The 65,487-nt window shown below is 43.2% G+C and overlaps 1 protein-coding gene across 3 annotated transcripts; it reads left to right on the top strand.

The window, feature by feature from the left end:
• The first annotated feature begins 15,388 nt into the window (after nt 1-15,388).
• Nucleotides 15,389-62,090, top strand: LOC117670455 (fatty acyl-CoA hydrolase precursor, medium chain-like). Of its 3 annotated transcripts, none has more exons than XM_034425609.3 (15): nt 15,389-15,461; nt 16,910-16,993; nt 27,287-27,491; nt 29,597-29,741; nt 30,193-30,326; nt 48,734-48,887; nt 50,305-50,409; nt 51,188-51,292; nt 51,893-51,928; nt 54,461-54,601; nt 54,702-54,782; nt 55,177-55,324; nt 57,731-57,862; nt 60,811-60,883; nt 61,461-62,090. In XM_034425609.3, the coding sequence occupies exons 2-15, from the start codon at nt 16,930-16,932 to the stop codon at nt 61,633-61,635; spliced, it is 1,698 nt and encodes a 565-aa protein (XP_034281500.2). In that variant the 5' UTR covers nt 15,389-15,461; nt 16,910-16,929; the 3' UTR covers nt 61,636-62,090. The 3 variants fall into 3 exon arrangements, with proteins under 3 accessions (XP_034281500.2, XP_034281501.2, XP_087733284.1); XM_034425610.3 differs by lacking the exon at nt 15,389-15,461 and adding an exon at nt 15,706-15,724; XM_087877158.1 differs by lacking the exon at nt 15,389-15,461 and having other exon boundaries at nt 16,944-17,188.
• Nucleotides 62,091-65,487: the final 3,397 nt, after the last annotated feature.

Genomic DNA, 65,487 nt, shown 5'->3' with positions numbered 1-65,487 from the left:
TAGATCAGTTATATAACTATATTTTTTTTCTTTGTATATTAATTCCTTGTCAGCTTGAGCATGCTCTTCAATTTTTGGGTCCTCAAGTTTAGATTCTCTATGTAACATTGTAATTATTTCTCTTATTTCCGTTTTCCATGACGAGTACATCATTTCCATCATTTCTCTAATTTCCTGCACCATGTTCTTTCTGGGTTGATATTATTCCAATTTTAATAGTTTTATTGTGTTCTTTTTTTTTCCAAAGTCAAGCCGCTTGCAGACAAAACAATCCTCCCCAAAAGTTCTCACAGCTGTCTCTCTACAATCCACAATTCCTCTTAATTTTCTGACAAAGTATCTATTTTGTTTCAATCCATGTTAACAATCTTTACTCACTTCTTTTTTCTTCTTTTTAACTTCGAAAATGCCAGATCAATTTTATAATCCAGTCCAAATTGAACAATACTTTCTCCCTCTTTTTTTTTTTTTTTATTTATCTTTTAGTTATACAGCACTTCTGTTGCAGGGCTTATTATCCAATTCTCTTTTGTTTTTTTTAACATCCAAAAAAAGGATCTATTTATTTTCTTTCCAATTGTTTAGCCAATTTTGGGGTTACTATTTCTAGTTTTTAAAGTTTTCCAAATAATTTTATTCAAAAGTCAATTTTCTTTTTGGGGTTTTGTCCCTTTAAATTCAGCTTCATACATCCTCTTTTCTTCCCCCCATGCCCATTAGCCACTGGTTTTACGCTGGTTTTTTTTCAGATTTAAAAGGGTTTTTTTTTTTATGTTATTTTGTCTGTGGGTTGGCTGTCACTCACCCGGCTTCAAAAACTCCATTCCAGTCACCACTCCTGCTCAATATTTAGTCACCTGCCTGTTCCTCTTGATCTTCCGAAGTGCCTCTCCGTCTTCCCCGTCCCTAAAGGACGGTTTCGGTCCGAAGATCCCTCGGCAGCAGTTCGTCAGTCCAGGTTTTCGCGGAGCTTATCGGAGCCCGCTAATTCCCCAACTGTGTCGCCGCAATGCTTCCATTCGACAGGCTTTAAAGGGAAGTAGTTTCCACATTATATTAGATTGTCAGAATCAGTGGTTACTGTCCACTGCCCATTAGTGATCCCCTATGGGGCACTACCATTGCAATAGATGAAGGGGCTGTCAGAACCACGTTCTTTCAATGCTTTCACTTTTGCTGTAACTGCGTGGGATTTAGGGAGGGGGCTATCTCAGAGACAAGATGGATTTCCTCTCACCTGATTCTAGCCTGACACCAAGGTCCCTGGGTCCTGAGGATGAACTGGTATTAAGCTAACACCTCAGAGTTCTCAAAACAACTTTGTGGCACTACATTGGCTACCAGTGGACTGGTGAAGGGGGGTTGGGTTTTGAACTGGGAAGAATAGTTTAATGCTTTGCGTGGGAACTTCAGATTCTGCCTGACTTCTCTGCAATCACTGTCTCTCAATAAAAGTTCTTTTTGATAGCTACCTGTTTCAAGAGTCATGCTTTCCCAAGGGGGCTAGCTGAGGCAGGTCCTTATAACTAGTTGTAAACAGAACAGATTAGTAAGATTGGCAGTGGAAAGTTCTGTTGCTGCATGTCTGATCCACTTATCTTTGTCTTTGGGGTTTCTCTGTAATCAGCTATATTCACATACATCTATGGTTTCTTGTTGCTTAATTATAAATTTAGCATTTTGTCTTTTGTTTCAAAGTCCTACCCATGGAGTATAACTAAACATGTCCACATGTGTTTGATCAAACTCATAATAAAACTTGGAGAACAAAGTACTATCGTGTTCTGCTTGAGCAAACAAAACAAAGTTCAACTTGAGAAAACACAAATTGGATGAACATTCACAATTTCCATTTTATGGATTTTTCTCTTATGGTATAAGATCAACCCTTTGGCTTTGGCTGGAATTCTGCCAAACTGGCAACTGCAGCTCAAACCTTTTCAAACCCTTCATTAAATACAGTTGGTTTCACTTAGCCTTTCCTGGGCCACAAAATTCCAGTTGTTCAACAAATTCCAGAATTCAAAAATCAAAATTTTAAAAACTTAAAATGTCAGAATTCCAGATTTTCAACAAATCTGTGAACACCTAAAGGCAAACAAAAGTCATAACCAGAAGCCAACATGGGTTTGTCAAAAACAGATCATGCAAGATCATTGCGTTTTTTGACAATGTGACAAAATTAGTGGATGAGAGAAATATAATATGATATAATTTATTTGGACTTTAGTAAGGCATTTGATAAATAAAGCACAACCTACTACTTGATAAGTTAGAAATGTGCGTTAGACAGCATCACCATCAGATGGATTTGTAACTGGCTGACCAACTGCACTCAATGTGTAATCCTCAATAGAACTACATCTATATGAAGGGAAGTATGCAGTGGGGTACCCCAAGGCTCTGTCTTAGACCCAGTACCCTTCAGTATCTTCATCAATTATTTAGAGAAGGGGATAGAAGGGAAACTCATCAAATTTGCAGACAACACCAAGCTGACACTCCAAAAGATGGGTTCAAGATCCTGATGGACCAAATTAACCAATTTTGTTGTATACATGATGTACAATGACAATAAAGTCTTTGACTTGATAGACTGGAACACTGGGCCCTATCTAAGAAAATGAAATTCAATGCTGGGAAAAGGTTCTACATTTAGGCAAGAAAAATCAAATGCACAGGTGTAGGTAATAGGTTAAGGGTCACGATGCCAGGCTGTAGCAGCACACTGCCAGCTTGTGCTCTGGGGGTCTTTCCAGCTTACCTCATTATTGGCTCGGATGTGGATGATCTAATCTCACCTAGAGAAGATGGCAACTTGAGAGGGGGGTGAATAACTTCTATCCAATCAGAATACTGTTACTGTGCTACCTTTTATCTTCTTGTGTAATGCTGTATAAAAATAAAGCTCTCTACGAGGTCGAGAGAGACATCTTGGAGACATCTTGAAACAGAGCAAAAGCCTGGACCTCTGATTTACAACACACAGGTATAAGATAGGTGGTACCTGACTGAATAGTAGTAACTGTGAGAGGGATAATTTTTTTTATTTTTTATAAAAAGTTTTTTATTTTAAACACATTAAAAACAAAACATAGACATACTACATTTATAGAAGAAAAAAATAAAAACATCAAAAAAAGAGAGAAAATATCATTTTTATTTTCAGCTGTAAGCAGTGATCCTTTCTATATATCAATATTTACAGATATTTTAGTATTAACTTATTTAACATTCATTTTCTACTTTCTTTCATTCCCTCTATCCTATAAATTGATCGTCTACATTTTCCCCCTCCTTGCTTCATTCATTTAACTTATTTCCTTATTTTTCAACCATTCATACCATCTACTCCATATCTTATAATACTTTGATTCTTCTTTCTCCTTAATTTCTTTAGTTAGTTTATCTAATTCTGTGCATTCCAGAATTTTCTTAATTGAGTCCTCTTCGGATGGTGAATTTTCTCTTTTCCAATATTGCGCATATACAATACGTCCTGCAGTCAATATATGCAATATGAGGTACTGTATTTCTTTAGTGTAATTTTCTATCGAGATTCCTAACAAAAACTGTTCTGGTTTTCCCTCTATTGAATTCTGAGTTATTTCTTCTATCCAAGTTTTAATTTTCATCCAGAATTCCTTTGCAATCGGGCATGTCAACCATTGATGATAGTATGTTCCATAACTAGTCTTACACTTCCAACACTTTGGGGAGTTTCTAGGGAACATTTTCGCAATCCTGGCTGGATGGAGGTGCCATCTATGAAACATTTTCATCTGGTTTTCCTTGTATGCCGTCGCAATTGTCAATCTCATATTTGTTCTCCACATCTTCTCCCATTTCTCTAATTCTATATTAAAATAGAGGGATATTTTAATCCTAGTGGGCAACCACTTAAATATGAGCCAGCAGTGTGCTACAGTTGCCAAGAAAGTAAACACAATCCTAGGCTGCATTAACAGAGGGATAGGCTCAAGATCACATGAAGTGTTATAATATCATTTTGGTAAGACAACGCTTGGAATACTGTATCCAGTTTTGGTTGCTATGATACACGAAAGATTGAGATTCTAGAAAGAGTGCAGAAAAGAGCAACAATGGTTATTAGGTGACTGGAGGCTAAAACATATGAAGAACAGTTGCAGGAATTGGGTATGTCTAGTTTAATGAAAAGAAGGACTTGGGGGAGACATGATAGCAGTGTTCCAATATCTAAGGGATTACCACAAAGAAGAGGGGATCAACCTATTGTCAACTTTGGAAGCCATATTAGGCCGGAAGCTTCCATGCTGCCACCTTCTCATGTGTGGGAAAGTAGGAGGGGGGATTAAGGAGGGGGGGTTGTCTGTAGACATAATAGCATTCTTCCTGTCGGTCAAGGTCAGGGCGATCCTGCATCTGGAGAAGGAGTGGTCAGAGTGAGGTCTTGAGATGGGAAGGATGGTGATTGGAGCATGTGATCGACTGAGGAGTGTGGGGATGGTTTTGGGTTTTTTTGATTTACTGAGGAAAAAAACGGACCTTTCAGATTTGGGTTTTCCCAGATGTGCCAGTTTATCTATTCTATAAATAGAACTTTGAAAAATGCTTGTTTCAGAGTCTTTACTTGGGCTTTTTTCTGGAACGCTGACATTAACCCAAATCTCTCTTAAAGTATAACGGCACCCCGAAAGGGGGTTGTCGGGGGTGCTGAGCCCCAGAATCTACCTAAACCTTGGGTGGTGCAAAGACTCAGTGAAAATGGAGGAGAAAGGAGAGATCGTAGAGGGGGCCGTGGGAATGGATACTCAAGGATTTTGTTGTGACTCCAGCTCCCGAGCCTGTCCTCACGGAGGAAGATGACTCTGAAAGTGATGGGGAGGAACTGACAAGGCCTCCCTCTCCAGGACCCTCCTTTCTGGCAACGCCTCAGGTTCCAGCTGAAGGCCAGGAGGAAAGCATGTCAGGGCACCCACCAATAGGGAGTGATGAAAATCAATCTTGGATTGATCCCAGGCAGCGTCGGAGGGAGAGGTGTGCGCAGCAAAGGAAGAGGTGGGGAAGGGCCAGAGATTGCTGAGTCACTGAGCCATGGCCCACGGGGGATAAAAGTGGGTGGGGTTGCTCTGCAGGCTCTGTGATGGACAAAAACTGCATATCAGGAGCTTCAGATGGGATATTTTTCGGACTTAAGGCTTGGACTTTGTGAATGACTTCTGACTACTCTTTGAACTCTTAGTTGCCCCAGCAACAGACTACAGATACACTGACTTCTGTTTCTAGAGGTGATAAGAAACTTGGCAGGCATTCAGAAAGTAGCTGCCAGAATTTTTATCTGCCAAAGGGATTTTGGCTTGTGAGGTGGGGGAACAGAACAGATTTACTGACACTCTGCTTTCTCCTTCCGAAGAAATGGTGCGAGCCATTGAGGCTGCAGAAGAAGCCCGAAGGCTGGGCACTCGGCCCAAGAAGCTGGATTCCTGGAAAAGTTGTTAGTCTGACCCAACTCCAGAAAGGGGACCAGAGGAGAGACCGCCTGGATATAGTGCTGCTCCCAGCCCAATGAAGTCGCCCGATGATCCAGAGTGGAGAAGAGGGACAGTTATGGGATCCGGAGACTCCTGGGACTGGGACCCGTTGCCCCCAATGTGAAGCCAATCCTTAACTGGGCTCCTGGAGCATTTCGAACGGATGGAAGGGGGAAGTTACGCACCCACTCCCAACCTCCTCAAGTGAAATGGAGATTAGCGCCACCTACATTCACCTTCCCCAATCCAGGACCTGGTGGAGGAATTAGCGGGGCACCGACACTTCTCTACCCAGCCAGGATTGAAATGAGTGGATCAGTGTAGCATGGCCATACTGCAGCTGGGAGACATCAGATGCAAAAGACCCCCTTTGGGGCCTGTCACCAGCCTGCCTCTGTGCTACCTCCTGCTGAATATATACCCCCAGGCTGGGGATTTTATCCCGGCCGGGGTTGGTCCAGTGCCAGTGGTATCCAGCGTCGTCTGCTCCAAGTTTCCAGGGATCCCCATGGTCCCAATATGGCCCAACAATCCCAGCACCATGGGGGGGGGCTAATCCAGCAGCCAGCTGGAGTCCCCCCCCCCTCTGCAGCCCAGCAAGCAGCTCAGCAGCCAGCTCCCCTCCCCCAGAAGCTGGCTGGAGTCCAGCAACCACCAGCAGCTCCGCCACAGGCTCCAGCTCAGCCACCATTGCCAGGCCCCATCAACCTGCGAGGCCAACGCCACCCTGCCTCAGAGCAACCTTTGATGGTATGCCTGCCAAACTGGCTTACTTCCTCAGCCGGGTCTGGGCTCATGTAGATCAGTATGGAAACCAATACGGGTCAGACTGGGACTTGGTATCGGCAATTTCTGATGGGATGAATTGGGGGGGGCTTCTGAATGGATAGCCCAGCTGCACTGTCAGATGTAAATGCCTTATTCCCTAATGTGTAAATAATGTATATATGGGATATCAGGGGTTAACTTATTCTTTGACTCTTAATGTATTCATAATTCACCACTCCCACTCTTGGCTCCACCCTTTGTATATATAAGGAGCCACCTTCACCATTTTCTTTGCTTCTATCTGTGAATATTCAGTGAATATAGAATGCCTATTATAATTAAAGAGAAATATATTTAAACCTCTAACTCTTATTATTATTATTGAGTCTGATCCTGAAAATATTGCAACAAGCTGGTAGCAGAGGATGGTTAATTGACTCAATAAATACCTAAAAATGTCTAAGAAAGATAGGCCCAACACCAGGGCCTACAGCAAAGAAATAGAAACTGAACAAGAAATAATCAACGAATCCACAAACGCGATTTCGAGAGAATCCGGAGAATACACCACTGAAGAAGAAGAATTAATAAATGAAAATGATGGCCAGGAGGAAATCGAAATAGAAAATAACGAACTCAGGTCAGAGATATTGAAGTTATTAAAAAGCCAGAAGAATGATGAAAGCCTCATCGCGAACCTCCAAGAAATGCTGAAGAACAGCGGAGCAGCGAGAGAGAAAAACATCGCTAAAGAGAAACCCAAAGACCAAAAAACTGTGAGTGATATGACTACAGAGAAAGTCGTTATGAAAAAGAAAAAATGTGATCCCGCGCGAAATTTTGAATGGCAGCCATCTTGGTTTCAACAAGCCTCCAAAGTGAGCGAAGCAGAGCCAATCAAAATGCTCAGTTCAAAATTTCTAGCGCGAAAAACGTTATCAGACAACGAAAGTGAAAAGGAGGATTCAAACTCTTCGGAAGAGCCAGAATCAGAAAGTGAAGACGACTTAACGAAATCCCAAGTAAAGTCAGCAATGAAGACACTTTTTGCTGCATTTGGGCCAAAATTAAAAATTTCCAAAGCGCCAACGAAGAAGCAAGCGAACAAGCCGATACTTCAAGACCTGCACGCTCCCATCCTGACTTCGAGAGCGACGACGCCCGAGCCCAGAGAGCCATGTCGATTCCGCCCTACACCGCAGACCGAAGCAAGTGCCAACGCACCCAAAAGAAAGAGAAGAACAGTCGCCGCCATCAGAACTCCTAAGACCGAGCCAGAGACCGACTCGTCTGAAGAGGAGCGGAGCGAGCGAGCTACAATGGAGAGAACCTTCCACGACGACGCCAAAGAAGAAATGAACAACGCGCATGTGCGAAACTACGTAGACGGTCCGGAAAGACTTGAACTGGCCAGAGAACCGCGCAGACTCGTTGCGAGCATCCCCATGCCGTTTTGCAATTTCCTACACTTGCGAGACCACGGACTACCTCAGGTTGTAAGTAATGGACAAAATAATGTGGGAAACTTACCCAGTGACTTCCCAAAACTTAGGGTTGATGGCATTAATTTGCAAGAATGGTACCAACAGCTCCAGGTTGTCTTTATGAAAGAAAATTTACTATTTTTTATCACTAGTCCCCCAAGAAGACCTTGGACTTTAAAAATAGATTGTTTACACCATAAGGCATTTTTCTTAATAATATCTAGCGTGTCTCCTGCAATGTATCATAGCATCAAACCAAATCTAACTGTTTCAGAAATAATTCAATGCATGTTTAATTTGTTTCACAGCGATAGTGTAGCTACCACCACAAGAATGTCTAAGGACTTCTTTTCTTCCAGAGTAAAACCAGGGGTTTCCATAAGTGAGCATTTAATATCTTTAAACAAAATAAGAGCTGAACTGCATTTGAGGGGGGAAGTGATTTCAGATCAAACAATGAAAAGTGTTATTATCAACTCACTTGATTCATCATGGGATAGTTTTATGTCACACTTAGACACCATCAATCTAGGATATTTATCAATAGAAAGTCTGTCTAACAAATTGATAGCAGAAGACAATTCAAGAAAAAATCGTTATAGCAATCACACAGAACACAAATCTTTTAGGAAGGTAGCTTTCCAAGAAAAATATAATGAAACTTTTAAATGCCACAATTGTGGGTCCAGGGAACACAATAGAAGAGATTGTCCCAAAATTTCAAAGGAAAGACATAGGTCAGAATATAGGAATAAATACAATTATAGACAGTCTTCCACAGATAGACATAAATATAGAAGCCCACCAAATTACAGAGAAAGTAGAGGGGGCAGAGAAAATTCAAAAGAGAGAAAATCTGGTTCACTGAATGGACTAAATAAACAAGACAGCACTAAAACGCAACAAAATGAGAACAATAATTGGCTTATTGATTCTGGGGCAACTAATCACACCACTAATAACAAAAATATATTGTCTTCATTTACAGAAGATAAGTTTGTAATAAAGGTAGCTAATCAAGAAAAAGTTCAAGTATTAGGCAGAGGGAATGTGACCTTGCCTGGTCTAGGAAAAATAGAGGGGGTATTGTTAATACCAGAAATACCTCATAACATACTAAGTGCCATAAAACTAAGCAGAAATTCTGACATCAATATAGTTTTCTCAAAGGGAAAGGCAACTTTAGAGAAGAATAAAACAAATGTAGGCACTGTGATGATTAAAGGAGGCCTACCCTATCTGATAACAAAAGAAAGATGGTTACATAACATTGATTCAAATATGGAAGATTGTATTGAGGCAGATGATGAAAATATTAGTAACAGTGACAATGATGAATGTAAAATATCTCATGATCACACAGATACACACAATGAGAAGAAACCAAAAATAGGTAAACCAATTCATGACGAGTGTGCTCACATCTTACATAGGAAGTTAGGACATGCAAGTTTTCCTGTAGTACAAAAAATGACTGAACACGCAGAAGGTGTCAAAATAAAAAATTGTGAAAATTATTTGGAATGCTCAGTATGTAAATCTACTAAACTAAAAACTAGTCCCAGGCCAAAAAAATCCACCAGATCAACTAACAAAATTTTTGACTTAGTACACATGGACTTAGTTGGCCCATTAACTCCATCAATCACTTATAGAAAACGTTACTTCCTAACAATAGTAGACGATTACAGTCGCTATGGTTTTGTTTACACATTAAAACACAAGGATGAAACCTTTCAAAAATTTAAGGAATTTTACAAACGCATAGAAACACAACATAATATCAGAATAAAACAAATTATGACAGATAGGGGATGTGAATTCATGTCTAAAGAATTCTCCCAATGGTTAAAGGATAGAGGAATGCTACATTACACGTCTAGTCCATTTTCTGCGTTCCAGAACGGGATTGCAGAGAGAAAGAATTCCACATTACAAACCATGATTAGGTGCACATTAGAGGATGCTGGTTTAGGCAAACAATTTTGGTCAGAAGCCTTACATTATTCAAATTACACTCAAAATAGAACCTGGTCCAGTATTGTGAATAAGACACCATATGAGGTGATGTATAATAGGAAACCAAAATTAGCACACATGCACATATTTGGGGTCACTGCAGACGTACACATACCTAAACAGTTGAGAAGAAAGGGAGAAAACGTATCCAGAAGACTAAGATTTATGGGATATGAAACTGGCACCAAAGGGTACAGATTCATTGATAATAATAACAAATTTATAGTTTCCAGAACAGCTGTGTTCCATGAACAGGCCAACTGGTCTAAATTACATCTTAATGAAATATTTCCAAATAAATGCATAGATACAAAATCTCGTGAGGAAGGGACAATAGAAAATCAAAATATCAACAAAAATAAAAACAAAACCAAAACATGGACAAATAGTCAACACAAAATAAAGACAGACACATTAACAAAAAAGGAAGCAAGATATTTGCATGACTACCATAGCAAACCTGAAAGAGCTATTAGGAACAACAGAAATCAAATACCAAATAAATACAGAGATTACATAATGCATATGGATGGTGAACAAATAACACCTAATACATATGAGGAAGTATTAAAACTCCCTCGTGAAGAAAAGGAAAAATGGGAACTAGCTATGAAAAAAGAGATGGAAAGTTTGCAAGGATTAAATGTATTCACACCTGCGATTGCACCTAAAGATAAAACAATTATTGGTACCAGGTGGATTTATAAAATTAAGAACCTAGAAGGAGGCAATACCCTATACAAAGCTAGATTGGTTGCACAAGGTTATGCACAAAAATATCCGGAGGACTATACTGACACGTACTCCCCCACAGTAAGAACAGAGAGTGTTAAAACAGCTCTAGTAGTAGCATCCGCACTCAATCTTGATGTATTTCAATATGACATACAGACTGCGTATCTACACGCAAAACTAGATAAGGAAATATATGTAAGAGCACCTCACAGTCAATACACTAATAAAAATGAAATTTGGCTATTGAACAAGAGTTTATACGGATTAAAGCAATCTGGCAAAAGATGGTACGATTGCTTGGTAAAAGTACTTAAGACCATGGATTTCAACGCTACCACTGCTGATAACTGTTTCTTTGTCAAAAAGAGTGATGATTACATTGAATTTGTATTGATTTATGTAGATGATATTTTATATATAGGAAAACACAAAGAGAGAAGAGAAATCTTTGTAAACAAGCTAAATGAACATTTCTCGTTGAAATCTCTAGGTAAAGTAAACAAATACCTTGGTGTACAAATTTACAAAACTAGAAGGGGATTCAAACTTACTCAGAAAAATAAGATTATTGAACTTCTAAACAAATGCAATTTAAATAATGCCAAACCCTGTGATACTCCTATGCAAACTGATTTCCTTAGAAATACTGATGAGTCTTCCCCTGAATTCAAGGATAATACATTTTATAGATCAGTCATAGGTTCACTTCTTTATATATCTAATTGGACTAGGCCAGATATTGCATTACCACTCAATTTATTATCAAGGCACGTTAGCAAACCAACAATGTATCACTGGGAAGCTGTCAAAAGAATTTTAAGATATCTGAAAAGTACATTAGACTTTTGCCTAGTATTAGAACCTAGTGATAATAAAGAACCAAAACTTACATGTTACGCAGATGCGGATTGGGCTGGAGATATATCATGCAGAAAAAGTACTTCTGGTTATATTTTTCTGTTAAATGACTGTCCAGTTTACTGGTACACTGGTAAACAAGAACTGGTAGCCACTTCAACCACAGAAGCGGAATATGTTTGTTTATCCAAAGCTGCAAATAACCTTGTATGGTTTAATGATTTAATTTCAGATGTTTGGAAAAAACCTGCTTTGCCTTTTGTTATGCATGAAGACAATAAAGCAGCCATTGAAATATCTAGATCCGATGCCATTGGACAAAGATCCAGGCATATAGATATAAAATTTAAGCATGTGAGACAATTGTCTCAAGATGGATTTATCAAAGCAGTGCATTGTGATACCTCTGAACAATTAGCTGACATATTGACGAAGCCTTTACCTTCTAAACAGCACAAATACTTAACTTCCAAATTGTATGTCTTATATTGTCCTGAATCTGAATGTAATTGGTGTTGTATAGCGAACCGGCATTTAGAGGGGGATTTGTCAGATGTAAATGCCTTATTCCCTAATGTGTAAATAATGTATATATGGGATATCAGGGGTTAACTTATTCTTTGACTCTTAATGTATTCATAATTCACCACTCCCACTCTTGGCTCCACCCTTTGTATATATAAGGAGCCACCTTCACCATTTTCTTTGCTTCTATCTGTGAATATTCAGTGAATATAGAATGCCTATTATAATTAAAGAGAAATATATTTAAACCTCTAACTCTTATTATTATTATTGAGTCTGATCCTGAAAATATTGCAACATGCACAATGAGAGTGCTGCGGAACTAAATGATGCCAATGGATTTGTTGTGCTGCTCCTGGCCAGATTTGAAGACCCAGATCAAATAAATGAAAATGAAGTTGCACTAAAGGTGATGAAGCAAGGTAATCGACCCATAAAAGACTTTGTATGGGACTTTAGACGGGTCGCAGGGAACCTGGGGCATTGGCCAGACCGCATACTCCTACACTATTTTAAAGAGGCCATTGACCAAGAAGTCAGAGCAGTCTGGGGGGTCTGGGGGTGCTTATTGTGGCCCGTCAGTGGCCTGTGCAGCTAGTAGCTGATTCCGACAGCGAGGAGGCTGGTGTGGTGCTGCACCAGCAGCCTGTGCAGCTGGCACTCGAGTCAGACAATGAGGAGGCTGGAGAAGATATGGTGCCAGAGGCGGGGATTCAGCCAGGGCCTTCAGAACTTCCAGAAGCTCCCATAAGTGAAGAGGAAGAAGAGAAGGAACTTCTTCTTGATGCACAAACGCACAGAGCTGCCAAAAGGCTCCTTAGGAGGAGGTCTCCTCAAGAGTAAGGCTTGGGGCTAATTGGCCACTCCCCTAGCCTATTTAAAGAGGGACGACGACTGAGGCAATTTGCAGGAATCAACTTTGTTCACATTCCTTCGCGTCTTGACCTTGTTTCTCTTATCAGTTTCCTGCAAATTACTTCTGGGCATTCTGCCAACCACAGTAAGACTACGGTTATTATTCTTTGGATTCTTGTTGGCTGTTAATGAAGTTAATTTAACAGCCTTTGTTTGGAAAAAACTGATTTAAATTAGTAAACTAAGGTTTGTACGGACTTTGTGTGTGCTGCGTTCTTTGGGGTCCATAGCTGGGGCAGAACAGTGCCTGAGTGACTGCACAACTGGTATCCATAGCGCTAGACAGGGAAATCTACCCCCACCACAAAACCCCAGCAGAGAAGCCTCCTCAGAGAGCTTTAGCTAGACGGCTCCTTTCAAAGCCAGCTGAAGTCACCCCGATTAAATGCTATCGGTGTGGACAACTGGGACATCGAGCTTCTGAGTGCTTGGCCCCAGTTCCATAGCAATGTTCCACAGCTGCACGAGGCAGAAGGGCTTCAAGAAAGGCCCCAGACACCAGTCAGACAAGCCATAGAGGTTCCCCTCCCCACTGAAGAGAGCGAGGAACTTCCGGCCAAAGAAGCCCCTCCCAGTGAGGCTAGTAGAGATGAAGACCAGATGGTGAGTTCACCCATCCCCCCCCCATTTCAATTAAAGTGAAACTGGTGGTGTCAGACAGGGAAGCAAGGAGAACTGCCAGCAATAATAGATACTGGCTGCACCAGATGTTTAATTGGACTTCCAATTGTTGAACAATTGGGAATCAGAATAACAGCCTTAAAGTGCCCAATTAAATTTCACCAGGTGAAATTTATGGGGTGTTAGTTGGAGGGGTCCCTGCCACCCATATTACAGAACTGGTTAGATTAGAAATCGAAAGACATCATGAATTTATACGATTTATAGTAACCCCAAAGATATCAGAATCTGTCATACTGGGCCTGGCTTGGCTGGACAAATGGGCCCCCACCATCAAATGGGAAGATGGACACCAGAAAATAATAATGGGGGTCAGCCCACTACCCCCTGCCCCTCCTCCCCAGGAACAGCCTACCCAAAAGGGCCAGCTGCCAGAAACAGCAGTGGCTTGTTCAGACATGCCTCCAGGTGAACCCCAGATTCCTAAGGTATATACAGACTTAGCCGAGGCATTCAGTGAGGAGGAATGTAACCTCCTCCCACCTCATCAGTCCATGGATTGTGCCATCAAGTTAGAATCGGGAACCAAGTTGCCAAAACCCAGGATGTACTCCATGACACCTGCTGAAATGACCGAGTTGAGGAAGTACATTGACACCAACCTAGCCAGAGGGTTCATCGAGCCTGTGAAATCCAGGGTGGCTGCCCCTGTATTGTTTAAAGAAAAGGAAGATGGGGGCTGAGATTATGTATCGACTTTAGGGGAGTAAACTGCATTTGCATACAAAATACCTACCCCCTACCACTAATGAAAGACTTGTTGAACCACTTGTCAAAAGACAAGATTTTCACCAAGTTAGATCTAAGGGAAGCCTACTACCGGGTTCACATAAAGGAGGGAGACGAATGGAAGACTGCTTTTAACTGCCTCCTGGGCAGCTTCCAATTCAGGGTCATGCCTTATGTGTCCAGCAGCATGAGACTCCTGGTGCTAAGGAGGGGTCATTATTCTCGACTAGGGGGCCACTTTGGATTTTTAAAAACCCTCCATTTGACTAGGAGACAATTCTGGTGGCCAAGAATGAAAACTGATGTAGAAAATGTGAAAACCTGCCACACCTGTACCACCATGAAGTCCAGACCAGGGAAGCCCCCTGGGCTTCTCCAGACCGTGGCTGAACCCACCAAACCCTGGGAGGAGATTGCAATGGACTTCATAGTCGAACTCCCTGACAGTAGCGGGAACAAGGTGATTTGGAATGTCATTGATTTATTCTCCAAACAAGAATACTTCACTGCCTGCAACGGACTACCCTCGGCCAAGAAGCTGGCAAAGCTTTTTGTGAAGTACAGACTACATGGGGTTCCAAGGAGAATAATATCAGATTGTGGGGTCCAGTTTACTGCTAAGTTCTGGAAGGAGTTCCTGCAGTCCATTGGGTTATCCCAGGGGTTTAGCTCAGCTTTCCACCCATCTACTAACGGATTGGCTGAAAAATTGAACTCAATAGTGGAACAATACATTAGATGTTATGTAAATTATCAACAAGAAAACTGGGAGGACTTATTACTGTTTGCAGAAATGGCTTATAATAATGCAGTACACAGCAGTACTGGGTTGACTCCTTTTCAGATAACTATGGGCATGGATTTTGGGTTGATGCCTGAGTTGCCTAGAGAGCCACCCACTTCCATGTCCCAAAAAGGGTTGGGAGAATTCTAAGAAAGCTTTAGCTGAATCAGCAGAAAAATATAAGGCCCAGGCAAGAAATTTGGACCCAAATTCATAGGTCCCTTCCCTATAGTGAAAATGATTAACTCAGTGACTGTCCAACTTAGCTTCACTTGCATATTAGGGAAAGTACACTCCGTTTTCCTCAGTAGCTTATTGAAACCAGCAAGAGAATCTAACTTGGTAGTACAGTGGTTTAAAGCACCCTGTTATTAACACAGCTGCCTGCAATTACTGCAGGTTCAAATCTTACCAGGCTCAAGGTTGACTCAGCCTTCCATCCTTTCTAAGGTAGGTGAAATGAGGACCCAGTTTGTGGGGGCAATAAGCTGACTTTGTATAAATATACAAAAGTATGAAGGCTATTGCTTAACGCATTGTAAGCCACCCTGAGTCTCCGGAGAAGGGCGGCATACAAATCAAATTAAAAACAAAACAAAACGTAAGGCCCTTGCCAGCTGCTCCCCCTTCCTTTGGTAGTGCAAGGAGAGACTCATTATGAAGTGAAGAAGATCCTTGACTCTGGATTCTACAGGGGCTACTTACAATATTTGGTACACTGGAAAGGGTACCCATTATCTGAAGCTACTTGGGTGAAAAGTTGGGATGTGAATGCTGATACTCTAGTGAGGCAATTTCATGATAAATTTCCCGAGAAACCAAAAGGTCCCCCTGGGGGTGGGCAGAGGGGGTTAAGAGGTCCTGTACAAGGTGTTAACCCCTTCTTTTGTGTTTTTCTGTTTTATTTTTCAGGGTGTCTTTTTTTCTGCAGGGGGGCATGTCTGTCAGCTTTGGAAGCCATATTAGGCTGGAAACTTCCATGCTGCCACCTTCTCATGTGTGGGAAAGTAGGAGGGGGGGATTAAGGAGGGGGGGTTGTTAGTAGACATAATAGCATTCTTCCTGTCGGTCAAGGTCAGGGCGATCCTGCATCTGGAGAAGGAGTGGTCGGAGTGAGGTCTCGAGATGGGAAGGATGGTGATTGGAGCATGTGATCGACTGAGGAGTGAGGGGATGGTTTGGGGGTTTTGATTTACTGAGGGAAAAACCTGGACCTCTCAGATTCGGGTTTTCCCAGATGTGCCAGTTTACCTATTCTAGTAAATAGAACTTTGAAAAATGCTTGCTTCAGAGTCTTTACTTGGAGCTGGGGGGTTTTCTGGAATGCTGACACCTATTTTCCAAAGCATCAGGATAGAGGACAATGGATGGCAACTCCATTGAGAACATTCTATTATTCTGTTAGTTGTATCTCCTGACACCTCTAAGGTGATGAGAGTTTTAGGCTGATCCATCTCCAGGACATGAGTTTGAGGAAAGTTATCATCTGAGAAGAGATGATAAAGAAAATATAACCCTTGAGGTATTTCAAAACACTTGATATGCCACAACCCTGCCACTTTGTAGGTAGAATTAGATAATACCTCTGAGACAGCTGATGCCAGCAACTGCCTGAGCCAACTGCCCATTGGTTGAAGGAGCAGCTGTTCCTCCACCAGGAGCAAGCACAGGAGATTAAATCAAACTGACTTGTTTCAGCCAATGCCACCCTTCTGAGCTTTTCCTTGCTTCTTGGTTTCCCAATAAAGTGGGAGGGAAAAAAGGACCATCTTAGAAACAAGATAAAGAGACACAACAAGATACACCCTGTCTTCCTTGAAATTTAACACTCAGAGATTAAAGGTTATGTAAGCATTTCTGTTTATAAATTCCCACTCACCCTTCTGCTCGTATTTCAGGTTCTGAGCACTAAGCAGAAATGAAGCTGGTCTTGTGGTCGTCCCTCCTCCTGGTCTTTTGGGACTCGTTTCTGGCAGATGGAGGTAAGGTTACAAAATTTGAAAAGAATTGATCCTCTCACAGGAGCCAAAAACAGAGAAGAACCACTTATGACAGTAAACTGGAGCTCTGGTGGCTCAGCAGACTAATTAACATCCACTTACATCAGCTGCCTGCAATTACTGCAAATTCAAATCTCACCAGGCTCAAGGTTGACTCAGTCTTCCATCCTTTCAAAGGTAGGTAAAATGAGGATCCAGTTTGTGGGGGCAATAAGCTGACTTTGTATAAATATGCAAAAGTATGAAGGCTATTGCTTAACGCATTGTAAGCCGTCCTGAGTCTCCAGAGAAGGGCGGCATATAAATCAAATTTTTTAAAAAAATCTGTCTTTGAGGTACTGATTTGAAAAACTAAATCCTGTTTTTGTCAATCTGGAGTCCCTTGATGAAAAATATAGACTTGTGTAGAAGAGCATCTGCCTGATTAAAGTTTTCAAGATTAGAAACTTTGGTTCCCTTACTCAGTACTTACAGTGTATTGCAGAGCTATGAAAATTCACTTTCAGCTTTGGCGCAGAAGTCTTTCCCAAATCCAAAGCATTTTTAGACAGAGACCCATCCTGGGTTGTATTTTTTAAAGCTAGTTGATAAATTCACTGCTATATGTATTCCTCATTGCTTGTCCTCGTTCAGTAACATCTAGCTACCATTTGCACTTTTGACCTTATGGCAAATCTGTCAAGTATTTGCAAGCCATTGGCACATGTGTCATATAGACACCAATGGAGACAGAGAGTGTCTCCACCCCTATGTGGAAAGGAGGGGCTTACCCTGAGTATAAAACCCCCTCCAACCTGCTCTCTCCATCTCTTTCTCCATCTCTCTCTTTTCATGTTTGTTCCTCATGAGACTTGATCTCTGTTGTACATAGTTAATATGATTTATCATATGAATAAATACGTTTAAGACATTTATTTATGCATCTGCCTCTGAACTCTTCTATGCTCCTGGGTGTTTCTACGATCCCAATTCCACAAAATCCTTCTATGAATGACCTTTCATAAAATGAAATGACCCAGAATGATCTGTAAAGCAAAGGAAAGCTGAAGTAACATCATAAACTCACTTGAAGTTCCATCTAGTGACTGCTTCACTTAATGGTTGAGTTGCTCATCCCAATTGTGGTTCCTAAATGAGGACTAACTGTATGTGTAAATGTCATCCCAATGCTAAAGCAAAAATGTATTTAATCTTGTTTTATAGGAATTTCAATAACAATTTTAAAATTTTGATCAGTTGATATATTTTTAGACATCTCAAATCCTCAAGTCTGATCACGTGTTACCTATTTTGCTGTTGTATTGTTTTTCTGGGATCTTTTTTTTTTTTTTATTGCAAAAGTTTTACAATTACATTTTCACCCCTTTTTTCACCCCCCCACCTCCCTCCCCAAACTTCCCATCCTCCCTAACCCTCCCTAACCCTCCCCCCCCAGACTTCCCTATTATGTACTCATAACTAATAACACTGATATATAAGCTTGAACCCATCCCTCCCCCTGTATAATTTTTCCTCTTTGTCTCTTTACATTAAAATATTTCTAATACATTATTTTCAAATAAAAGCTATTTGATACTTTCTAGTTTGGTATTTGTTCTGAACATATTCTATCCAGCTTTTCCATTCCCATTCATAAATCTCTTGTGGACAGTCTTTTAAATATGCTGAAATCTTCACCATCTCTGCAAAACTAGCCATCTTCAAAGTCCATTCTTCGATAGTGGGCAAAGCTTCATTCTTCCAATATTTACCTATCAACAATCTTGCTGCTGTTATCATATACAATATCAGTTTTATTTCAGCCCGTGTAAAACCCTTAACTATACCCAATAAAAACAACTGTGGAGAAAATTGAATTTTTTTCTTCAAAACATTCTGCATGACCCACCAAATTTTTATCCAAAAAGCCCTAACTTTCCTGCAGGTCCACCAAACATGATAATACGTAGCATCTAAACATTCACATCTCCAACATTTTGGCTGAACATTAGGGTACATACATGACAACTTTTTAGGATCTAAATGCCATCTATAAAACATTTTATAAAAATTTTCTCTCAGGTTTTGCGACTGTGTAAATTTAACATTCTGAACCCAAATTTTTTCCCAAGTTTCCAGCATCACTGGTTCTTCAAAATTCTGTGCCCACTTAATCATACAATCTTTAACTAATTCCGTTTCTGAATCTCTTTCTAACAAAACATTATAAAGCCTTTTAATATGCATTGGACCTTTCTCTCTTATATGTCTAACCAATTCTTCCTCATGCAACATAATACCAGTTTTTTGGTCCTCTTTCCATCTCAGTTGTAATTGATTATATTGTAACCAAGTTAAGTTAAACCCTTCATCCAACAGTGTCTGTAATGTCTTCAGCTGCCATCTGCCCGCATCTGTGAAAAGAACCTCTTTGTATAAAACCCCCCCGAGTGACATTATATTTGTATTCCACAAAGTATGACCAAGATCCAGCCATAGCGGTATTTTATAATCCCATTTGAGTCGGTGCTTCTTCCAAACTCTCATCAAAGAATCTCTAAGTATATGACTTTTAAATACTTTATCTACTTTGTCGTCGTAAAATAAGTAAGCATGCCATCCAAATTCAAGATCAAAACTTTCTGCATTCAATATTCCAGCCTTTTTACTTCCAAACCAATCACTTGTTAAAGTTAAAGCTGCTGCATCATAATATAACTGTAGGTTTGGGAGTTTAAGGCCTCCTCTTTCTGGAACATCTTGCATAATTTTCAATTTCACTCTCGGCTTCTTCTCGTTCCAGACAAACTTATTCACACCAGACTGCCAAACTTTCAGTTGTTTATCACTTTTAAGCACCGGAATCATTTGAAACAAAAACAGAAATCTTGGCAAAATGTTCATCTTAACTGCTGCTATTCTTCCAAGTAAAGACAGTTGCAGCTTTTTCCAAGTCTCCATGTCTTTCTGAACCTCTCGCCACAACACCTCATAGTTATTTTGAAACAATTTCATGTTTGATTCTGCAACCTGAACTCCAAGATATTTTACCTTAGGTACAATTTCAAAACCTGCCCTCCTTTCAAGCTCATGTTTGCGATCTTGTGTCATATTTTTAACTATCATTTTAGTCTTTTTTGAATTCAGTCTAAAACCTGAAACTCTACCATAGTCTTGTATAATGTCCTTCATCAGGATTGTTGATTCCATTGGTTGTGATAGGGTAACAACCAGATCATCTGCAAATGCCTTTATTCTATAATCCTCTTGCCTTATCATTATGCCTTTCAAAATTTTAGAGTCCCGTATTGTATTTAGCAAGACTTCCAATGTTAAAATAAATAAAAGTGGGGACAACGGACATCCCTGTCTTGTTCCTTTTTCAATTTTAAACTCTGTCGTCAGACTTCCATTAATAATAATCTGTGCCTTTTGCTCTTGATAAATTGCTGAAATCGCCTGTATAAATTGGTCCCCAAAGTCCATCTTTTTTAAAGTCTTTAGTAGAAAATTCCAATCCACTCTATCAAAGGCCTTCTCTGCATCCAAAAAAACCAGCACTGCAGGAATCTGTTTATTCTTATCAAGATATTCCAATAAATCTATTACTTGCCTTACATTGTCCTTCATATATCTGCCCTCAATAAATCCCGCTTGATCCTCATGAATCACCTTTTGAATTACTGGCATCAACCTGTTGGCTAATACTTTTGCATAGATTTTATAGTCTGTATTCAAAAGAGATATTGGTCTATAATTCTCTGGTTTTTTAGGACCAACTTGTTCTTTTGGTATCAAAGATATATAAGCAGTTGTCCATGATGGGGGTATTTTACCCCCTTGTTGAATATTGCAAAATAAATCTCTAAGTTGTCCCACCATTTCAGCTTGTAAAGTTTTGTAATACACTGCGGTCAAACCATCCGTGCCAGGAGCTTTGGCTGTTTTTAACTGTTTAATTGCTGCTATTATCTCCTCCTCTGTTATAGGATGATTCATTCTTTCCTTTTGTTGATCAGTAATTTTTGTAACTCTCTTATCATTTAAATATTTTTCTATAAGTCCATTCTGCACCTCCTCTTTGGCATATAGTTTGGTATAATAGTCCACAAAAGCTTCTTTAATTAATTTTTGTTGAAAAATTTCTTTCCCTCCAATATCAATACTATCAATAGTCCGTATACTTTTTTTCCTCAATGTGTAAGCTAACCATCTGCCCGGTTTGTTAGCATTGCAAAATGTATTATGCTTCGCATATTGTAAATTTGTTGCAACTTGTTCCACCATAAGCATTTGAAATTGGTCTTTCAAAAGTTTTATAGCACTTCGTATTCTTTCATCTGTTGGGTTTTTAATAAGTAACTGTTCTTTATTCTTTATTTCCGTTTCCAATTCAGATCTTTTCTTTTGTCGGAACAGTCTATGTTTAGAGTTCATGTAGATAAGTACCCCTCTCATATAAGCTTTACTTGCGTCCCAAACAATTTCAATTGGGGTACCTTTATTCAAATTTGTTTCAAAAAATTCTTTCAAATGCTTTTTAAGTTCTATTGTATTTTTTTCATATCTAAACAAGTTCTCATTTAATCTCCAAGAACGTCTCTCAACCTTATCCATCTCAATTTCTATCCATACAGGGCTATGGTCAGTCAAAGTTCTTGGAAAAATCTTTGTTCTTTTTGTCTTAACAAGTAGGTCATTTGACAACAGGATAAAATCAATCCTAGAAAAGGATCTATGTCTATCAGAAAAGAAAGTGTAATCCAATTCTTTTGGGTTTTGTATTCTCCAAACATCTTTTAATTCCATATCTTCTTTCATATCAAAAAAAGTCTGTGGTAGTCTAATTCTAGACTTTGCCAAACTCTTTTTATCTAGTTTAGAATCAATTACTCCATTCCAGTCTCCCATAATTAAAATAGATCTATAGTCCCATTGCAATATTTTAGTATGTAACATCTTATAAAAATAGTCCTGTTGTTGATTGGGAGCATAAATTCCAATCAAAAGAATTTGGCCATTTGCTGTAAACAATTCAATTGCTACAAACCTACCATCTTGATCTGCTTCTATAACTTTAGCTGTTAACTTTTTATTTACATAAATAACCACACCATTCTTTTTCTGCGAAGTTGAAGATATAAAATGTGTTCCTAGTTTTGAGTTTATCAAATATTTTTGATCTTGAGTTGTAATATGCGTTTCTTGTAAACATATTATATCATTATTAAATTGTTTCAAATATGTAAATAGTTTCTTCCTTTTCTGTGCTGAGTTCAACCCATTGACGTTCCAAGATAAACACTTAAAGGTCATCAGCCTCTTTCTGGAGCACAGAGCAAAATGCTTGAAGATCATCCGAAAGCTTCGATCTCGCTCCTCCCATCGCTCCACTCTCTTGTACAGTACTCTTAACTGCCTTCTTGTCTTGTCTTTCCTGTTGTTGTTGTTGCTTTTGTTTAAGTAGTTTAGATTGAGCTCTAGTTATACGTTGATCTTTAACTTCAGTCAACTGAATCAAATCCAAAATTGGAGAAGAATCAAACAAGGGCTCACTCAGAAAACCTCCTTCTGCACCTTGCACTACTTCTAATTCCTGCTTAGACTGTTCTTGCAATTGCCTCTCTTCACTCTCTTTAATCTCCAAAACTGTGGATGTACGTGGAGATGGTGTTCTTTCCTTAAGAATAGTAGTGTAAAAGTGTTGTGCCTTCTCCACGGTATTCAACCGATATCCTTCTCCCTTATATCTAAAAATTATCCCAGCAGGAGCGTCCCACCGGAAGGGTATCTGTAAATTTCTCAATTCCTTAACAAGAAAACCAAATTCTTTTCTGGCTTTCAACATTTTAGGAGGTAGTTCTTTAAAGATTTCAAGTCGTGAACCCCCCACTTGTACAGAAGTATGAAAAGATTTTTGCAGGATATCATTTCTAATTCCTCTATCTGTAAAATATATGACCACATCTCTAGGCAGTTGTCTTTGTCTGGCCACCCAAGAGTTCACTCTATAGCTTTTATCTATTTTGTGAAATACCACATCAGGATTAACTTGTAAAATCTTGGCCAAGGCTTCAGAACAAACTTGTCTCAAATCCTGTCTCTCCCCCTCTCGAATTCCCCGAAGCCGTATGGCGAATTCCATCGCCCGGAATTGTATCATAACAATCTCATCTTCAATTCTCTGCATTTTATTGTCAACTTCATCAATTTTATAATCATTGTCTTTCATCTTGACATTAACTTCTGATTTAAATTCTTCAACTTTAAAATCAACTTTCCCAATAAATTCTGCCAGGCCAGACACCACTTCTGAAATTTTTTTGGTCACCTTATTTTGATTCTGTTTCACCATATCTTTGACTTCATTAATTTCCTGCATAAATTGCTGATGTGATTTTTGAAGTTTATCATCTATCTCCTGTTGACATTTTAAAAATTTATCATCCAGAGTTTTAGAAATAAATTGTTTTAAATCTCCCACATCAAATTCTTTTTTCTGGGTCTGTAACTGCTGTGCAGAGGGAGGCTGCGTTTCTTGTTTATGTGTGGGGGATCCCCCCCCTGCTGCCTTCCCTTCCTGCTTCTTTGAAGCCATCTTGCCACGTAGTCTGGATTTTCTAAAAGGGGAAGTTCCTTTTCCTTTCCCTCCTGCACAAAGACTTCTAAAAAAGTCCCCCAGATTTAATCAGTTAAAAGCTAAAGTAAAACAAAGTCCAGTATTAAAAAGGGAGAAATTTTCCACTTGCTTCTCTTCTCTTATAGCAAACAAGGTAACTTTGCAACAACTTGGAAACTTGTAACACAAAATAACTTCACCAATCCACATTCATTGGCTCGTTAACTTTAAGGCTAAGCGCCATGTTTTTTTTCAAAGCACTTTCACTCACTCAAATTTGTCTCGGTTTGAAAAGTCAACAAAGCGCTGATACTTGCGTTTCCAAGTTTCAGGGTTCAGATAGGTTCGCTGTTTGTTAAAGCTGATTCTTTTCAAATTACGTTTCCTGCGGCCGGCTTGTTTTGCGAAGGCAAAATCGTCCCACGTCGCCCGGAGTTTCCGCAGTTTTTCTGGGATCTTTATATCCCAGAATCGCATCATCCACTATCAGCAATGCTCCAGCTGGAACAGGCAGAGGTTGTGGCTTAAAGGCCATGCCCTGCAAGTGGTGCTTTCCACATGCCCACCTCAAGACAAGCGAGCAGTGTGGGCAGGAGGGCGCGAATCATCAGGGCAGCCTGAAGCAATCGGACCAGCAATCGGACCAGCAATCGGACTGCAACATTCTTGTCAGACCACCTCTTCAGCTGATCCCCAAGGCCCCCGCCTATTTTGACTGCAAGCAAGACCAGAACACCAAACTTCCACACAACTATTTCTGAGTGGGTGGACCTTGAAACTGATTATTCTAGGCCTGTCTGAAAAAGTGAAATTTAAAATATACTGAAAAGACTTGGGTGAACTTCGTAGTGAACCCCTTTCTCAGAAGCATGTAGCTCCACAACCTACATTACTCTTGAGGACACTCAAGAGTTACAACCACTCCCTTGCTGCCACCTATTGGTGGAACAGTTTCCTGCTCAACCAGGGGTTTAGGAACAATTTTTTAACAGATTCAAGTAGTTGATAAAACAAAGGGAAAGAAAAAAGAAAGAAAAATGCAGCATATTTCAGTCAGGGGTGCTCCTGTAATCACATGTGGAATGACCTCACAATAAAATAGCTCTCACAATTCACAATAAAATAGCACTGTTCCAATATTTGAGGGGCTCCTACAAAAGTGAAGGGGGTCCATCTATTTTCCAAAGCACCAAAAGGCAAGACAAGAAACAATGGATGGAAACTAACCAAAGAGAGAAGCAACCTAGGATTAAGGAGAAATTTCCTAAGGGTGAGACCAATAAACCAATGGAATCGCTTGCCTTGAGAAGTTGTGGGTGCTCCATCACTAGAGGTTTTCAAAAAGAGAGGGGACAACTATTTGTCTGAAATGAGCAGGGAGTTGGACTAGAAGACCTCTGAGGCAGGGATGAAATGCTACTGGTTCGGGCCGGTTTGCCTGAACCAGTAGTAAAAAAATATATAAAAAAAAAGTTCCGACAATCAGCTGAGCGACATGCGATCATCGGAACTTTTTTTTAAGCATTTATTAAGCATTTTTTTACTACCGGTTCTCTGGAAACGGTAGTTAAAAATGCTTTAAAAAGTTTTTTTAAAAAACTTCTGACAACTGTGCATCACTCAGCTAATAGTTGGAACTTTTTTTAAAAAAAAATTAAGCATTTTTTTACTACCGGTTTGGGTGAATGGATAGTTAAAAAATGCTTTAAAAAAGTAAAAAAAAAAAAGGCTCAGACGATCGCACGACACAGCTGTGATCTACTACTTACTAACTACTTATTCACCCAAATCGGTAGTAAAAAAATGCTTTAAAAGGGTAAAAAAAGGCTTCCAAGATCACAGTTGTGCCACACGATCGTCGGAACCTTTTTTAAAAACTTTTTTAAAGCATTTTTTTACTACTGGGTTGGGCAAATAGGTAGTAAAAAAATGCTTTAAAAAAGGCTTGGATGATCGCACAGCATAGCTGTAATTGTCAGAACCTTTTTTTTACTTTTTAAAAGCATTTTTTACTATCTATTTGCCCGAACTGGTAATAAAAATGCTTTTAAAAGGTTTTTAAAAAGGTTCCCAAGATCGCGCCCCACAGCTGATTCCCCCCCTCGCTGTTCTACTTATCTTCCCAAGCCTCCTTTTAACATGTAATGTGCATGTGCGTGCAGCACGTGTTTGGTGTGGACTGTGCATTTGCGCATGTAGCAGCCAGCGAACCGTTAGCAAACAGGTTCAGATTTCACCACTGCTCTGAGGTCCCTTCCATTATTCTATGTTCTCTATGTTCTAACTTGGGTGTTTCACAGCAGAAGCAACACAGCTGGCTGGACCACACATGCACTACATTCAGGGCCCATAGGATCACGCTACATCATTGTCTCCTCCTGTATCTTTCCCCCCCAGGAAGAAACAAGAAGTAGCCAACACTGCAGCAGCTATAAAAGGTCTTGGGGAACTCCAGGGAGTATCAGCTGATGACAGAAGTGTAAATTAATACCCTTTATAATTGAAAATGTTTGTAATCTTGTCCTTCTTCCTGAAGGGAAGAGGTTAATCCCATCCCTAAATGGGTGATTGATGGGTTTTCTGGGTGTTTCCCTGCCCTAATCATGTCAGTTTCTATTGTTTATTGACTTTATTCAAGGTGTGTGCCAGCTGCATTCCTGTGGTTTTGTTATCACAGCTAAGTAGCCTGTTAAATGGTTCTTGGCCGTCTGCCTGGAGCTATTAACTGACGGGAGAGAGAAGGAAAAAAACCTCTTTTGCCCTTTATTTTCAGCCAGTTCTCCAAACTACACAAGCAGTTAGCTAGCAGTTTGGCTGAACTAGTGCGAACCAGCTGAATCCCACCACTGGTTAAAGAGGTGTTAAGGAAGCAGCAACATGGTCTCATCACTCCCTTAACTCAAATGAACATTTTCTTGAGCTCAGGCAGTTTATGTGAGCCCAGAAAAATTGAGGCTGTTGAAGGAGGTGAAGTTAAGGCCATGAAGTTCTCCACCATCTCTTCTGCCTTGGATCTGGAGCTGCACAACCCAAGAACTAGGTGGGCCCCAGCTGCAGTTTGGCATGATGGTCATGTGTAAGCCATGAATTTGTGGTGACACACTGGAGGAGATTTTGTCGATCACACTATCTGCAGTCTGCAACATATAGACTTTGGCCTCTCTTGACTTTCTGACCGAAAGATGCCATTAGGTTAGGGTAGAGAGAATGAAGGACTGGCTCTCCCTCATGCCCTTATCTGCTCTTGTGGAAGAGATGGCTAATCTGGGGTTACTTTCTTCAGTCGTTCTTCTGGGGGAGGGCAGGGCTCTCTTCCTGTCTGACTGGTGGCAACTGGGTGTTTTCATCTGTTGATGATGCTCTGGGATAGATTTGATTTAAGTAGAAGAGGAATCATGGCTCTCTCTTTACATTCATAAATACTGAACACATACAGTGTTCTGCATTCCTCCAAAGCAACCGTTGTGTTTCTTTCAACTACTCTATTTTGGAGTTGATTTTTAAAAAACAAACAAACATGAAAACTATGGTGGTGCTTTCCAAGAAAAAAGTACACAGCCCAGCCACAACGAACTCTATAAGAAAATATGTGGTGTAACTATCTTATCTCCTGTGTAAGAAAGCCCGCGAGGTCTCTGGCTGGCCTTCTTATTTACAAATGCCTCTTCCTTGCACAGGGAAAACTCCCGGCCCTCCCCGGGTCCTCACCCAAAACGGAGAACTCCAAGGACAGCGGATCAGGGTGAGAGGAGCTGAGAGGGATGTGGAGGTTTTCCTCGGAGTTCCCTATGCAAAATCCCCTACTGGATCTTTGCGGTTTTCCCCTCCGCAACTGGCAGAACCCTGGACTGGTCTCAGAGACGCAACCTCTTACCCGCCCATGTAAGTCAAGAGCTTTTGCCAAGCCAGAGAAGGTGCTTCCCTCTCTGCATCTGATCATAGAGTGATGACGGTTAACCATCTAGAAAAGCCTATGGCTCTTAGCTTATGGCTCCTGACAATCAGGAAGGATTGTCAAAGAATTATAGGGGGGAAAGAGTCTCCATTCACTTTATTTCTTCATGAAACTTGAGTTTCCTGGGTGGCAAATTGGAGGAGGGGATATGATTGCACAGGAGTTTTTCAGATCCCAACCTTTTCTTGTCTTCCAAACACCTTACAAAACATGTTAAATCAAGTGGACCCTTTTTGAAAGATCCCTGCCAGTGCCATCGTCTTGAAGTGACCTATATTTTATTCCAAGAATGAAAAATCAACAAAATTCCCTTTGTCCCCACCCATAGAAATGCTAACTTGCCAACCTTTTCAGCAGCAATCTTCTCACACATCCATTTGTATTTGTGAACATTTGGCTGGCAATTTGAGCAAAATCTCTTTCTTGTAAAAGATCCCCTTTTCCAAATGACTGCCTGGTGGCTCAGTGGCTAAGACACTGAGCTTGTCAATCAGAAATGTCAGCAGTTCAGTGGTTCAAATCCCTAGTACAGGTCTCCTGTGTGAGAAGTGGGTTGGACTAGATGACCTCCAAGGTCCCTTCCAACTCTATTACTGTTAAAAAATGTGTCGACTATCCCAGTTGTGCCCAAGTTAGTTTCAGGAAAGAAAAACAATAACAAGAAACAAGAAACAAAATCAGGGCTGGAAGAATAGAGCTCCTTGGCTTTTTTCCAAGAAAAGAGTAAATTGAAATTTAATGAGGTAGTTAGGTTGGATTTTTATAAGCTTGATATGTGTATTGAAAGAAAGCTCTAAGGTAGTTTTATATTTATAAAATGAGTATGCAAATGCATGTTTTCTGTCCTTTTATGTAATGTTGAATTTCTAAAGTTTGTAAAATTTGCAAATAAGAGAAAAAAAAGATTTTATTCCAAAAACTTGAGGGAGAGATTTAAATAATGAGCTAATTGGAGTTAATTGAATTTTTATTAGCGTAATATATATAATTGAATGAAAGCTTTAATGTAGTTTTGTGTTTAAAATGAACGTTTTTTTCCCTTTATATATAATAGTTGAGTGATTTTTAAAGTTTCTAAAATATCAAAACTAGAAAAAGTGTTTTCTCCCTTTAGGGTTAAAAAAATTGAAATAATATAGGGAATTCTTTTAATATAATTAGTAAACAGAAGTATATACTATTCCCCACACCAAAGAGAAGCAAAGATGGTCAAATTGACTCTTTTATCCAAAGACGGGTATATATTTAATTTTGTTTCTATTTGGAAATTGCTTCCAGACTTTGTGCTTGCAATGAAAAAAAAATTGAAACTTTGATTTTGTTTTTGTTGATTACATAGGTTTGTTGCTATAGAAATGGCTAGTATATACTGTTGTGTAAAAGTAAAAAGTCAAGGTTGTAATCAGTGATGGGATTCAAATAATTTAACAACCGGTTCTCTGCCCTAATGATTTCTTCCAACAACCAGTGTGCCAAATTACTCAGAAAGTTAACAACCGGTTCTCCCGAAGTGGTGTGAACTGGCTGAATCCCATCACTGGTTGTAATGTTATCTTCTACTGTGTTAAAGAGAGTTGGAAGTCCATGCCTGTTTCTTTCTTTTTCCTCTTTACACCATATTTTCTTTTATTTTTCCTTTCCCGCCTCCTAGTTTTGTATTACTTTTTAAAATTTCTCTGTGTATTTTATATTTTGATAAACTAATAAAAATATATTACAGAAATGATTTCAAAGGCAGAAAAGCTTATACAGGGTCCCCAACCCTCAGACCGTGGCCCAATACTGAGCTGCGGCCCACTCAGAACCAGGCTGTGCAAGAGGCAGGTGAGCGCACACGCAATTCTATGTGTGCAGGTAGCGGGCACTCTCCCACGCACATGAAGCTCCATTTATGCAAGTGGTGGGTGCACAAGGTTGGAAAAGCTGGAGACCACCGGATTAGACAATGCCTTAAGTGCTCTTAGGCAACTGCGGGCCACCAATTCTGCTGGTGGTTCAGACCCTGAAGACTCTTCTGCTTGGTTTCTACAAGGTGCCTGCAGGATCCGCTGGCGGGACAGGCTCTCTCAGATGCCTTTACTAACACAGGGCAAAGGATCTCCTTGAGCATCACGGAGGACTGCTTGTACCTGAACATCTACGTGCCAGCCCACACTGATAAGGCAGAGCAATTACCGGTAAGCAATTACTCTGCTAGGCAGTGTGGCTTTCTTGTTTCTGGATTTGATTTGGTTCCGTAGCCTAAGGTGAAATCAAGTCACATTCAATATTGTTTATTGATATTTTTAAGTATTGAATGAACGAGAGGAACCAATCAGGAGCGAGTAACTGGAGTGAGAAATTTGAAGGCGCATCAGTGGCTGAGGCCGCGGACAGCTCCGTTTAAAAGGGGCTGCTGCGGCTCGCGTTCCTCATTGCTGTACTGACGCTGAATAAACTGTTTCAATAGCCGAGCGTGACCTGCCTCTTCTCTCTGCACCCACTACCCAACAAATATTGCATCTAAACCTACTTTTATTTCATTTTGTACAGTAAATCTCTCATTGTCTCCATTTGCAGAAGGGCTTCTAATTCAGTTCTCATCTTCCAGAGAGACACTTCCATTGCCCTGTTGCATTTTGCTTCCAGGTGATGGTCTGGATCCATGGTGGAGGACTTGTGCTGGGCTCAGCGTCCACATATGATGGGTCTGTTTTGTCTGCTTATGAAAATGTAGTGGTGGTGGCGATCCAATACCGCTTGGGCATTCTCGGGTTTTACAGGTAAGCTGATATTGTCATCTTCATCTTCACCTGGATGATAGCACATCCCTCTCATCTTTGTTTTAATGCTGTCCTTCCTCTAAAGAGCTCAGGTTCCCTTAAATACTGGGTTTCACCAGCTGCTCTTGCTGTTCAGAAAGAGAGCAGAAATGCACAGCATGAAGTAGAGGGCACAAGATGCTGGTCTTTAATTTCTTTTAATTTATGCTGCCTAGTGCTTTTTCCTTTTGTCTTTGCCCCTCCTCATTGAGATCTGCTGGAGGATTGCTTACAACTGTCCACAAATCCTCCCTCCACAGAAACATCTCCATCTTTAGGCTCCATAAGAGATAATTAGTCTTATTAAGAGGAGCCACAAGAAATCTTCCTCCCATTTCCATAATAGATAGCATTTACAGACCAATAGTCCTCAATCTCCCTCAGGCTCATGAAGAAACTTTTATCTCAAAAAAATACTACTGGTGCTTCTGGACCCATAATCTGTCAGGGACTTGAACAGCCGGTGTCCAAATAGAGTCAGAGGTGCTGACACAAACTTGTAGTTTTATGTAAATAAATGTATTTTACAAATATATATACAGAAACTAGATAGCCAGGCAAACAGGAGCATCATCAGGTAAATCACCACAGCAGGAACATCTTGAGGTAAATTACAGAGCACACAGAGCACCCACACAGAGGAAAAAAGGCGGGAAACAAGGAAACTCCCCCTTTACATTTGCAGCAACCAATCACAGCTCAGGTTGCCTCACTCAGCGGCGGCTGTCTTCAACCAATGAGCTACAACTTATTCTTATTCTTTGTCCAACCCTTCATTGCCCCAGCTATTAAATTGAATATCTTAGCAAGCTTCCTACTTAGCTACAGTCCATATACAGTTTCTATATTGATTCCAGTAAACATGTGACTGGTGATAAAGATGCTGGTTGGCTAAAGTTTTCAAGATATTTCACAATAAAGATTTATACACAGGTGAGCATATTTGCCTACAAGGGAGGGAGGTGTCTAATGATCATAATGCCTCGTAATGTCTTGACAAAGTACGGTAGAACAGTGAAAATGGTACCATGTGGAAGTATATCAATTTATCTTCATTTTGAGAACAGCAAGGCAGATGACTATGAAAAACATGTGGAAAATATGCTTCAGTCCTCTAAAGCACTTGGTGTAAACATGTCACTGAAAATTCACTTCTTACACTCGCATATAGACTATTTCCCTTTGAACAGTGGGGCAGTGAGTGATGAGCATGGGGAGAGATTCCACAAGGATATTGCAGGCATGGAGAAAAGTTACCAAGGGAAATGGAGTCCATCCATGCTTGCCAATTACTGCTGAAATCTCCCCAGGGATGGTCCTACTGCAGTTCACAAGTGAAAAGCCACTTGTGTTTAGTTACCGAATAAATATGGAACCTTGTTTAATCTGATTTATTTTATTTATTTATTTTTCAAACATGTATAAAATAACAGATATGTATAAACATGATTATGAATACATGAAATAGATACAAATAAATGGGGACAGTAGGAAAGGAACAGTAGGCATTTAGGTGCGCTTATGCACGCCTCTTACAGACCTCTTAGAAATGGAGTGAGGTCAACAGTAGACAGTCTAAGGTTAAAGTTTTGGGGGTTTGGGGAAGAAACCACAGAGTCAGGTAGTGCATTCCAGGCATTGAGCATTCTGTTGCTGAAGTCGTATTTTCTGCAATCAAGTTTGGAGTGGTTTACCTTGAGTTTGTATCGATTGTGTGCTTGTGTGTTGTTGCGGTTGAAGCTGAAGAAGTCATAACAGGTAGGATGTTGTAGCAGATAATTTTATGTACTACGCTTAGGTCAGACCAGAGATAGGTTTCAACAGGTTCTGACCAGTCCTGGAGAACCAGTAGCGGAAATTTTGAGTAGTTTAGAGTTTAGTAGTTTAGAGAACTGGTAAATACCATCTCTGACTGGCCCCGCCCCCATCTATTCTCTGCCTCCCAAGTCCCAACTGATCAGGAGGAAATGGGGATTTTGCAGTAACCTTCCCCTGGAGTGGGGTGGGAATGGAGATTTTACAGTATCCTTCCCCTGCCACACCCACCATGCCACACCCACCAAGCCACACCCACAGAACCGGTAGTAAAATTTGGATTTGCTTGCGCTGCGAGATTCCCCCCTCTCGCAGATGTGGCCCTCATCGTTATCGAGGGCCCACCTCAATGACGGGCTTTGGGACCCAGAGAGGTGGCATGTGAAAACTAGGGGGTTGAGGGTTTTTTTATCAAATTTTTTAGTTAAATTTTTAAGGGGTCTCAGGGAGGGGGAGGGTCAAATTAGAACTCAGGTTGTGGGTTTGGGGGAAAACCCACAAGGGGGAGGGTCGGGGTTGGGTCTGGCTGCGAAGCACGGTGGGGGTGGGTGGGCCCGGGATCGAGGGGGGGGGGTAGGGCTCATCCGGATAGTGTTTTGAATATCAATACTGTGGGTGGGAGGGGTAGATATGGCGGGAGCAGGGGGCCACATCGTGTTAGGGGAGCGCGCACTCGCTGTTTACGAGCGATGGCGTGCTCCGGCCCCCAAAGCTCCACCCGTTTTCCAGGTTGCACAGACCCTCAGGGCCCGGGCCTTCGGCTGATGCTGTGCAATGCCAGGTCCGTAGTAAATAAAGCCCCCCTCATTTGTGATCTTAGTCAGGAGGGGGGTGCGGACCTGGCAGGTGTTACGGAGACCTGGTTGGGCCATGAGGGGGGGGTTCCCCTCATTGAAATGTGCCCTCCAGGTTTCCTTGCCTTCCATCAGCCGAGGTCACAGGGGAGGGGCGGGGGGGTAGCGGTTATCATTAAGGAAGGTCTGAAACCGAGGGAGGCCACTGTCCCTCAGACGACCGGCTGTGAATCCCTCCTCGTGAAATGGGGCCACGGGGTTCAGATGGGTTTGCTGATCACGTACCTGGCTCCCTGCCACGTGGCAGCAGCCCTGCCCGAGCTACTCAACGTCATCGCTGCGGTGGCAGTTGATACCCCCAGGCTTATGGTCATGGGGGATTTCAACCTACCGTCCGTGGGCGAGGCGTCTGAGGTAGCTCGGGAGTTCATGGCTTCCATGACAGCTATGGACCTGACCCAGTTAATTCATGGCCCTACTCACACGGGGGGAAACACGCTGGATCTGGTTTTTGTCTCTGGACAGTGGTTGAGTGATCTCGAGATAGGGGATATAGTCACCGAGCCCTTGTCATGGTCTGATCACTCTCTCCTTCGTCTCGACCTTCAAACCGCTACACCCCGCCGCAGGGAGGCGGAGCCGGTAAGATGGTTCCGCTCCAGGCGCCTGATGGAACCTGATAGGTTCCAGATGGAGCTTGGGCCATTCCCTGAGGCTCTGGCACACGCCCCGACTGGAGACCTAGTGGCCGCCTGGGATAGGGCGGCCGCTGGAGCTCTGGACCGGGTCGTGCCTTTGCGGCCTCTGACCCGGCGCCGATCTCATTTAGCTCCTTGGTTTACCGAGGAGTTGAGGGAGTTGAAGCGCCGGAAAAGACGCCTAGAGAGTAGTTGGAGGGCCAGCCGTTCTGAATCTGACCGGACACTGGTAAGATCTCATATTAGGAATTACCTAGTGGCGATAAAAGCAGCGAAATGTAGCTATTTTGCTGCTCTTATTGCGTCATCAGATAATCGCCCGGCCGCCCTGTTTAGTGTGACCCGCTCCCTGCTCCATCAGGAAGCGCGGGAGGACCCCTTGGAGGGTAGAGCCGAGGATTTTGTTCAATATCTGTATGACAAAATCACTCAGATTCGGGAAGATCTGGACTCCGACTGGGTAGTCTCAGGAGGAGGAACAGGGGCAGGTCTTGAGAATGTTATCTGGGATGAGTTTGATCCTGTGACCCCTGAGGATGTGGACAGGATTCTGGGTAGACTGAACGCGACCACTTGTTTATTGGACCCGTGTCCCTCCTGGTTAGTGCTGGCTTCTCGGGAGGTGACACGAGGCTGGTTCCAGGGGATTATAAATGCTTCGTTGGGTGAGGGTGTCTTTCCTGCCGCCTTGAAAGAGGCGGTGGTGAGGCCTCTCCTCAAGAAGCCATCCCTGGACCCGGCAATGTTGGTAAATTATCGTCCGGTCTCCAACCTTTGTTTTGTGGCGAAGGTTGTTGAGAGTGTGGTCGCGAAACAGCTCCCCCAGCACCTGGATGAAACAACGTATCTGGATCCGTTCCAGTCGGGCTTCAGGCCCGGGTACAGCACGGAAACGGCATTGGTCACGTTGGTTGATGATCTCTGGAGGGCTCGGGACAGGGGGTGCTCCTCTGTCCTGGTCCTGTTAGATCTTTCAGCGGCTTTTGATACCATCGACCATGGTATCATGCTGCACCGGTTGGAAGAGTTAGGGGTGGGAGGCACTGTGTTGCGGTGGTTCTCCTCCTTTCTCTCTGACCGGTCGCAGTCTGTGTTGACAGGGGGACAGAGGTCGACCCCGAGGCCCCTCATATGTGGGGTGCCGCAAGGGTCGGTCCTCTCGCCTCTCCTGTTCAACATTTATGTGAAGCCGCTGGGCGAGATCATCCGTGGTTTCGGGGTGGAGTACCATCAGTACGCTGACGACACCCAGCTGTACATCTCCACCCCGGATCACCCCAACGATGCCCTTGAAGTGATGTCCCGGTGCCTGGAGGCCATATGGATCTGGATGGGGAGGAACAGGCTCAGGCTCAACCCATCCAAGACCGAGTGGCTGTGGTTTCCGACGTCCCGATATAGTCGGTTGACGCCATCTCTGACTATTGGGGGCGAATCACTGGCCCCCACGGAGAGGGCTCGCAACTTGGGCGTCCTCCTGGATTCACGGCTGTCTTTAGAAGAGCACTTGATGGCCGTGACCGGGAGGATTTTCTATCAGGTTCGCCTGATTCGCCAGTTGCGTCCCTTTCTGGATCGGGACTCGTTACGCACGGTCACTCATGCCCTCGTCACCTCCCGCCTGGACTATTGTAATGCTCTCTACATGGGGCTCCCCTTGAGGAGCACCCAGAGGTGGGTGCGGCCTGGCGCAGAGTGCGGCCGCGCGGGTGGTAATGGGAGCGTCATGGCGCTCCCATGTGACACCTCTCCTGCACGAGCTGCACTGGCTCCCGGTGGTCTTCCGGGTGCGCTTCAAGGTTTTGGTTACCACCTTTAAAGCGCTCCATGGCTTAGGACCTGGTTATCTACGGGACCGCCTACTACCACCAATAGCCTCCCACCAGCCAGTACGCTCTCATAGAGAGGGACTCCTCCGGGTGCCGTCAGCCAAACAATGTCGGCTGGCGACCCCTAGGGGGAGAGCCTTCTCTGTGGTGGCACCTACCGTCTGGAATGAGCTCCCCCCAGAGATACGGAGGATCCCGGATCTGCGCACCTTCCGCCGCGCTGTGAAGACTCTTTTATTCCATCAAGCAGGCTTGGCCTAATTTCCTCCCTCTTTTAATATATAAATTTTAAATCTGTTCTTAAATTATTGGGGGTGTTTTAATTTGTCTGGGCCAAAATGATTTAATTTGATTTTAACTGGTTTTTTAAATTTTTGTATTTATGTATTTTATTGCTTGGCTGTTCACCGCCCTGAGTCCTTCGGGAGTAGGGCGGTATACAAATCAAATAAAACTAAACTAAACTAAACTAAAAAAATTTGAATCCCATCACTGGGTCAGACCGAAGGCAGCATAGTTCTAAGTTGTCCAAGCCCAAAATTTCAAGCCTGGTGGCAGAAGGTACTGTGTTGCGAGCAGAGGAGTGGAGGACTCTTCTCGTGAAATATTTCTGGACTCTCTCAATTGTATTAATGTCTGATATGCAGTGCGGGATCCAGACAGATGAGCTGTATTCGAGAATTGGTCTAGAAAATGTTTTGTATGCTCTAGTTAACAGTACAATATTACCAGAGAAGAAGCTACACAAGATTAGGTTAACAACTCTTAATGCCTTTTTGGCAATGTTGTTACAGTGGGCTCTGGCACTTGGATCATTAGAGATGAGTACTCTCATCTCATTAGAGATGATGTTAGAGCTTGTCAGTTTTTCATGCAAAAAGCATGAAAAAGTTACATGAAAAACCAATAAATGAATGGAAAGTTATCTTATTAATATCAATAAAAAGATAAATTTATAATGATTGGTGTGGCACCATTCTCATTGCTATATCACATTTTGCAGAAAAGTTATGGAGCATAATCACACCTCCCTCTCATAATTTTGAATGATTTTGATATAATTTTGACCTGAAGCTGTATCTTGGAAACTGGAGTCTATTAATACTCAGGACTTATTTTTCCTTTATTAGGAAATTCTGGTAAATTAAGATACTTTCATTTCCGAGGTTTTCTCCTTGTACACCAGTGATTTTGGGCTCAATTGTGATTTTAAGTTGAGGACTACCTGTACTTAAGATTTTTACTCAATGGGGTTAAAGATATCAAACAGGCTGCTTGTACCTGCAAAGTTTATGAAGGGAGTTTCTGCTCTGGATTTCACAGGTTAAAGTGATGGGGGAGCTCTTGCAAAGGAGATCCTTCAGGACCTCCAAAGTCCTTCCCTGAGTGATCGCTCTTCTTCCCTGTGGCAAGAAAAGCAGACCTTTCCATCATCTTTTCACTCTACTCCCTTGAATGGTTTTTAAAAAGTCTTTTCTGTCTTCACTGTTCGAATTCTTGTGTTTGTGTTTTAACATGGTTGTAATATTTGCTGAGTTTTATTTCTTTTGGGAGACCAGCTTGGTCACAAAATAATATACAGATTTTAATACAATTAAATAAATACCCCAGGACAAATATACTCCAGGGGTGTTTGAGGAGGACTCAAAAAAGTCAACATGGCCTCTGATCAAAACCTCCAAGGTGCAGAAGGAGGTTTTCTGGATGAGCCCTTGCTGGAATCTTCTCCAATCTTGGACCCGGTTCGGATGATTGAAGTTAAGGATCAACGTATAACTCGAGCTCAAGCTAAGTTACTTAAACAAAAGCAACAACAACAACAGGAAAGACAAGACAAGGAGGCAGATAAGAGTACTGCACAAGAGATTGGAGTTATGGGAGGAGCGAGATCGAAGATTTCAGATGATCTTCAATTATTTTGCTCTTTGCTCCAGAAAGAGGCTGATGATGTTTAGGTGTTTATCCTGGAATGTTAATGGGTTGAATTCAGCACAGAAAAGGAAGAAATTATTTACATATTTGAAACAATTTAATAATGATATAATTTGTTTACAAGAAACGCATATCACAACTCAAGATCAAAAATATTTGACAAACTCCAAACTAGGAACACATTTTATATCTTCAACTTCGCAAAAAAAGAATGGAGTGGTAATTTATGTAAATAAAAAGTTAACAGTTAAAGTTATAGAAACAGATGAAGATGGTAGGTTTGTAGCAATTGAATTGTCTACCGCAAATGGCCAAATTCTTCTGATTGGGATTTATGCTCCCAATCAACAACAGGACTATTTCTATAAGATGTTACATACTAAAATATTGCAATGGGATTACAGATCTATTTTAATTATGGGAGACTGGAATGGAGTAATCGATTCTAAATTAGATAAAAAGAGTTTGGCAAAGTCTAGAATCAGATTACCACAGACCTTTTTTGACATGAAAGAAGATATGGAACTAAAAGATGTTTGGAGAATACATAATTCAAAAGAATTGGATTATACTTTTTATTCTGACAGACACAGATCCTTCTCTAGGATTGACTTTATTTTGTTGACAGATGATTTACTTGTTAAGACAAAAAGAACAAAGATTTTTCCAAGAACTTTGACTGACCATAGCCCAGTATGGATAGAAATTGAGATGGATAAGGTTGAGAGACGTTCTTGGAGATTAAATGAGAATTTGTTTAGATATGAAAAAAATACAACAGAACTTAAAAAGCATTTGAAAGAATTTTTTGAAATAAATTTGAATAAAGGTACCCCAATTGAAATTGTGTGGGATGCAAGTAAAGCTTATATGAGAGGGGTACTTATCTACATGAACTCTAAACATAGACTGTTCCGACAAAAGAAAAGATCTGAATTGGAAATAGAAATAAAGAAAAAAGAACAGTTACTTATTAAAAATCCAACAGATGAAAGAATACGTAGTGCTATAAAACTTTTGACAGACCAATTTCAAATGCTTATGGCGGAACAAGTTGCAACAAACCTACAATATGCGAAGCATAATACATTTTGTAACGCTAATAAACCGGGCAGATGGTTGGCTTACACATTGAGGAAAAAACAAAGTATACGGACTATTGATAGTATTGATATTGGAGGGAAAGAAATTTTTCAACAAAAATTAATTAAAGAAGCTTTTGTGGACTATTATATTAAATTATATGCTAAAGAGGAGGTGCAGAATGGACTTATAGAAAAATATTTAAACGATAAAAGAGTTACAAAAATTACTGATCAACAAAAGGAAAGAATGAATTATCCCATAACAGAGGAGGAGATAATAGTAGCAATTAAACAGTTAAAAACAGCCAAAGCTCCTGGTACGGATGGCTTGACTGCAGTGTATTACAAAACTTTGCAAGCTGAAATGGTGGAACAACTTAGAGATTTATTTTGCAATATTCAGCAAGGGGGTAAAATACCCCCATCATGGACAACAGATTACATATCTTTGATACCAAAAGAACAAATCGGTCCTAAAAAACCAGAGAACTATAGACCAATATCTCTTTTGAATACAGATTATAAAATTTTTGCGAAAGTACTAGCCAACAGGTTGATGCCAGTAATTCAAAAGGTGATTCATGATGATCAAGCGGGATTTATCGAGGGTAGATATATGAAGGACAATGTAAGGCAAGTAATAGATTTATTGGAATATCTTGAGAAGAATAAACAGATCCCTGCAGTGCTGGTCTTTTTGGATGCAGAGAAGGCCTTTGACAGAGTGGATTGGAATTTTCTATTAAAGACTTTGAAAAAGATGGATTTTGGGGATCAATTTATACAGGCCATTTCGGCAATTTATCAAGAGCAAAAGGCACAGATCATTATTAATGGAAGTCTGACAACAGAGTTTAAAATTGAAAAAGGAACAAGACAAGGATGTCCGTTGTCCCCACTTTTATTTATTTTAACACTAGAAGTCTTGCTAAATACAATACGGGACTCTAATATCTTGAAAGGTAAAAAGATTAGGCAAGAGGATTACAGAATAAAGGCATTTGCAGATGATCTGGTTGTTACCCTATCACAACCAATGGAATCAATAATCTTGATGAAGGACATTATACAAGACTATGGTAAAGTTTCAGGTTTTAGATTGAATCCAAAAAAGACTAAAATGATAGCTAAAAACATGACACAAGATCGTAAACATGAGCTTGAAAGGAGGGCAGGTTTTGAGACTGTACCTAAGGTAAAATATCTAGGAGTTCAGGTTGCAGAATCAAATATGAAATTGTTTCAAAATAATTATGAGGTGTTGTGGCGAGAGGTGCAGAAAGATATGGAGACTTGGAAAAAACTGCAGCTGTCTTTACTTGGAAGAATAGCAGCAGTTAAGATGAATATTTTGCCAAGATTTCTTTTTTTGTTTCAAATGATTCCGGTGCTTAAAAGTGATAAACAATTGAAAGTTTGGCAATCTGGAGTGAATAAGTTTGTCTGGAACGAGAAGAAGCCGAGAGTGAAATTGAAAATTATGCAAGATGTTCCAGAAAGAGGAGGTCTTAAACTTCCAAACCTACAGCTATATTATGATGCAGCAGCTTTAACCTTAACAAGTGATTGGTTTGGAAGGAAAAAGACTGGAATATTGAACGCAGAAAGTTTTGATCTTGAATTTGGATGGCATGCTTACTTATTTTACGACGACAAAGTAGATAAAGTATTTAAAAGTCATATACTTAGAGATTCTTTGATGAGAGTTTGGAAGAAGCACCGACTCAAATGGGATTATAAAATACCGCTATGGCTGGATCTTGGTCATACTTTGTGGAATACAAATATAATGTCACTCAGGGGGTTTTTATATAAAGAGGTTCTTTTTACAGATGCGGGCAGATGGCAGCTGAAGACATTGCAGACACTGTTGGACGAAGGGATTAATTTAACTTGGTTACAGTATAATCAATTACAATTGAGATTGAAAGAGGACCAAAAAACTGGTATTATGTTGCATGAGGAAGAATTGGTTAGACATATAAGAGAGAAAGGTCCAATGCATATCAAAAGGCTTTATAATGTTTTGCTAGAAAGAGATTCAGAAACTGAATTAGTTAAAGACTGTATGATTAAGTGGGCACAGAATTTTGAAGAACCAGTGATGCTGGAAACATGGGAAAAAATTTGGGTTCAGAATGTTAAATTTACACAGTCGCAGAATCTGAGGGAAAATTTCTACAAAATGTTTTATAGATGGCATTTAGATCCCAAAAAGTTGTCATGTATGTACCCTAATGTTCAGCCAAAATGTTGGAGATGTGAATGTTTGGATGCTACGTATTATCATGTTTGGTGGACCTGTAGGAAAGTTAAGGCTTTTTGGATAAAAATTTGGTGGGTCATGCAGAATGTTTTGAAGAAAAAAATTCAATTTTCTCCACAACTGTTTTTATTGGGTATAGTTAAGGGTTTTACATTGGGTGAAACAAAATTGATATTGTATATGATAACAGCAGCAAGATTGTTGATAGGTAAATATTGGAAGAATGAAGCTTTGCCCTCTATTGAGGAATGGACTTTGAAGATGGCCAGTTTTGCAGAGATGGCGAAGATTTCAGCATATTTAAAAGACTGTTCACAAGAGACTTATGAGTGGGAATGGAAAAGGTGGATAGAATATGTTCAGAACAAATATCAAACTAGAAAGTATCAAATAGCTTTTATTTGAAAATAATGTAATGTAGTGGAAATATTTTAATGTAATGAGGTAAAGAGAAAAATTACACAGGGGAGGGAGGGGTTCAAGTTTACATATAAGTGTTATATTAAGGGTTTTTTATGAGTATGAATATATTATAGGGAAGTCTGGGGGGAGGGGAGGGTTAGGGAGGGTTAGGGAGATCGGGAAGTTTGGGGGGGGAGGCGGGGGGGAAAAAGGGGTGAAAATGTAATTGTAAAACTTTTGCAATAAAAAAAAAAAAAACCTCCATGGTATTTTTCATCTGTGCAATGCAGGTTAAAAACCACAGGTTTCAACCACAGGACCATACCCAATGATTGACTTTTTAACCCCCACCCCCAGTCCCTCCCCTCCCACGACAGAGTTTAAGGCTCAGGGTGGAAATGTAAACTATGTGCATGATAAGTGTACATAATAGAGAGAAAACGGATTGGTTGGTTGGTTATATGTTGGTTGGTTGGTTGGTTGGTTAGTTGGTTGGTTGGTTATGTGCCATCAAGTTGGTTTCAAATCACAGCAACCAGGAGGATCCATCTTCAATCTGGTCCTGAAGGTGTTTCAGTGGCGCTTCCCTTGTATCAAAGCTTGTATTCCTTGCTGCTGGTTGTCCTCTTCTGCTCCTTTTTTCTTCCTTTCTCAGAACTATAAACATCTTCTCAGAGATGGATAATATGTGTGTGATCATTTCAGCCTGGTCCTTTGTGCCTTGAGTGAGAACTCCAGATGATTTCTTCCTTTCCTATGTGCTCAAGGTTGCATTTTCCAAAAGTCCCATGTGCCAGTCAATGCCCTACTGTAAAATGGCTCAGGCTGGCCTGATTCTAAGCCATCTGTCCAGATGGTAGTACTATGGTTTGCAAGTATTCAGCCAGGGCTGCAAGTGACCACATCCTCTGACTGAGAAATTTGCTCCTGCTGGGCTCTCTCGACTTTCCATCCCAGGAAAACAATTGATGGGGAGTCAGGATTTTAAGCAAGTATCCCAAGTAGGAAGTTAATGGCTGCCTCCAATCTTTGTTACCTAGTCGTCTGCACATGTTAAAATAGAAGGATTATAATAATGTGGCAAGCTTTTAGCCTTTCATAAACCTGGAGAGAAGAAGGCTAAACATGACAGCAAATACAGCATAATGACTGACTGGTATTTGGAAGCTCATGTTGGGCACAGTCACATCCAGCTATATTTTTAATGGTGGTCCTTACATTTTTTAAAGTTTGACAGCACCCCAATCTGGAAAGGCTGTCCTGTGCCTCCCCTAATAAAAAATGGGGGCCCTGAAACAGTGGCTAAGTTGGCCAGGGAGCCTATTTTGCTTACCCAAAACTCAGTTCCTCTATTATACCCTGGGAAAGTTCCCACGCTTCATCTGGACCTGAAGAGATGACGTTAGGGTCTTGTTTATTATGATCATCCTCATGTAGTGGTAGGATTCAAGTAATTTAACAACCGATTCTTCCTAGTGACTGGTTGGGCAGGTGTGGCTGGGGGGGGGGTGTCATGTGACTGAGTGGGTGTAGCCAACTCGATGTCAGTCAGTGGTGACAGTGGTGCAATTAGCTGGTTCTCTGAACTTTGCAAAAATTTAACAACCGGTTTTCCTGAAATGGTCTGAACTGGCTGAATCCCACCTCTGCCCTTGTGCCTCTTGGAATTCTTTTCTCCCCTGAAAAGTGGGTTGCATCTGCACATGAATACCTATTGCATTTGATACAAGGTGGATCCAGAGAGGCCAATCTGGCATGGTGACTTCCTGGGTGCTGGCTGATTGCAAACGTCTGGCCCAGATTTGCCCCTGTCACAGCCCTGCAGACCAGGAAGAGGGAGGGCATCTGCTCGTGTTATTTGGGGGCATTGTTTGAAGGCCAAGAGTGTTATGTCCTTATAAGGACAACAAGCGGGAGATTTGAATCCCTGTCAAGGGGCGGTGCGTCTGCCAGGAGCGAATATAAGGAGAGCTCCGGCAGCGTGCCAGCCAGTCTTGTCTTGCTACTTTGTAACTATTAAAGTTATTTAATGTATCGAGCTGGTCACGTCTTCTGTTCCTGCGCCTGATCCAACACTGGCGACGAAGGACTAAGAGAAGAGAACCTGAGAAAGACTCACGGCACGATCGCCCACCGAGCTGAAGTCACTACACCACAGCGACTTCCAGAATGGCTACCCCACAAGCCCCGATGACCGCGCTGAACCCATTCGACCCATCCCGGGAGAAGTGGAGGTCATACATGGTCCGATTCCGACAGTTCCTGCGAGGCAATGGCTACCAGAACCTCGACGATGAGCGGAAAAGAGCCCTCTTCCTGGCTCATTGCGGATCGGACGTCCTAGAGATGGCGATTGACCTCGTGGCACCCAGGGACATTGAGGAGATGTCCTGGAACGACCTGCAGGAAGTCCTACAGGAGCACTACGCACCTACAGGCACCCCCATCGCAAACAGGTTCACCTTCCAGCAAAGAAACCAGCGGGAAGGTGAATCCATCAAGGAATTCGTGGCAGCGCTTCGCCAAATCGCTGCCAACTGCGAGTTCGACAACGTGGATAATGCCATCCGAGACCGCGTTGTTTTTGGAATGCGAGATGTGGGGCTGCAGAAGAAATTCCTCAGCCGAAAGAGGATTCCGCTCAAAGACGTCCTCGACGAGGCGACAGCAGCCGAAACATCAGAGAAAGCAGCAGCCGCGATGATAAAGGCAAGAGGGATCCATAAGATCCACAAGTCGGGCCTGACCTCATCAGACGAGGCAACCACACAATCCGAGTCAGATGAGGAAATGGCCGTCCACAAGGTCTCCCGCCCCCCAGGCGGGAAAACCCACAGCATGGCGACCGGGGAGAACGATGCGGCAGCTGCAGAGGCGACCACCCCAGGGCAACCTGCAGATGGAGGGACGCGACCTGCCGCCGATGCCTGGAGAGGGGGCACATCGCAGAGGCCTGCAGAGCCACAGACCCAGCCCCGGAACCGCCCAGACCACGAGCCCGGAGAATCGCAAAGACAACCAGAGGACATCCAAACGGTCCTCAAACCAGTCCCGGCGCGGGGAGGAGGACTATCCCCGAAATAGAACGGTGCACCAGACCACCATCGCTCACACAAGCGACGAGGGGACCACCAAATTCCACGTGACGCTGCTGGCAGAGGGGTCACCGTGCAAGATGGAGGTAGACTCCGGATCCGCCTACTCCATCATGGACTGGCAGCACCTACAGCAGCTGAAGCCATCCTACAAAAAGGCCCAGCTGAAAACCCCAAAGTCGAGGCTTGTGGACTTCAACGGAAACCCCATTGAAATCCTGGGCAGAGCCACCATCCACGTGAAGTACAACGACTTCAACGGGAAGCTGCCCATCACCATTGTGGAGCACAGCCGACCGAACCTGTTAGGCGTGGAGTGGTTTAAGCCGCTGGGACTTTCACTTCAGGGCATCAACGAGATCCACAGGGACGAACTCGACACCATCATCGAAGAGTTCACGGAAGTCTTCGATGGTAAGCTGGGGAAATTTGTGGGGAGGCCAATTTCCTTTAATCTGGACAAGGGAATCACCCCAATTAGGCTTAAGCCCCGCCGAGTTCCGTTTGCCCTGCGGCCTAAAGTAGATGAGCAGCTGGATAAGCTGATCGCCCAGGGCGTCCTGGAACCGATCGATCATGCTTCATGGGAGACCCCCATTGTGACCCCACTGAGGCATGATGGGTCTGTGCGCATCTGCGCCGACTACCGTTGTACCATCAACAAGGCGTTGGCACAGAGCGCATACCCAGTCCCAGTTGTGCAACACCTATTGCATTCCCTGGGATCTGGCTCAATTTTCGCGAAACTGGACCTGGCCCAGGCTTACCAGCAACTGCCAGTGGATGAAAAAACGGCGGAGGCACAAACAATTGTCACGCACAGGGGGGCATTCAAATGTAACCGCCTCCAATTTGGAGTCAGCGCTGCCCCCGGCATCTTCCAATCCATGATGGAACGCCTTCTCCAAGGCGTTCCAGGGGTGGTGCCTTATTTCGATGATGTGCTCATCTCCGGTGACTCAAGAGCTCAACTCCTTGAGAGGCTCAGGCTTGTCCTGCAGCGATTCAAGGACAAGGGCTTGAGGGTCAGGCGGGACAAGTGCATCATAGGAGTACAGGAAGTCGAGTTCCTGGGCTACCTCATTGATAGCACAGGCATCCACCCCACCAAATCAAAAGTGGAAGCCATCCATGAAGCTCCAAGCCCAAAAAACAAAACGGAGCTTCAGGCTTTCCTTGGGTTGCTCAACTTCTACGCCATTTTCTTAAAACAGAAAGCCACAGTTGCTGAGCCACTCCACCGCCTGCTGGGGAAATCGGCTTCCTGGAAGTGGGGCCAGGAAGAGGAAGCAGCATTCCGGGCCATCAAGGGACTATTGACGTCCAAAAGCGTCCTCATTCAATACAGTGAGACGCTGCCCATCAAGCTGACCTGTGATGCATCGCCATATGGGGTGGGGGCAGTCCTCAGCCACGAACTGCCCAACGGCACGGAAGCCCCCATCGCCTACTTTTCAAAGACCATGTCCGGCGCAGAACGGAACTACAGTCAGCTGGACAAAGAAGCCCTGGCCATCGTGGCTGGAGTGAAGCGCTTCCACGAATACCTCTACGGAAGACGCTTCACCATAGTCACCGACCACAAGCCACTCCTGGGACTCCTTGCAGGCGACCAACCCACCCCGACCTTCATGTCTCCACGGATGACGAGATGGGCCATCTTCCTAGCCGGCTACTCCTACCGGCTCGTGCACCAGCCAGGCACAGCCATAGGAAATGCCGACGCGCTCAGCAGATGCCCGTCGAAAAATCCAGTCGAAGACCCAGCCCCCACGCTCCACCTATTCCATATTGATGACGACGCCAGCTGTCCAGTATCATCCGCAGATGTGGCCGTTCACACCCAAAAGGACCCCACACTCCGCCAAGTGAAGTCCTGGATCCTCAGAGGGTGGCCATCGGAAAAGCCAGAGGAGAAGTTCAGCCCGTTTGCCAGGAAACAGAAGGAGCTGTCCACCATAAAGGGCTGTCTGCTATGGGGAGACAGGGTGCTGATCCCAAGCACTCTGCAACGGCGGACGCTAGAGACTCTGCACAAAGGGCATCCGGGCATCGTCCGCATGAAGGCCCTGGCACGGAGTTACGTCTGGTGGCCCTCCATGGACAAAGACATTGAGCAATGGGTCTCCAGGTGTGACCCGTGCCAAGAAGTTCGCCCAGCGCCGCCGCAATCCGAAGTCGCGAAGTGGGAGACCCCCAGCAACCCCTGGTCGAGGATCCACATCGACTTCGCAGGCCCGATGCAAGGGCGACACCTCCTCATCGTGGTAGATGCCTTCTCCAAGTGGCTCGAGGTGGTGCCCATGGCATCTACCACAACAGAAGCAACGATCCGAGCCCTGCGCCGTCTGTTCGCCACACATGGACTACCGGACGTGCTGGTCTCGGACAATGGCCCCCAGCTCACATCCCTGGCCATGGAGTCCTTCCTGGCAGGACTGGGCATCTGCCACGCCCTGTCCGCCCCTTACAGGCCGGCCGGAAACGGACAAGCTGAACGCATGGTCAGACTGACCAAAGAAGCCCTCACCAAGATGGGCCCGGGAGACTGGCAAGAACGCATAGACAACTTCCTCCTCACCCAGCACATCACGCCACATGCCACCACCCACAAGAGCCCAGCCGAAATGCTGATGGGCAGAAGGTTGAGGTCACCCTTGGACCGGCTGCACCCCCAATACAGCCCGGAAGTGACCGCAACCACCAGCCGCCCGCTTCGCGCCTTCAGCAACGGAGATTCAGTTTTCGCGCTGAATTTCAACGGCTCTCCTAAGTGGCTGAAGGGGAAGATTGCCAGCACAACCGGCCCCAAATCCTACACCATCGAGTTGGAAGATGGACAGGTCTGTAGACGTCACATCGACCAACTCCGGAAAAGGTGGGGGGGAGCACACGAAAACCAGCCTGACGAGGGAGGCCTACAACACCCAGACGAGGTAGGCCTACAACACCCTGGCGAGGTAGACCTACCACACCCAGACGAGGTAGGCCTACAACACCCCGGTGAGGTAGGCCTACAACACCCCGGCGAGGTAGGCCTACAACACCCAGACGAGGTAGGCCTACCACACCCCTGCGAGGCAGAGCAACGCCATCCCGACAAGGTCGGCCCGGCACACTACCAGGTACTGTCACGTCAGCAGTCCAGCGAGGTAGACCGGGGCCAACCGCACGGGGGATGGCAACACCAACCCAGCCAGGTGGGCACCCGGCACAACAGGGCCAGGGACTACCAACCCAGGCCGCAAGTAGACCGGGACCTGCCCAGAGAAGGAGCAGCGCACCCCACCAGTGACGACAGCCGACGCCAGCCCAGCCAGGGAGACCGCAGTTCCAGGCGAGTAGACCGGGACCCAGCCAAGACGGGCAACCCACTACCCATGGGCGAGGGTGGCATACGACTCCCCGGCGAGAGGGACCCCCGCCCATCGCAGAAGACAGCCAGGAAACAACAACCCGACCCGGATGACCCCAGGCACCACCCGACGGTAGACCAGGGACTAGGGGGAAGGGAAAGCCAACAACAACCCGGCCAGGGAGACCTACACCACCCCGGCAGGGGAGACCTCCGCCGCTCCACAGAGGTAGTCCCGCAACAACGTCCCGACCAGGTCGACCACCACCAACCAGACGGGGTAGACCAGCCCAACCGAGGGGACCAATGCCACCCCTGCGAGGTCAGACAGCACAACGACAACCAGCACCACCCACAGCTGGCAGACCGGACCCGAGGGCACCGAGTGGAACCACCACCCAACCGGCAGCAGGCCGGACCGCGACCGAACCGCAGCGCCCGGGAGACCAGGGAGGAGCAAGCGACAGACTTACCGAGACTCAGACGCTCTTCCCGGGTCGGAACCGAGCAACCAAGACGAGGCGATAGATCCACAGGCCAGGAGGAAGACCAACAGAACCAGCCATCCAAGGTCTGCGGTCCGGCCGGAGGCGCTGGGGGTGACCCCGCTCACTCGACAGCCGAACCGAGCCCGGTTCCGGAGAGGGAACCAGGAGACGAAGGAGCCCCGTCCATCCAGGCCGGAGACGGAGAAGAAGTGAGACTGCGCAGGTCAGCTAGGGTGCCGAGGCGTCCTACGTACCTGCGCGATTACGTGACTTTTGTGGACGAGATTTGACAGTTCGGACTAAGGGGGGAGGAGTGTTATGTCCTTATAAGGACATCCGCCCTGATTGGCTGCTAGCCATCGGGCGGGAGATTTGAATCCCTGTCAAGGGGCGGTGCGTCTGCCAGGAGCGAATATAAGGAGAGCTCCGGCAGCGTGCCAGCCAGTCTTGTCTTGCTACTTTGTAACTATTAAAGTTATTTAATGTATCGAGCTGGTCACGTCTTCTGTTCCTGCGCCTGATCCAACAAAGAGGGATAATGGCCTGGCTGCAGAATGACTCTGGATCTCCTCTGGATCCATATTTCCTTGCTTCTCTTTCTCCTCCCAGCACTGGAGATGAGCATGCTCGAGGGAACTGGGGCCTGCTGGATCAAGTGGCAGCTCTGCAGTGGATCCAGGAGAACATTGCAAATTTTGGGGGTGATCCAGGATCAGTTACCATATTTGGGAATTCAGCAGGTGGATTCAGCACTTCTGCCCATGTAAGTTCATGTCCTATTTCATTCTAGTAATTCTCATAAATTTTGGCCTATCTGTAATGGCTTGAGACAAGGTTACTGTCAGACTTGCCACAAAACTCTAAATAGAAATGATCCTTGGCTCCATTTGTTGAGATCAAGTGTGTTGCAGTAATTCAAAGCGAGAAATGAAAATTGCACGCCAAAATCCCTGAATTCTCCTTTCCCCCCACTTAACTATCTCTTATTGCCCACCCTAGTGCAACCAATCAGATTCAGACAAGATGTTTTCCTAACAGTCAGTCCAAGCATGGTTTGGTATGCGACCCCCTTCTTCCAGCTGGGTGACCTTGAAGCAGCATCTCAGGGAAATACAGCACTTACTTTTGTTTCCCCAAGCATTTCCCCTTCATTCCCCCTCCCCACAGTTCATAGCAGTCTGTCACTGCATAGCAGTGAAGTACAAGCAAGACTAAGGTGGCAACTGACAATTGCAAATTATTATATTGCTTGTATTAATAATAAGAACTCAATGTAGCAATGTTAAAACCATAATTTAAAATGCAATTTTGGGTAGATTAACAAAGCATGAATTAACTGTCAAGACTTTAAAAAGTAACATGTGAATGAGTGACTTTTTCAGAGGCAGGGTCTTTTGTACAGTTAACTGTCAATGGTCCAACTAGCAGACCCAAAAGAAGTAAACACTCTCGGGAGCATTGAATTCCCAAAAATATTGGATTTTATCGGATACACCATTTTGGTATTGAAGAATCAAAACCATCTCTGGTTTTCCTCATACAAATGCTTTCTTAGTTAAACAATAGCTTCCCTTGGGTGTTCACATTGTCCAATTATGGGTTGTCCTTTTGTAATGGGAACAATCCACCTCCTTCTCAAGCACCTGCAGTGGTGACCTTGATGGTTTCCAGGCTCTCATGATCCGTGCAGAAAATCTCAGCTTTCCATTCCACCCTTCCCTCCCCGCAATTCATTGGCATGTTGAATAGCGATACAGTTCGAAAGAAGCAAAGTGGTTCAATCTTGACACTAATGATTGAAGCAAATTGATTGGATAATCTCTTTCCAAATACAGTCAGAGCAAAACCAATACAGTTATTGGGTGATGCAATGGGTTGATTGAAAAAAGTGGCTCTTTTTTTTTTTTTAATTTGATTTATATGCCGCCCTTCTCCGGAGACTCAGGGCGGCTTACAATGCACTAAGCAATAGCCTTCATCCTTTTTGTATATTTATACAAAGTCAGCTTATTGCCCCCACAACTGGGTCCTCAATTTACCTACCTTAGAAAGGATGGAAGGCTGAGTCAACCTTGAGCCTGGCGAGATTCGAACCTGCAGTAATTGCAGGCAGCTGGTCTTAATAACAGGGTGCTTTAGACCACTGTACTACCAAAGCTCTTGCTTTCCTCCCTGGCCAGGTGTTATCCCCTCTGTCCAAAGGCTTGTTCCACAAAGCGATTTCAGAAAGTGCTGTTGCCATAACAGACGTGGTGTTCCATGCCCATCCAGAAAAGCAGGCTAAGGTGAGTTTTGGAAAAGCGAGACAGCAATTGCTCTGGATCTGGGAATTTTTTTTCCGAGGGAAGATGAAAAGAGGAGGAAGACATGTAGGAGAAGGGGGTTCCCCTGGCCTCTCCTGAGGATTCTCTGGAGCAAAGCAGCTGGGGCGCCCTGGGGCCACTGGAGACTTGGAGATGCAGTATGTGCACCTGCTCCATTACATGGCCATTAGCTGGCTGATGCCACCTTCAGCCAGATGTTTCTAAACAGCTGCACAATTATTTGTTTCAAACTTACTATTGGAGCACAAATAGAATGAAGCGTGCTTTTAAATCATTCTGCTCTGCAAATTTTATCCACTGGCTTTTTTTTTTTTTTTAATTTGATTTATATGCCGCCCTTCTCCGGAGACTCAGGGCGGCTTACAATGTGCTCAGCAATAGCCTTCATCCTTTTGTATATTTATACAAAGTCAACTTATTGCCCCCACAACTGGGTCCTCAATTTACCTACCTTAGAAAGGATGGAAGGCTGAGTCAACCTTGAGCCTTGGCGAGATTCGAACCTGCAGTAATTGCAGGCAGCTGGTCTTAATAACCAGCTTAATAACAGGGTGCCTTAGACCACTGTACTACCAAGGCTTTGAGCCCAGTTTAGATAGGCAGCCAGAAGAGCCTTCCTCCCTCTTCCTTAAAAGACCTCCTGCACCTTCAATTTTCCAAATGCAAGATGAAGAACTATTGCAGGATGACCTGCTTCTTATTACATTTATTAAAACTGAATTGTTGGTCTGGATTGCAGAAAATTGCTGAATCGATTAGCTGCCCTACCTCCAGTTCGGCTGAGATGGTTCACTGCCTCAGGGGGAAAACAGAGAGTGAAATCTTATTGGCTACTCTGAAGATGGTAAGAGGCCCCTGCAATGCATTGTGATCCTTTCTGGAGAGGAAGAGGGAGGGGTTGGTCCTCATCTTATCAAAATAGAAGTTGGTCTGCCGGGTGTGGGCAGCAGATGGTGGTCACAATGGTGCTGTAGAAGCCCCACCCGTCTCCTGTGTATACTGGGTGAAGCTCCGAACACACACCCTGGGCGCCAAGACCCCAGGACTCTCTTCCTCTTCTGCTGATCATCGCAAGCAGGTCCTGCAGGCCTCACAGAGAGGCTCCTGATAGCACTGATCAGCTCTTAATGAAGACCCAACTGGGTTGCACAAGACCCAGCAGACCTCATCGCTGTCCATTTCTTTTTCAAGGACAGTTCAGGGGGGTTGCCATGGCCATGGCTGTTGTGGTCCCAGTGGGGGCGGGGGCAGTGGAATCATGTTCAAGATCATTTCATGTCATTCAGTCGATTGAGAATCATACTTATTCTTGATTATGTATAAAGAGTAATGATCATAAAGCGTAGACAGAGGAGGCTGACCTACTATTTTCCGCAAGGCTGCTGCAGGACCTTCCCCTGGAGCTGCTCATCCTTAACTGATCTGCTTTCTACTGTGATTGCAGGATTTTACCCGGCTGTATCTAGGTGGAGAAGAACAGGTGAGTTCAAGCACTTGCCTCATCAAAAGGAGGCAGGAAGCAACAGGGTAGACCTTTTCCATCAGGAAAATGCTCCGAGCAAATCCAAAGTAGATCAAACCTAGAAAACTCCTTTTCACCAGAACAGGAGAGGTAATTCAAGATGTACAATAAGATAACAACATTGATAGTGTAAATTCCTCCCGCACCCAGGGGAACTTTTTCTGTAGCTTGAACTGCTTTCCCTTGCAGGAGCAACCTGATTTCGCCTGGCCAAATAGGGCATAGCCAAGCAGATGCCCATATTGGCCTCCATATTCTGGAGAGGCTCAAATGTTGGCCTGGCTTTTTCTTGGCCAGCTACTTCCACCCACAGTAACCTTCTTCATTAATTATCCAAACTTTCCTCTGTCTTTCTTACGTCATGGTGTTGCTGAACAACTTTTTCTTCCAAGGCTGTGGAAGATCTAAACCCCTTTTTGGGAATCATTGTTGGGGAGTGTCCAGATCAGGAGCTCCTGCAGGACCTGGTGAAAAAGATCAGTTGAATTGGTCTGGTCTTCATGCGCCTCACACATCTGGACTTTTTTACCAGCCACTCCATGCACCCCCACCCCACCCCTACTGTACATCCTGCCCAGTCTAGCAATCCAGAGAAGCATCAACACCTCTCAGGCAAAGCTAAATGGATGGCAGTGATGTCCCCCCCTCCCTTTCTCTGGGGAATCTCAGGATCCCACTGAAATCAAACTCCATTGATCAGATCCTGAGGAAAGTCAGCACTGATTTAGGATCTACAGAGGCTCTGAAGAGGCAAGGACATTGCTTCTGCACAGTTACACTTCTGCTGTACATGAGGCTGGTGTGTCTGACCCATACCCTGGATACTCCCATCCAAGAACTAAGCAGTCCTGGCTTATTTAGCTTTCTGGCTCAACAAGGCTGCCCCAGTAATTGAAGGAGCATTTCATGGATCTGCCTTTCCCTTGAAGATTGTTTTTCTTTGACCATTCCTCCCGGTTTCATCCTTCATGGCTAAACTAACCAAATTCCCCAGTCTCTTTTAGTAAGATTTAATTTCTAGCCCTCTGTTTGAGAGACCGTTCTGTATATCTCCTGCAGTTTCTTTGAATCATTCTTAAATTTGGTGTCCAGAATAGAATATGAAGCAACGTTCAGTCAATGCTGTTTCAGGCTACCACAGAATTTATCATGTGCTCTAGAGATAGCAGCACTGCTGGGCTAGAAATACTTAACTAGTTCATGAATGTTGTGAGAATGTTGTGAGATATTTTGTTTTACCAAATTTGAGGTTATGACAACAGCACCCCTCAATCAGCCATTCAAAAACTATCCAGTAAGAAGTCTCTTCAGGCTTTTGAAAAATAAAAGGAGGAAACAGTCTGCCGTCTGTTCATTGGAGAAGACGCTTTCCAGCAAGAAGCATAGAAAAAGCCAAACAATCCCACACAATTTGGAGATTTGTTTTCTTTGACATGAGAAATTCCACCAGACAACTGTGAAGCCTAGTAGAATGGAATGGGACAACTTGCCACAACCAACTCACTGTGGCCAACTTACCACAGGATTCAATTAGTTCCTTTTATTTTTGTGTACATTTTTGTCAACATTATTTTATCTCTCATATCAAAGGAAATCATTCCTATGGCTGCCAGCTTTTGTAATGCTTTGATGAATAATAAAAGGAACTAATCCCAAGTTTAATTGTTCCGTGGCGAGTTGTCCTGCAACGAGTTGGCCACGGCAAATAGGTTGCAGCAAGTTGACTGCAGCAAGTTGTCCTAGATCTTAGTGGAAAGGGCAAGGTTGAAGCTTCAGCAAGGCAAATTCATCGTCCAGGAGACTATGGAAGGCAGGAAGCAGAGCTGCAGACTAGGCACTGGTCAGACAAGGAGCAGCTAAAGCTGTAGAAGGAATGGGGCCTGGCAGATGCCTCAAAAGGGACCCTCCCTAATTTCTTGGACTGTAAGGACAAGGTGGTGGGGGAGATGCACTTTCGGTCTTACACGATTCATACTTCTGAATGTCCTTCTTGTCGGAGCTACCTCACAAGGCTGACAAGCCTTATTACTGTCAATGTCATTTTAAAAAATTATTTATTAGGAATTTGATAGAAAGAAATAGACAAATTAGAAGGAAAAACCCCACCCAAGAAAGAAATACATGAAAGACTGCAATAAGAACAGAGAACACAAATGGGGGAGGGAACAATTGACTATGTAATCTGAAGTTGTCTTCTGATGTAAGGAGAATTCCACTGAACTCACGGAAGGTTACTTCTGACTAAGCACATCTCAGATTTAGGACTGTTCTATATAAAGTGACCAAAAAATGAAAGTGAGAATTTATAAAAATACAGTATTGGACTGTAAGATGCAGAATTCAAGTTACAGCAATTTAAAATTGTAATTATATACAGAAATTAATAATGTTCTTCCATTTCTATTGACCATAACTTAGGAGGGATTTATTGTGATTTCCATGAAAATAATATTTTAAAAGATGTTAAACTGATTTCTTTTTCCTCTCCAGCATGTTATCCTTTCCCCTTCAGTAGTTGATGGTCGATTTTTTCCGAAGAGTCCCAGAGAGCTGTTAGCAGAAAAAAACTTCAATAATCTTCCATACATCCTTGGGGTCAATAACGATGAATTTGGGTGGATTCTTCCTCAGGTGGGCCTTTTCTCTTTGTTGATGAAGCTCTGCCGCTGCCTTTTTGGGTCCGCTCTCCTGATTGCACTCAGAATTAACCATTTGGTTTTACTCTGTCCAGCTTTTCCAGTTTCCAGATTTCACGAAGGGACTTGACAAAGAGACCGTGAATCTCCTGCTACGCAGCTCAGAGCAATTCACAGTAAGAGGCACTTTCTCGGTGCGGCTGAATTTATCGCCAGCCTCAGCCCCTCCTGCTTTCCCTCAGACCGCTGTGGACTTCAGCCATGGCAACAGAATTCCAGGGACTTTGTGGCCAACTGTACTAGGAGAGGCGCAGCTCCTGAGGACTTCTAGACTTGGGAGCAGGGTGGGAGGCAGGCCCACTAGGGAAAATCAGGAAAAGGTGATGAGTTTGATCCTTGACACTCACTATGATTATCTTGTTTATTTAGATTTCTTTATTTTTTGTGGTTTTACAGAATGCTGATAAAAGAAGTTCTGTAGACACTATGCTTTCCAAGAAATTGTTCTTGGAAACCTGAAAGCCAGTGTGGCTGCAATATTGATGGCCCACCTTTCTTTGACTGTTACAGAGTGTGGCTCCTCAGGATCTTCCTATGGTTGCTGATGAATATCTCCAGGATCTCCAGAACCCGATACAACTCAGAGATCAATTCTTTGCTTTATTGAGGGATGCCGTATTCCTTGCTCCAACCATTCTTACTGCCAGGCACCACCGAGGTCAGCTGCTATTGGAACTAACTGGGTTTGAGCAGCCTTAGCAAGATCTAGGACAAGGATCAGTTTCTTCTCCCCTCCCAGAACCTCTTCGATCAAATCCCTCTGTCCCTTCAGCCAGCCAGTTGCAAAGGCAGAAGAACAGGCCAGCAGCAATATTTTATAGGTAGTCTTGCGACCGCAGTTGGTACTGGAATTTCCTTTGGAATTCCTTTGGAATTACAGTCATAAAGTGGGTCCTCATGTGACTGGACCAAATTTTATGACCGTTTTTACTGTGGCAAAGCCAGCTTCCCCAATTGACCTTGCTGGTCAGAAACCAGCTGTAAAGATTGCTAATACTGATCAGGTGACTCAAGATGCCCCAAACGACAGTAAATGCAAGTGGGCTGCCAACTAGCCAAACTGCTATTCCGTGCTACAAAGGTCATAAGTGCAAAGGCAAGTCATGTTTCCAAGGCCATCATAACTTTGAACCATCATTAAAGGAAGAGTTGTAAATTGAGGACTGCCTGTAGGCTTGCTTGGGACCATCTGCAGGCTTCCAGCAGAGTGTTTTCCCCTGATTTGTTATTTCTGCCTGAGATACTAGCATTATGCAAAAAAAAACAAAAATTAAAAGAATGCTACTGATGTTCTCAAAGCCACAAGTCAAAGGGCTGCTGTAGTTTGGTGGCAAGGGGAGGGGCTCTCTTCCCCAGTACTGGCCTGTATGCTTGCCTGTCCTGCATTGCTTTTCTGAAGGTGTCCAGAAAAGATAAAGTGAAATATCTAGGGAGAGAGATTTTAATTAACAGATGAACAGAGTTGGAAGGGACCTTGTAGGTCATCTAGTCCAACTACCCCCGCTCAAGCAGGAGACCCTACACCAAGGGTGAAATGTAAAATTTGTTACTACCGGTTCTGTGGGCATGGCTTGGGGGGGTTAATGTGACTGGGTGGGCATAGCCAACTTTTTTTTTTTTACTTTTAAAAGCATTTTTTCTATAACCTCTTCGGCCGAAAAGGTTGTAAAAAAAAAATCCTTTTAAAAGCCTCTGACGATCAGGGAACTCAGCTGGGATCATCAGAGGCTTTTAAAAGCATTTTTTTTCAGCTGAAGAGGTTGTAGAAAAAATGCTTTTAAAAGTAAAAAAAAAAAGCCTCTGATGGTCGTGCAGCTCAGCTGGGCATGGGGGCATGCTACCAGTTCTCCGAACCACCCACCACCATCGCTACCGGATCGGACAATCCAGTCCAAACCAGGAGCATTAAGAGCCTTGGTGGTGCAGCAGACTAAAGCACTGTTATGTAACACCAGCTGCCTGCAATTCCTGCAAGTTCAAATCTCACCAGGCTCAAGGTTGACTCAGCCTTCCATCCTTTCGAGGTAGGTAAAATGAGGACCCAGTTTGTGGGGGCAATATAAAAAAGAACACCGCTTGGGGGGGGTCGAAAGCCCTACTAAGCAGGTATATACAAAAGTATGAAGGCTATTGCTTAACGCATTGTAAGCAGCCCTGAGTCTCTGGAAAAGGGCAGCATATAAATAGAACCAATAAATAAATAAATAAATTTCACCCTTGCCCTACACCATTTCTGACAAATGGCAGTCCAGTCTTTTCTTGAAAGTCTGAAGTGATGAAGTTTCCACAGCTTCCAAAGGCAACTTCTGTTCCATTGGTTGACTGTTCTCCCTGTCAGAAAATTCCTCCTTATTTCCAGGTTGAATCTCTTCTTGATCTGTTTCCATCCATTGTTCCTTGTCTGGCCTTCAGGTGCAGACTTTCGGAGTTTGCTAGCCTCCAATTTTCTGGCAGTTGTTTACAAGCAGGAAATCATCCCCCAAAATGGACATATACAGGAGGGCAAAGCAGGGTTGGGGCTTGGGAGCTGGTGAGTTTTGACAGGCATCTGTCTATCATTCATACAAGAAAATTGGATAGGCAGCTCATGCTGCCCCTCAACAGCTGATTAGGAGCCTGGGGACGAGGGTGGTCCAGTCAAGTCAGGGCAGAGACCTGGAAGCTCCTGCAGCCCCTACAGGCCCTCTCCCCACATCCAGGTGTCTGGCAGATTGTGGCCAGGATGAGCAGAGGCCCCTTCTGAGCACTGAATTGGGCACCTTATTTCTTTGATAAAAAATTGCACACTGAAACAATTTCTTGGAAAAGGAGGAGGAGGAGAGAGGTCCCCTGCTTGCCTCAAACTGTGGAAATTTTAGGCTGGAGTCATATTAGGGTCATAGGGGGTGACAAGTGGCTTGAAGAGGCTTCTTTTTGTTACAGCAGAACTTCTTTGTCCATATATATATATATATATATATCATTCCCCCTAACCCAGAATGGCGTCTCTGGGGGTCTGGCTGTGGTAGAGCAAATCCTGGAGAATAAGAGATGGTGTCTCTGTGCCACATTCTTGTCTTTTCAGATGCTGGTTATCCGGCCTATGTTTATGAATTGCAGCATCGTTCGAATGAACACAGCAGCCATAGGCCAGACTTTGCTAAAGTGGATCATGGGGATGAAATTGCCTTTGTCTTTGGAAAGCCCTTCTTCACAGGTGAGTCTGGAGCGTTCCAGGAATTCAGCACTGGCCCAACCTGAATGTGGTGGGCACATTCCTGCTGAGAGAAGGGCCACCACGTTTTGTGGATTCTCAGTAGCTTTTGCTCCAGGTTAGCAGGCCAACCTTGTCAAAATGGGCCCAAAGGAAACCAGGTTGATGAAGGAAACCAAGAGTGATGATGATCAGGAAACTAGGTCCTTGTCAGCAGGTTATTTGGCCTTGAAAAGAGAGGCCTGATGGTGCCTGCAATAGCCCAGTGGGGAGCGAAGGAATGCCACGGTCTGTTCTCCGGGGTTTCAGAGGACAAGCAAAGGTCTTAAGACAGAATTTGGGAAATGGGAATTTTACAAGAGCAATTTGAAGGTGGAACCAATGACCTGAGAAGTCCTGGATGTGTTCAAACTGCAGCTGGGGCAATTCCTGTCTAATGTGGAGGCAGAATGGAATTAACAGTCCAATTCAATGATTCTGAGTCAAGAATAATTTCAGGCATGGTGGGAATAGATGTTCATGAAATGCTACACCATGCAAGACAGTAATCATACTTTCTTGTATTATTTGTGAAATGCCTAGCAGGTGATAATGCAAACTTTTTTGCCACTGCCTCCCACTGCCTCTAGCTCACTAATTTGTGTACTTATGTTATCCGGAACCAGTGTATTGGTAGTACTAGCCTGGGCTTATGGGAGACAATTAGCACATAGACATCCCTTTGTCTCTTCCTGGCAGGGCTCGAAATGTTGTGTGGTGTTGCTTTTTTCCTCCTCAACTTTGCTCTGGCCTTTGCTGTGGTGCTGGGGCTCATCACAGGGTGAAGTGTTTCCCAGGAAGGGGCCACTCAGAATCCATCCTAGAGCCTGTCTCCCCACAAAGGGCACTTGCAACATGGAGAACCACATCAGCTAAGAAGTGCAGCTAGATTGGAAAGGGCTACTTAGGGCTGCCAATTAAGTCTCCTGACAGATGCTTAAGCCTTGCTGGAACCTTCCTAGGTGATACAAGCTCTTTTGTTGCATTATTACGGAAGGGTTTTTTTGTGTGTGTGATTGAAGCAGAACCAGCCTCCCTCCAATGAGAGCCAAAAGGGTGGGGGGGGAGGCTCTCTTCTCTGGGCCAGTCTTCCAGGACTGAAGACCATGGCCCCTCTCAGTTCTCTTGTCAACCATCACATTTGGCACATCCCAAAAACAAACTCATAGCATGTAGGAACTACCAAGACTAAAACTTTGTTAAAAGATCCATTTAGGCCCAGCAGACGCAAAGTCAGCTCTGAGGTTTTCTGCAAAAACCAAATAGGTAAAACCCTCTTTTCACTCCTGAGCCGCCCACAGTTCATTGTCCACATTCATTACTTTTGTTTTCTGTGCCAGCTGGTAGCTCCAAGAACTTGGCCTTGATGGGTATCTCTGCTCCAATGGCAGAAGGCTCTCATGCATTCCTCAGCCTCCCCCCCCCCCGCACCATAGGAATTTACCCACCACCACCACCACCACCAAGGTCACCCTGTGCAAGGGAACCATTTCCTAGTTAGAACCTATTTTTTTGTCTTCTGCCATCAGAATCCCCTTCCGTTCATCTGAGTCATTAATGAAAATATGGCTGTAGAGACCTTTTGTTCCTTCGGGCCCTAGTAAAACTTGTGATTAGTATTTTTCTTCTTCTTTCCTTCTCTCTACAAAGAGGAAGAGGTTGCTGGAACAATCCCTTGAAGCCATATTCAGCAAGCATCAGCTGCTCAGGGTGTACCTACTTCTCTCTCCATGTCTTCCCTTGGAAGGAGCTAGTGTTTTGGTGGCTCTTCTCTTCTCTACTCCCTCTTAAACCACAGGCAAATTCTCTTGTCACTCAGTCAGGAGCTTCTGGCATGACGGAACCTCCACGGGACTGTCCAAAGCTAAAGGCCGTAACAGAAATTCTGGGTGAGCTCAGGAGGTGCACCTGTAGAATAGAGGACCTGTGGCCCAACATTGATCAGAAGAATTGGATATAATCTGGACAGACTATAGTGTGAAAAAAATAATGCAGGAAGTAGTTAAATGTAATTAAATTGATTACATTAAATTTCAATTAACATTTTTATTGAACATTTTTACACAATTGGGCTTTTTTGCTAGATTAAACTACTTTGTTCTTTTAGCCTTCCATAGTAAATTTTGCCCCATTTTACGACCTTTCTTGCCCCAGTTGTTAAGTGAATCGCTGCAGTTGTTCAGCTAGTCACACAACGGTTAAGTGAATCTGGCTTCCCCATTGACTTTGCTTATCAAAAGGTTGCAAAAAGTGATCTCGTGACCCTGGGACACTGCAACCGTCATAAAGATGAGCCAGTTGCCAATCCTCTGAATTTTGATCACATGACCTTGGGGATGCTGCAATGGTTGTAAGTGTGAAAAACTGTCATAAGTCACTTTTTTTCAGTCCTTTGTAACTTTGAATGGTCACTAAATGAACAATTGTAAGTTGAGGACTACCTGTAGACAGGTAGGGATGTATAGAATGCCAATTAGACGAGTACAATGATGGCTTGTTGAAAACTGTACTCAAAATTCACCAAGTATTTCTCATCAAAAAAGGATTTGATTGTGGAATTCATATTTTTCTTGAAAAGATGTTCTTGAAAAGATTTTGATGCAGATAAAGGACCTTTATAACAGAGCTTTGCCAGGACTCTAATTTCACTCTCCAAAAGCCATTTTCCCAGTTAGTTGGTTGTTTCTTAACTCGTAAGGAGATTTGACTGGGCTCCAGGTGTTCCTTTCTGAATTCATACAAATATCTCTCGATAGAAGTCTGATGAAGTAATAATACATGCCTGGCAACAAGTTGCATTTTATTGAGATTCTCAAGGTGCTGATATTACTTCTGGATTTTATTTTTTATCTTTTAAACAATCCAAAGCTGTAATTCTTTTGCTGACGCCATCCTTATATCTCTGCCTGCAGACAATGCAACAGAAGAAGATAAAATGCTCAGCAAAGTGATTATGAAATACTGGGCTAATTTTGCTCGCAGTGGGTAAGTCAGTGGGTGTTTGCACATGTCCATAAATGTACTACTCAGGTAGACTATACAACTGGTATAAATTGGCCTTAATAGCTATGAAGAATGTCCCCCTCTAAATGGTCTCCTAGGGGACACCCATCACCTCCCCAGGTACCAGAGCTCTCAGACTTCAGCAGTGAGGCTGGTCGTATTGGAGCAGGGCTGTCAAACTCATGTAGTCACGGCGGTGTCACGTGACGTATCGGGACTTTCCCCCCCTTTGCTAAACCGGGTGTGGGTGTGACCAGAGCGTGACGCATCTGGCCCGCAGGCCGCGAGTTTGACAGAACTGTATTAGATGTTGTTAGCCTGGGGAGAAAAGTGTGCACTGCAGTAAGCTTCCAGTAGATGCCTCCGAAAAATGTTTCAATTTTCTAGAATATTTTATTATTGTTTGAAAAATGATAAAGCTCTATTTGTGAAAGCGAGGAAGAGATTATCTTGGTGATTGTGAGGAAAGAAATTTCCCACCTTTGCTATTTATCCAAATGTAGATTTTACAGGACAAATTGATTCTGTGAACTAATTGATCATTTGCAATCATCTCTAGGGACCCTAATGGAGCTGGCTTGGTGACCTGGCCCAGATACGACCTGAGTGAGCAGTATCTGGAAATAGACTTAAAGCAAAAGGTGGCAAGAAAACTGAAAGAGAAAGCTGTTGCCTTTTGGACCAAGACCCTGCCGGAAAAGGCGACCAAAGAGAAAGGACACACTGAGTTATAATTTCTTCAGCCACACATGAACTCCAGAATTTGGTGCAACAGAAAACATTTCTCCAATAGAGGTCACTCACCACTGGGTTGCAAGTCTGGCCCCCTCTCTTCAACTGGGCAAGTGTACGCTGGCTAGCCTCACCTTCTCAAATGAAGTTGGCCATGGGGCTCTTGAGGGAGGCCCATCACTTGCTGCAACCAGTGGCCTCCATAATACAGGCTTGATTGTTGCAAGAAGATAATCCTGTTCTGTCTAGAAACCCTTTAGAACTATCAGCTTTGAATAGGAATTGAAATTTTCAGTAGAACCAGCGGAATACTCTGGCAATAGTAATGGAATAAATAAGGTCAATGCTTTCAATATGTAATTTTCACGCTAATTACCTCAGACTTTGCTTTTCTTTCGCTGCATTCAGTTCATACTCAGTTCATACTCAGTACCAATAAAAGTACTTTCTCTACAAACATGGAGTTGGGGTTTTTCTTTCTTAAGTTTTGAATGGAGGCACACCTGACAGTGCCTCTACAGTATCAATACAGTATAAATAAAATGGTTCATCCAAAAATTCAAAATCATAGAACAACATAGATTTTGAAGAGTCATCATGGTTGCAAGGATTCTTAACAAATCCTCTAAGGCACGTTGAAAACAAATGTATTTATTTAATCAGTGTATATACCACCCAAAATAAAAAGTGACCAAAAAACAATATCAAATTACTACTTGAGGGAAGAACAACATAAACATCAAAGGAAGAACTAACCTTTTCAGCAGCTCAACGACAGGGAGTTTATTCCTGAAGGCCTCGAAGGTACTTGCAAGTACAAATAAGTCCACAATTTAACAACCATTTGTTAGTGGCCACTTGAAGTTACATTGGCACTCAAAAAAGTGACTTATAACCGATTCTCACACCTACAACTGTTGCAGTGTCCTTGTGGTCACGTGATCAAAATTTGGGCACTTGGCAATCAGCATGTATTCATGACAGTCACAACAACTTGGAATCACGTGATCACCATTTGCGACTTTCCCAGCTGTTTTCCGACAAGCAAAGTCAATGGGAGAATCCAGATTTGCCTAACAACCACATGATTCACTTAACAGCTGTTGCAAAAAAGTCATAAAATTGGTTGCAATTTACTTAATAACCGCCTTGCTTAGCCATGAAAATTCTGATCCCAGTTGTAAGTCAAGGATTTATCTGTGTTAAGATAGATACAAATTTCCTCCCTCAGTCATGTAGTCTGGCTGGGCTCTAGAGTCTGCCCTGTAGAGTTGCTCTTGGGGGGAAATAGAAGAAGGGGCCTTTTGCACAGCTCCCTGAACTATATAAAATGATGCGGGATATGGCTGCTTGCTGTGGCTTCATACAGGTGTTCAATAAGAAAAGTGGGAGCTCTGGGGCACCTGACAACAGAGGGTCCTAGGATACACCCTCACCTTCCCTGCGGGACCAGGGCCCATCACTGCTAAGCCTTGCAGTTCATTCAAGAGGTTGCTAGGATGGATGGTACCAAAGACACTGAAAGGCAAACAGGACCAAGAGAACCATCTTTCATCTCTCGCCTTGCCCGGGTCTTCAAAAGAGGGGCCGATGTGGAGAGATCAGCAGATGTTGCAGCACTATCAGACGTGTGGAGCAGGTCTCCGTGCTCCCACGCCAAATTCTTCCTGTTGGAGGGCTCCAAAAGGAGCTAACGCCACCCTGTAGGGGTGATGAAGAAAAGAGGAGCACCCTGTAGTTTGGGGAGAGCAACAACTCTCCTGTAGGACTCAAGGCTTCCTCTCTCTCTCTCTACAAGGAGAGGCAGCCATCATGGCTGCCATGAAGCTGGGACAGCCAAGGCAACAAAGAAACGTGCAGGAGCGATGCAGATGAACAGTGATTGGAGCTGGGTGAGAAGATTCTTTTTTATTTAGACCCTAACTTTAAAGAAAAAAGGAAAAGAAAAAGAAAAAGAAAAATCCAGGAAAAGAGACTCTTAAGAACTATTTTTTAAAGCAACGAACTACCATAGAGAGAAAAATCCTAGACCCAAAAGAAAGGAACTAAGGGGAGAAAAGCCAAAGACCTTTTAAAACATAGAAAATTGGATTCTTAAACTGGGTAGGTGTTGTTTTGGAAAGGTATAAAATGTTGGAACTATCTACCTGAATCTACTTGAATAGCTGATTTTGCTTCGATTAAAATCGGATTAATCAATTTATCAGAATTGAAACAACATTAAAACCTAAGCTGAGGGCGCCATCTACTGGTGAATGGAAAATATACCATACCCCTACAACACTAGGAAAACTCATAAGAGAAACACCTAACATTCATCTGGAGGAATGTGGTGATACTTACTGTTCTATAACTATCCATTTTATGATTACTGGAAATTTTATTGTGAGAATAAGGAAGACTCTCAAGTAAAGAAAAGTGACTCTTAATTTGTGGAGGCTGCCTGGAGTGATTAATAATCCTGAGATATAAAGAACTATGATTATTGGACTTTCTGAGGAGTAACATTGGCTTTGAGAATAATGTTTTTGGGCTTGAGTAAGAGCGGGACTTAAAATAAGATAAGATGCACCATCAGAGAGAAATGAGTGAGATTTCAAGAGAAATGGTTTTGTTGTTTCAAAGCATTAGGGGTACTATGACAAAAAATCACAGAGAGATAAAGAACCTAATGCAAGACATAAATGAGAAAATAGAAAATATGCTACAACTGATAGTGAATGAAGACCAAAGAGTCCAGGAAAAAGGGAAGACAGTAGAAAAATGGAGGAAAAGATAGAACAGACAAACCAGCAAACAAAACAAGAGGAGGGAAAGGAGAAAGCGATAAAGATAATAATGATTGATGAAAAAACCAAGGGAAAAGTACTCCAAGAGTCTTAAAAATGGAATTGGATAACCTGGAAGATACTTTTGAAAGGGAAATAGGAGTCTGGGTGGATACTCGGGAGACCTGGCAGATTAGAAGGATAGAGATGGTAGAAATATTCAGACTCAACAATGAAGGCACAGATGCTGATAGAGACAAAGATCTAAGAGAGGAGTATGGGAGGCAAGCTAAAAAATGAATAAGAATTGAAGAATTGAAATAAAAAACTTTTTATATAAAAAAAAGAATTGAAGTATTAAAACGGGCAAGAGATGATGGATAGAAAGGAATTATCACTCTTTCTTTTTTTTTTTCTTTTTGTTAATACAATGATGGCCTCATTAGAAATAAGAATATATACCTTTATATAATGTAAGAGTTAGATGGAAAGATTGGAGGTTGAAAGATTATATTATTAGGTATGTTTAAATAATAGGACGACTGCTACTGGAATGGTGTATTGTGACTTAGAACAACCAAATAATGAAAGACTATGTCTTAATATAAACAAGTGTACTAATGCTAGGATTAGTAATGGTGGCCTGATTAGAAGTTAGAATAGAGATCGAAATAAGAAAAAGGGGGAGGAACAGGCTCAAGCTCAACCCTTCCAAGACTGAGTGGCTATGGCTCCCGGCATCCCAATATAGTCAGTTGACTCCATCACTGACTATTGGGGGAGAGTCTTTGGCCCCCACAGAAGGGGCTTGCAATCTGGGAGTCCTCCTGGATAGGCAGCTGTCCTTGGAGGAACATCTGACAGCTGTAACCAGGGGGACCTTTTGTCAGGTTTGCCTGATTCGCCAGTTGCGGCCCTTTCTTGATCGGGATTCCCTGTGCACAGTCACTCATGCCCTCGTCACCTCTCGCCTTGACTACTGCAACACTCTCTACATGGGGCTCCCCTTGAAGAGCACCCGGAGGCTCCAACTGTTCCAGAATGCAGCAGCGCGGGTAGTGATGGGAGCAGCATGGCGCTCCCATG

The sequence above is a fragment of the Pantherophis guttatus genome, chromosome 11, assembly GCF_059756535.1.
Source record: "Pantherophis guttatus breed Tessera chromosome 11, ASM5975653v1, whole genome shotgun sequence".
NCBI lineage: Eukaryota > Metazoa > Chordata > Lepidosauria > Squamata > Colubridae > Pantherophis > Pantherophis guttatus.
The sequence above is the reverse complement of the archived record's forward strand: the minus strand, read 5'-3'. Positions and strand labels throughout refer to the sequence as shown.

Bases quoted from the DNA above. Each gene is read 5' to 3' on its own strand.
- LOC117670455 (XM_034425609.3), top strand. From the start codon at position 16,930: ATGAAGCTGGTCTTGTGGTCGTCCCTCCTCCTGGTCTTTTGGGACTCG. The intron at 54,783-55,176 runs GTAAGAGGCACT...TGACTGTTACAG, and splicing joins GCAGCTCAGAGCAATTCACA to AGTGTGGCTCCTCAGGATCT. The intron at 57,863-60,810 runs GTGAGTCTGGAG...CTCTGCCTGCAG, and splicing joins TGGAAAGCCCTTCTTCACAG to ACAATGCAACAGAAGAAGAT.